We start from the raw sequence: 72,089 nt of genomic DNA, 5'->3' as shown, positions 1-72,089 counted from the left end.
AATTTAACATAAGCATTAGAAGCATAATTCTCATAACAATATTCAAGTATGGCAAAATTTTCAGATTTGTGAAGAGTACCATCATACTTTTCAATCAAAGAAGCAATTTCAGAAGCACCCTTAAAAGCAACAAATTCTTCAATTTGTTGAACATCATAGTAATTATAAACACCCTTAGCATACGAAGATACGATTCCATTATTACTAAACTCACATTGATAGGGAAGGTGTTTCTTAGGGTTTTCAGAACAACAAGTAAAATCATATATTTCACATAAATTCCAAGCATAGCATTGCAAACGTTGAATTTGACTCCATAATAGTTTCCCTTTTTCAAATATACGGTGTCGCACATAACAAGCATACTCATCTAAAGATTTTCCCTCAACTAAGCTAGTTGGGGTTTCGGCACGAGCACAAAGGGATCGAAGATGATCCAAGTAATAAGCTTCAGCAGTGTGATAGATTTTGATTGGTTCTTCATCCATTGGTTCAGTAGGTACAACTATTTTTTTGGTATTTTGTGTTTCCTACCCATAACTAAAGGTAGAAAACAACTAAGAACAGCAAATAAAAAATTACTTAGTGATAAAGCAAACAAGCACACACGAGAATATTCACCCCACGCTATTGCTCCCCAGCAACGGCTCCAGAAAAAGGTCTTGATAACCCACAAGTATAGGGGATCGCAACAGTTTTCGATAAGTAAGAGTGTCGAACCCAACGAGGAGCTAAAGGTAGAACAAATATTTCCTCAAGTTCTATTGACCACCGATACAACTCTACGCACGCTTGATGTTCGCTTTACCTAGAACAAGTATGAAACTAGAAGTACTTTGTAGGTGTTGTTGGATAGGTTTGCAAGATAATAAAGGGTACATAAATAAAAAGTAGGGGCCGTTTAGATAAAGAAACAATAAAGTAAATATAGAGAGTGTGGAAAAATGGTGGTAGGAGTTGCAGAATTGCCCCTAAGCAATTGACTACTTTACAAGACCGATAGCAAGTATTATGTGGGAGAGGCCACTGCTAGCATGTCATCCCTTACTTGGAATTCTATGCACTTATGATTGGAACTATTAGCAAGCATCCGCAACTACTAATGTTCATTAAGGTAAAACCCAACCATAGCATTAAGATATATTGGTCCCCCTTTAATCCCGTATGCATCAATTTCTATGCTAGGTTGAAGCTTCTGTCACTCTTGCCCTCCAATACATAGTCCTATCAACATACAACTAACCCTAGGGTGTGATCCACACGCGCAATCATATGATGGGCACAAAAGGACAGCAACATAACCACAAGCAAATTAAATCAATCATAGCAATTCATCAACCACCGATAGGACAACAAAAATCTATTCAGACATCATAGGATGGCAACACATCATTGGATAATAATACGAAGCATAAAGCACCATGTTCAAGTAGAGGGTACAGCGGGTTGCGGGAGAGTGGACCGCTGTAGATAGAGGGGGGAAGGTGATGGAGATGTTGGTGACGATGGCGGAGGTGTTGGTGTAGATCACGGTGATGATGATGGCCCCCGGTGGCACTCCGGTGCCACCGGAAGCGAGGGGGAGAGAGCCCCCCTCCTTCTTCTTCTTCCTTGACCTCCTCCCTGGATGGGAGAAGGGTTTCCCCTCTGGTCCATGGCCTCCATGGCACGGGAGGGGCGAGAGCCCCTCCGATATTGGATCTGTCTCTCTCTATTTCTGCGTTCTCAGATTCTTCCCTTTCACCGTTTCTTATATTCCCGAAGATACGTAACTCCGATTGGGCTGAAATTTTGACGCGATCTCTATCCAGAAATTAGCTTTCTTGTGGCGAAAGAAGGGCATCAACCGCCTTACGGGGTGGCCACGAGGGTCAGGGTCGCGCTTGACACCCTGGGGCACGCCCCCTACCTCATGGGCCCCTCGAGCATCGTCTCGCGTGGATTCTTCTTCCCAAAAATCATATATATTCCAAAAAAATCTCCGTCAGTTTTTATTCCGTTTGGACTCCGTTTGATATGGATATTCTGCAAAGCAAAAAACATGCAACAAACAGGAACTGGCACTGGGCACTGGATCAATATGTTAGTCCCAAAAATATTATAAAAAGTTGCCAAAAGTATATGAAAGTTGAATAATATTGGCATGGAACAATCAAAAATTATAGATACGACGGAGACGTATCAGTATGCTATCCCTTCTTACTCCGCCAAGCGATTGTTGTGAAATTCCTTAGGCTGGTATAAAGAGTTTCAATGATCCAAATATCAAAAGTAATTCTTTTTGCCATTTGGGGAATAACTCCACAAGTCACCTCCCCCAATGTGCCCCGTTATGGGATCATGGCAATTATTTCCTCGCCACCTTGACACCATCCACCATCTCTCTAGCGTGGAATTGTTGCCCACCAAATCAAACCTAGTCGTTTGTTCTTCCAGCCCTCTCGATGTGTTTTGTGTCTCAGCTCGAGATGTTTCAACATCTCATTCCGCGAGTTGATCTTGTATAGCTCGATCTTCGAGAAGATTAATCCTAGTAGAGTTTCTTTCCGTCGTCATCGCGTGGATGAAGATCTCAAAAGCGACGATGTCAAGATCAACGTATGCAATGAATCAACAATCTTATGAGGTGCAACCTGGATCGCGAAGATTGTGTTGGTCTCGTGCCCCCTCTGTCTTCTTACCTCACGTCTTGAATCTCGGGACGAGATTCTTGTCTAGTGGGGGTGAGTTGTCACAGCCCTTGAATATTGTTGTAAATAGTTGCATCTTCATCCAGGCATCATATTTAAATTTCTGAAACTTGAATTGAGGATTGTTGAAGCCTCAAAACTTTAATTAAAAGCAGGGCAAAGAACCCTGGAAATTGCATTCAGTGTTTCCAAAATGGCCTTAAATAATGTTGGTTATATTTGGCAAAGGTTTTTGCACCAAACCAAAAATAATGAGCATCTTTGAGGAATATTTTGGGCACTGAATTTAAATCATTATTTTATTTGCATTTGGAATTATATTCATAACTTGTATAGAATATATTTCCAAATACCCTGAAACATTTATGTGCTTCTGGAAAAGTCCATTAAGCAACATAAAAATATTCAGAGGAATTTTGTCATTGGTTTGGATTTGTTCTATTTGAAAACAGTGGCAAAAGAAATAAACAAAGAAAACAAAACAGAAAATATAAACAGAGAAATGAAAATAACCTGGGCTTACCTCACGTGGCCTGCTCCTGTAGCAGAGGCCCAACCACCTGGCAGCCCAGCCACCTGGCCGGAGCACCGAGGGCAGGGGCATCTTCTTCCTCCTGCCAGAAGGGAGAGGAGAAGACAGCCACGGCGCCGCGATGTGCCACGCCGGCAGCTGCCTGCCTGGCTGCCCCCTCGTCGCCCTGGACTCCCTCCGCGACGCCACACTACCCCCCTGGACCCCCTCGACCGCTCCCCACTCTCCCTGCCTCGCCTCTCTCGCTCTCTCTCCCGAAGCCGAGCGGAGCTCGTCGCCGTCGTATGCCGTAGACGCGGCCTCCGTGCTTCCCTCGCCTCCTCGACGTGTCCACGAGCATCGCCACGCCTCCCTCGTCCTCTCCGTCCAGCCACGCCTCCCCAGAGGCCTTGCATCGATGCCATCTTCATCGTCTTCGTCGCCGGCCACCGGAGATGCCTCTCGCCGCCCCGCTCGCTCCGGTGCTTCCCCGAGCACGCCGAGCCCACCTCTGCACTCGCCGTGAGCTCCTGTACCGATCCCCCTACTCCCATGTCCATTAGCTCATTGTAGCCCACATTTCTGTCGAGACCAAGACCTCACCGGCGCCGGACTTGTCGCCGTCGTCGTTTTGGTTTGCCTCCGTCCAAACCGAGCGCGTCACTGCACTTAGTGCACCCCCAGGAGTCTGTAGCACCCACCAGCTCGTCCTCCCATGCACCATAGCACCGAACCCGTCATTGCCGAACTCCGGCCGCCGCCTTGGAGCTCGCCGTCGTCGGCTTCGGCCACCATAGACCCAACCACCTACACCACTCGATGCGGACGAGTGCCCGCGTCACGTAGATGCCCTCCGCCGGCCATTTGGTCGCCGGAGGAGGAAACCTGCACCCCTCCACCGTCCCTGGCCTCGCCGGCGTCGAGTCGCCGGTGGGTTGACCCACTTTGACCCCAGCTGGGCCCCTCCCAGAGTCACTAACACGTGGGGCCGGCCCTAACTGGATTAGTTAGGTGTTAGTTAGTGTTAATCACCGCCGTCAGGTGTTAATCCCCTCACTAAACTAACCTTGAGCCATTGACATGTGGGCCCAGCCCTGCTGACATTCTTGTTAGAATTAGTCTAACTCTAATTAACCCAGTTAACTAACTGAGTCACTGACCAGTGGGCCCCACTGGTCAGGTTTGACCTGGACGGCGCCTGTTGACCTGCTGATGTCAGCATGACCTAATGCTGACATAGTATTACATTTTCTGGATTTATTAATAACCAGGAAATTCTAGAAAATAGTATAAACTTCTAAAAATCATAGAAATTCAACCGTAACTCCAAATGAAATAAATTATATATGAAAAATGATCAGAAAAATATGAAGAATCTGTTTATGGCACTTTCATGCATGATTGAACAAGTTAACCTCACTGAATAGGATAAATCATGATTAGGGCAATTTATGAACTAGCATTTGGAGTTGGAGTTTAACCCTGTTTGAATTCCACTTCAATTAACTTGGCTTACTGCTGCATTAGGTCAATTCAGTTCCTTAACATGACATGGCATTAATTTGATTGTGCATTGCAGTGAATGTTGGTTCTTTTGTGTTTGCCGGTGATTGTCCCCTCTTAGTAGACGTTGCTCCGATGATGTGATCATTGACACCGATGAAGAGATATACTATCTTCATAAGTGCCAGGCAAGCAAAACCCCCTTGTTCATCCCGATACAATCCCACTCTCTCGCTCCTGCTCTCTTTTACTGCATTAGGACAACAACATTTCAACTGTTACATGCTGCGGTAGTTGAACCCCTTTCCTCTGCATGACCTGTCGTTGCCACAGTAAATAAATGAAACCCACTAGCATGAGTAGGAGTTGTTTGAGCCCTGATGCGCCTACTCATTCATGTTTTCTTGTCATGCCTGCTATTGCTTAGAGTTGTGTCAGGTCTGATTCATCGGGGATGAATTGGAAAGTTGTGAACATGTCCTAATGTGTGTGAGCTAAGTGTGTTGAACACGATTTGGTAAAGGTATCGATGAAAGGCCATGTAGGAGTACATGGTGGGTTGTTTCTTTGGAACCGTCCTTAAGCACTGAGATCTGTATGTGTGATTTTAAGAACCAGTTACTACCATGCATTGGGATCCTTAATTGACCCTCTCGGCTTCTTAACCACCCTAGTCCTCTGTCCAGGGGTTGCAACTAGTTTCTGGTGTTTGTAGGATATGTGTTGGCGGCCGTGCGTAGCCTGACCCCAAGGGTGGGCTATGTTGCGGTAGATACACCGTGGCCGGGCATGCCGGGCACCCGTTTGGTGTCTCGAAACCCTGTACACATCGTTCGGGGCCGTATGTGGAAACCTCGGCCGGACTCCCCGCGGATGGAACCTGGATAGACGATAAACCTGGACTAGAGACTTGAGTGTTTAGGTAGGCCGTGGCCGACACCCTCGTTGGGCTTCCACTTGAAGGTTGTCGAGTACATGTCGTGTAAACGAAGGTAAGTGGTAAGAGCGTGTAAGAAGAAGTACACCCCTGCAGGGTTAACATCATCTATTCGAATAGCCGCGTCCGCGGTAAAGGACTGCTTGGTTGCCTATATAGTTCATAGATAACTTGAAGTGGATACTCTAAAACTCGCAAGATAAGCGTGAGTGCTATGGATGGCCTTCTCGTAGGGAGACGGGAGCGGATCCATAGTGGTGTATTGATATGGTGAATATGTGGACTCGTGTGCGCCGCCTCAAAGATTTGCTTGCAGTCATAGTTCAGGTTAGCCACTGAGTCAAAGCTGGCTTGCTGTAGTTAAACTCCACTACCCCTTTGTTGATACCGATGCATATGTAGTTAGTTTTGATGTAAGTCTTGCTGGGTACATTTGTACTCACGTTTGCTTAATTTATGTTTTGCAGAGAGACTTCAGTCTCGCTAGTAGTTCCACGTGGACTTCCACTTTTAGCTTGATACCTCAGCTACGATCTTGTGCCCTCGGCAGGATCTTGTAGATAGTCAGGCTTCTCAAGCCTTTTTCATTTGTAGATGTCTGTACTCAGACATGTTAAGCTTCCGCATGTGCTTGTTGCTTGTATGCTCTGAATGTTGGGTCATGAGACCCATGTTTGTAATATCTCGCTCCTCGAAGCCTAATAAATAAATACTTTGAGTCGTAGAGTCTTGTTGTGATGCCATGTTGTATTTACACATATCGAGCATATTGTGTGTATGATTGAAATGCTTGGTATGTGTGGGATCCGACAACCTAGTTGTTTATCCTTGGTAGCCTCTCTTATGGGGAAATGTAGTCTTGTGCTTCCATGAGCCATAGTAGTCTGCTACAGCCCGGTTCACCGGAGTCCTGCTAGCCCAGCACTACTGCTCCGGAACACTTGACTGGCCGGCATGTGATTCACTTCGTTCCTGTGTCTGTCCCTTCGGGGAAATGTCACGTGGTGACATCCAGAGTCCTGCCTAGCCTGCTACAGCCAGGTTCAAGTCCTGTTAGCCCAGTGCTACAGCCTGGATTCGCACGCTGCTGACCGACATGCTCGATGTTGATTCATGTATGCCCGTCCCTGTAAGTTAGTGCCACTCTGGGTTCACGACTAGTCATGTTGGCCCGGGTTCTTTGTCATATGGATGCTAGCGACATCATCATATACGTGAGCCAAAAGGCGCAAATGGTCCCGGGCCATGGTAAGGCGATACCCGTGGGAATACCGTGCGTGAGGCCGCAAAGTGATATGAGGTGTTACCGGCTAGATCGATGTGACTTGGAATCGGGGTCCTGACAGATCTTTATCGGTCAGACCGCATAACAACATACGTTGTTTCCTTCGTCATCAGTATGCTACTTGCCCGAGATTCGATCGTCGGTATCTCAATACCTAGTTCAATCTCGTTACCGACAAGTCTCTTTACTCGTTCCGTAATACATCATTCCGCAAATAACTCATTTGTTGCAATGCTTAAGTGATGTGCATTATCGAGAGGGCCCAGAGATACCTCTCCGACAATCAGAGTGACAAATCCTAATCTTGAAATACAGCAACCCAACAAGTACCTTCGGAGACACCTGTAGAGCACCTTTATAATCACCCAGTTACGTTGTGATGTTTGGTAGCACACAAAGTGTTCTTCCGGTAAACGGGAGTTGCATAATCTCATAGTCATAGGAACATGTATAAGTCATGAAGAAAGCAATAGCAACATACTAAATGATCGTGTGCTAAGCTAACGGAATGGGTCATGTCAATCATATCATTCTCCTAATGATGTGATCCCGTTAATCAAATGACAACGCATGTCAATGGTTAGGAAACATAACCATCTTTGATTAACGAGCTAGTCAAGTAGAGGCATACTAGTGACACTCTGTTTGTCTATGTATTCACACATGTATCATGTTTCCGGTTAATACAATTCTAGCCTGAATAATAAACATTTATCATGATATAAGGAAATAAATAATAACTTTATTATTGCCTCTAGGGCATATTTCCTTCAGTCTCCCACTTGCACTAGAGCCAATAATCTATGTCACATCACCATGTGATTTAACACCAATAGTTCACATCACCATGTGATTAACACTCAAAGGGTTTACTATAGAGTCAATAGTCTAGTTCACATCGCTATGTGATTAACACCCAAAGAGTACTAAGGTGTGAGCATGTTTGCTTGTGAGAGAAGTTTAGTCAATGGGTCTGTCACATTCAGATCCGTATGTATTTTGCAAATTTCTATGTCAACAATGCTCTGTATGGAGCTACTCTAGCTAATTGCTCCCACTTTCAATATGTATCTAGATCGAGACTTAGAGTCATCTAGACCAGTGTCAAAACTTGCATCGACGTAACCCTTTACGACGAACCTTTTGTCACCTCCATAATCGAGAAACATATCCTTATTCCACTAAGGATAATTTTGACCGCTGTCCAGTGATCTACTCTTAGATCACTATTGTACTCCTTTGCTTAACACAGTGTAGGGTATACAATAGATCTGGTACACAACATGGCATACTTTATAGAACCTATGGCTGAGGCATAGGGAATGACTTTCATTCTCTTTCTATCTTCTACCGTGGTCGGGCTTTGAGTCTTACTCAATTTCACACCTTGTTACATAGGCAAGAACTCTTTCTTTGACTGTTCCATTTTGAACTACTTCAAAATCTTGTCAAGGTATGTACTCATTGAAAAAACTTATCAAGCGTCTTGATCTATCTCTATATATCCTGATGCTCAATATGTAAGCAGCTTCACCGAGGACTTTCTTTGAAAAACTCCTTTCAAACACTCCTTTATGCTTTGCAAAATAATTCTACATTATTTCCGATCGACAATATGTCATTCACATATACTTATCAGAAATGTTGTAGTGCTCCCACTCACTTTCTTGTAAATACAGGCTTCACCGCAAGTCTGTATAAAACTATATGCTTTGATCAACTCATCAAAGTGTATATTCCAACTTCGAGATGTTTGCACCAGTCCATAGATGGATCGCTGGAGCTTGCACATTTTGTTAGCACCTTTAGGATCGACAAAACCTTCTGGTTGCATCATATACAACTCTTATTTAAGAAATCCATTAAGGAATGTGGTTTTGACATCCATTTGCCAGATTTCATAAAATGTGGCAATTTGCTAACATGATTCGGACAGACTTAAGCATCGCTACGAGTGAGAAAATCTCATCATAGTCAACACCTTGAACTTTGTCAAAACCTTTTTCGACAAGTCGAGCTTTGTAGATAGTAACACTACTATCAGTGTCCGTATTCCTCTTGAAAATCCATTTATTTTTCTATGGCTTGCTGATCATCAGGCAAGTCAATCAAAGTCCACACTTTGTTCTCATACATGGATCCCATCTCAGATTTCATGGCCTCAAGCCATTTCGCGGAATCTGGGCTCATCATCGCTTACTCATAGTTCGTAGTTCGTCATGGTCAAGTAACATGACCTCTAGAACAGGATTACCGTACCACTCTGGTGCGATCTCACTCTAGTTTACCTACGAGGTTCGGTAGTAACTTGATCTGAAGTTACATGATCATCATCATTAGCTTGCTCACTAATTGGTGTAGGAGTCACAGGAACAGATTTCTGTGATGAACTACTTTCCAATAAGGGAGTAGGTACAGTTACCTCATCAAGTTCTACTTTCCTCCCACTCACTTCTTTTGAGAGAAACTCCTTCTCTAGAAAGGATCCATTCTTAGCAATGAATGTCTTGCCTTCGGATCTGTGATAGAAGGTGTACCCAACTGTCTCCTTTGGGTATCCTATGAAGACGCACTTCTCCGACTTGGGTTTGAGCTTATCAAGATGAAACTTTTTCACATAAGCATCGCAAGTCCAAACTTTAAGAAACGACATCTTAGGTTTCTTGCTAAACCACAGTTCATACGGTGTCGTCTCAACGGATTTAGATGGTGCCCTTTTTAACGTGAATGCAGCTGTCTCTAATGCATAACCCCAAAATGATAGTGGTAAATTGGTAAGAGACATCATAGAGTGCACTATATCCAATAAAGTACGGTTTTGATGTTCGGACACACGATTACGATGTGGTGTTCCAGGTGGCATGAGTTTGTTAAACTATTCCACATTGTTTTAATTGAAGACCAAACTCGTAACTCAAATATTCTCCTCCACGATCAGATCGTAGAAACTTTATTTTCTTGTTACGATGATTTTCCACTTCACTCTGAAATTATATGAACTTTTCAAATATTTCAGACTTTATGTTTCATCAAGTAGATATACCCATATCTGCTTAAATCATCTGTGAATGTCAGAAAATAACGATACCCGCCGCGAGCCTCAACACTCATCGGACCACATACATCAGTATGTATGATTTCCAACAAATCTGTTGCTTGCTCCATTCTTCCAGAGAACGGCGTTTTAGTCATCTTGCCCAAGAGGCATGGTTCGCAAGCATCAAGTGATTCCAAAAGCCCATCAACATGGAGTTTCTTCATGCGTTTTACACCAATATGACCTAAACGGCAGTGCCACTAATAAGTTGCACTATCATTATTAACTTTGCATCTTTTTGGCTTCAATATTATGAATATGTGTATCACTACGATCGAGATCCAACAAACCATTTTTGTTGGTGTATACGACCATAGAAGGTTCTATTCATGTAAACAGAACAACAATTGTTCTCTAACTTAAATGAATAACCATATTACAATAAACATGATTAAATCATATTTATGCTCAACGCAAACACCAAATAATACCTATTTAGGTTCAACACTAATCCCGAAAGTATAGGAAGTGTGCGATGATGATCATATCAATCTTGGAACCAATTCCAACACACATCGTCACTTCACCCTTAACTAGTCTCTGTTCATTTTGTAACTCCTGTTTCGAGTTACTAATTTTTAGCAACCGAACAAGTATCAAATACCCAGGGGCTACTATAAACACTAGTAAGGTACACATCAATAACATGTATATCAAATATAGCTTGTTCACTTTGCCATCCTTCTTATCCGCCAAATACTTGGGGTGTTTCCGCTTCTAGTGACTAGTCCCTTTGCAGTAGAAGCACTTAGTCTCAGGCTTAGGTCCAGACTTGGGCTTCTTCACTTGAGTAGCAACTTGCTTGTTGTTCTTCTTGAAGTTCCCTTTCTATCCCTTTGCCCTTTTCTTGAAACTAGTGGTCTTGTTAACCATCAACACTTGATGCTCTTTCTTGATTTCTACCTCCGTCGATTTCAGCATCACGAAGAGCTTGGGAATCGTTTCCATTATCCCTTGCATATTATAGTTCATCACGAAGTTCCACTAACTTGGTGATGGTGACTAGAGAATTCTGTAAATCACTATTTTATCTAGAAGATTAACTCCCACTTGATTCAAGCGATTGTAGTACCCAGACAATCTGAGCACATGCTCACTGCTTGAGCTATTCTCCTCCATCTTTTAGCTATAGAACTTGTTGGAGATTTCATATCTCTCAACTCGGGTATTTGCTTAAAATATTAACTTCAACTCCTGGAACATCTCATATGGTCCATGACTTCAAAACGTCTCTGAAGTTCCGATTCTAAGCCGTTAAGCATGGTGCACTAAACTATCAAGTAGTCATCATATTGAGCTAGCCAAACGTTCATAACGTCTGCATCTGCTCCTGCAATAGGTCTGTCACCTAGCGGTGCATCAAGGACATAATTCTTTTGTGCGGCAATGAGGATAATCATCAGATCACAGATCCAATCCGTATCATTGCTACTAACATCTTTCAACTTAGTTTTCTCTAGGAACATACCAAAAATAAAACAGGGGAGCTAAACGCGAGCAATTGATCTACAACATAGATATGCTAATACTACCAGGACTAAGTTCATGATAAATTAAAGTTCAATTAATCATATTACTTAAGAACTCCCACTTAGATAGACATCCCTCTAGTCATCTAAGTGATCACGTGATCCAAATCAACTAAACCATAACCGATCATCACGTGAAATGGAGTAGTTTTCAATGGTGAACATCACTATGCTGATCATATCTACTATATGATTCACGCTCGACCTTTCGGTCTCAGTGTTCCGAGGCCATATCTGCATATGCTAGGCTCGTCAAGTTTAACCTGAGTATTCTTCTTGTGCAAAACTGGCTTGCTCCCGTTGTAGATGGACGTAGAGCTTATCATACCCGATCATCATGTGGTGTCTGGGCACGACGAACTTTGGCAACGGTGCATACTCAGGGAGAACACTTTTATCTTGAAATTTAGTGAGAGATCATCTTATAAAGTTGCCGCCGAACTAAGCAAAATAAGATGTATAAAAGATAAACATCACATGCAATCATAATATGTGACATGATATGGCCATCATCAACTTGTGCCTTTGATCTCCATCTCCAAAGCATCGTCATGATCTCCATTGTCACCGGCATGACACCATGATCTCCATCATCTTGATCTATATCAATGTGTCGTCACATGGTCGCCTCGCCAACTATTGCTCTTGCAACTATTGCTATCGCATATCGATAAAGTAAAGCAATTATTTGGCGCTTGCATCTTATGCAATAGAGAGACAACCATAAGGCTTTTGCCAGTTGCCGATAACTTCAACAAAACATGATCATCTCATACAACAACTTATATCTCATCACGTCTTGACCATATCACATCACAACATGCCCTGCAAAAACAAGTTAGACGTCCTCTACTTTGTTGTTGCAAGTTTTACGTGGCTGCTACGGGCTGAGTAAGAACCGTTCTTACCTACGCATCAAAACCACAATGATAGTTCGTCAAGTTAGTGTTGTTTTAACCTTCTCAAGGACCGGGCGTAGCCACACTCGGTTCAACTAAAGTTGGAGAAAATGACACCCGCCAGCCACCTGTGTGCAAAGCACGTCGATAGAACCAGTCCCGCGTAAGCATATGCGTAATGTCGGTCCGGGCCGCTTCATCCAACAATACCGCCGAACCAAAGTACGACATGCTGGTAAGCAGTATGACTTGTATCGCCCACAGCTCACTTGTGTTCTACTCATGCATATAAGATCTACGCATAAAAACAGACTCGGATGCCACTGTTGGGGAACGTAGTAATTTCAAAAACAATTCCTACGCACACACAGGATCATGGTGATGCATAGCAACGAGAGGGGACAATGTTATCCACGTACCCTCGTAGACCGAAAGCAGAAGCGGTAGCACAACGCGGTTTATGTAGTCGTACGTCTTCATGATCCGACCGATCAAGTACCGAACGTACAACACCTCCGAGTTCAGCACACGTTTAGCCCGATGACGACCCTCGAACTCCGATCCAGCCGAGTGTTGAGGGAGAGTTTTGTCAGCACGACGGCGTGGTGACGATGTTGATGTTCTACCGACGCAGGGCATTGCCTAAGCACCGCTACAGTATTATCGAGGTGGACTATGGTGGAGGGGGGCACCACACACGACTAAGAGATCAATGATCAATTGTTTTGTCTCTAGGGTGCCCCTGCCCCCGTATATAAAGGAGCAAGGGGGGTTGCAGCCGGCCAAGGGAGAGGGCGCGCCGGGAGGAGTCCTGGGAGTAGGACTCCCCCTTTCCTAGTTGGATTAGGACTTGGGAGGGGAAGGAGTGGAGGAGAAGAAGGAAAGGGGGGACGCCGCCCCCTCTCCTTGTCCTATTCGGACTTGGGGGAGGGGCGCGCGGCCCAGCCCTATCCGCCTCTCCTCTCTTCCACCTAGGCCCACTAAGGCCCATTAGGTTCCCGGGGGGTCCGGTAACCTCCTGGTACTCCGGTAAAATCCCGATTTCACCCGGAACACTTCTGATATCCAAACATAGGCTTCCAATGTATCAATCTTCATGTCTCGACCATTTCGAGACTCCTTCTCATGTCCATGATCACATCCGGGACTCCGAACAACCTTCGGTACATCAAAACATACAAACTCATAATATAACTATCATCAAAACGTTAAGCGTGCAGACCCTACGGGTTCGAGAACTATGTAGACATGACCGAGACACGTCTCCGATCAATAACCAATAGCGGAACCTGGATACTCATATTGGCTCCCACATATTCTACGAAGATCTTTATCGGTCAGACCGTATAACAACATACGTTGTTCCCTTTGTCATCGGTATGTTACTTGCCCGAGATTCGATCGTCATTATCTCAATACCTAGTTCAATCTCGTTACTGGCAAGTCTCTTTACTCGTTGCGTAATACATCATTCCGCAACTAACTCATTAGTTGCAATGCTTGCAAGGCTTAAGTGATGTGCATTACCGAGAGGGCCCAGAGATACCTCTCCGACAATCGGAGTGACAAATCCTAATCTTGAAATATGCCAACCCAACAAGTACCTTCGGAGACACCTGTAGAGCACCTTTATAATCACCCAGTTATGTTGTGACGTTTGGTAGCACACAAAGTGTTCCTCCAGTAAACGGGAGTTGCATAATCTCATAGTCATAGGAACATGTATAAGTCATGAAGAAAGCAATAGCAACATACTAAACGATCATGTGCTAAGCTAACGGAATGGGTCATGTCAATCATATCATTCTCCTAATGATGTGATCCCGTTAATCAAATGACAACTCATGTCAATGGTTAGGAAACATAACCATCTTTGATTAACGAGCTAGTCAAGTAGAGGCATACTAGTGACACTCTGTTTGTCTATATATTCACACATGTATCATGTTTCGAGTTAATACAATTCTAGCATGAATAATAAACATTTATCATGATATAAGGAAATAAATGATAACTTTATTATTGCCTCTAGGGCATATTTCCTTCAGTGGCGACGACACATGAACACGGAGTGGCTTGTCGAGTTGCATGGGGCTCACAACTACGACCGGCGGCGACGACGCATGAACACAGAACGCGGCGTCGACATGCGTGGTGTGCTGAATTGGCGCGGTAGTGGCGGTGGTCGAAGGACGTTCTTGCTTGAGGTCGGTCGGCCTTTGTGCTGTAGGGGGCAGCGCAGAGGTCGGTGTGCCGAGGTGGTGGGGAGGCGATCGGCAGACGACATGTGTGTTTGAGCCCTAAGGTTGCGAGGCTGCAATGCCTATGTTCGGTAGGATCTCACGCGACAATAACCTGGGGAGGTCATCCAACTTCAGCGTGCATCAAAAAGCGGCCATTGCTAGGTAGCATGTGTGGCTTGTATCAGTAGAGCTCGGAGCGAGGGAGAGGGACATATACGTCCACTCCCATGGGAAGATGAGTGCGAAGAGGAGGTTATGTTTGTGGTTTTCTCTACTATCAAAGTGGCTAGGTTGTCTGTAACGCCCTCGATGCGGCTATATCTCCCACGTGTCGAAGCACGACTTAGAGGCATAACCACATTGAAAGCAATGTCACAAGTGAGGTAATCTTCGCAAACAACCCATGTACATAAATAAAGGGGAAAAGGTACATAGTTGGCTTACACCTCGCCACGTCACACAAATACATAAATAAGTCATTACATTCATCCAATACACTCAAGGTCCGACCACGGAACCAAAATGAAGAACAACCCCCAAATGCGACAAAGTCCCCGATCGCCCCAACTGGGCACCACTACTGATCATCTAGGAAAGACACATAGTAACGACGAGAGTCTTCATCGAACTCCCACTTGAGCTCGGACATATCATATGGAATGGTATCATCGGTCCCTGCATCTGGTTTGGAAGTAATATGTGAGTCACGGGGACTCAGCAATCTCGCACCCTCGTGATCAAGACTATTTAAGCTTATAGGAAAGGCAAAGGTATGATGTGGAGCTGCAGCTAGCGACTAGCATATATGGTGGCTGACATACGCAAAAGAGAGCGAGAAGAGAAGGCAAAAGCACGGTCGAACAACTACGATCAAGAAGTGATCCTAGAACAACCTACGTCAAGCATTACTCCAACACCGTGTTCACTTCCCGGACTCCGCCGAGAAGAGACCATCACGGTTACACACGCGGTTGGTGCATTTTAATTAAGTTAAGTTTCATGTTATCTACAACCGGACATTAACAAATTCCCATCTGCCCATAACCGCGGGCACGGCTTTCGAAAGTTCAAATCCCTGCAGGGGAGTCCCAATTTAGCCCATCACAAGCTCTCACGGTCAATGAAGGATATTCCTTCTCTTAAGACAATCCGATCGGACTCGGCATCCCGGTTACAAGACATCCTCGACAATGGTAAAACAAGTCCAACAACACCGCCCGAATGTGCCGACAAATCCCGATAGGAGCTGCACATATCTCGTTCTCATGGCACACTCAGATGAGCACTCCATACAACTAAAACCAAACCTCGAGTTTCCTTGAGGGGGCGCTGCACATGACTCTAGTTTGGACCAACACTCAGAGGAGCACTGGCCCGGGGGGGGAGTTTAAATAAAGATGACCCTTGGGCTCCGGAAACCCAAGGGAAAAAGAGGCTAGGTGGCAAATGGTAAAACCAAGGTTGGGCATTGCTGGAGGAGTTTTATTCAAGGCGAACTATCAAGGGGTTCCCATTATAACCCAACCATGTAAGGAACGCAAAATCCAGGAACATAACACCGATATGACGAAAACTAGGGCGGCAAGAGTGGAACAAAACACTAGGCATAAGGCCGAGCCTTCCACCCTTTACCAAGTATATAGGTGCATTGAGATAACAAGATAATATTGTGATATCCCAACAATAAACATGTTCCAACAAGGAACGATCTCCAATCTTCACCTGCAACTAGCAACGCTATAAGAGGGGCTGAGTAAAGCGGTAACATAGCCGAACAATGGTTTGCTAGGACATGGTGGGTTAGAGGTTTGACATGGCAATATGGGAGGCATGATAAGCAAGTGGTAGGTTCGTAGCATAGGCATAGCAAAAGAGCGAGCATCCAGCAAGCAAAGATAGAAGTGATTTCGAGGGTATGGTCATCTTGCCTGCAAAGTTCTCAGAGTTGCCTTGATCCTCGTAAGCGAACTCAATGGGTTCCTCGTTCACAAACTCGTCTCCTGGCTCTACCCAAGCACAAAAAAACAACAAGCGAAAGGAACACAATCAACCACGTGCAATGCTCAACAACATGATGCAAACATGGTATGATATGCGGGATGCGATATGTGATGCATATGCAAGATTTGGAAAGGAATGATTGAATCTGGCCTCAACTTGGAAATCCAAGAGTGCCACTGGAAAGGTGAGGTGATTTTGGTCGAAATCGATATAAAGATCACCGGATTCGGATGCACGGTTTGGAAATGGCAAGCAAAACAAATATGGCACCGGTCTGCGATAATCAGCAAGTAGTCATCTAAATGCATCAAGATAAATACGCTACAACACTCAAACATGACAACAAAATACATGGCAGGGATCCACTCATGAAGCTTGACAAAAGATGAACACTGAGATACGGCTAATTCACTCATTAACAGGTTCAAACAAGCATGGCTAAAGTGCAAAAGATAACAGGTTTCAGACATAGTGAAAAACTGGAGCATGCAAAACAGTTAACAAGTAGGCATGTTTACGAGCTCGATGCACTCACTACAAAGCATGTAATGACAATCTAAGCATACACCCATCAAGAAGACATGACATATAAGCTAGACATGGCAAGAACAACATCATAGCATGCACGGATCAACAACAACAAGCTTGGCAAAATTGCAAAACATGTTAACAATCTGCCAGGAACATTTTATAGCAAAAGTAGAGCTCGATTGAATCAAGCTAGGGTGCTCCATAAATGCAAACAAAGACATGGATGGATAGAGCACCACAATATTAACAAAACATCCTTACTGATCATCCCCAAAAGAGGCACGGATCATTAGGAAACAACATGAACACATGGCATAAAAACAAATACCGGACAAGGACTGTGTGAAATTCTAAGTCCCTGAAATCAGCATCATTGAGTAAGCTACTTTGCATGCTTGTGCTAGTCACCACATAGATCACAAAAATACATGGCATAGACCCCTGTAAAGATGGCATGGCATTCTACAAAACACATGTAGAGCTCAGGATCATAGCATGCACACATTAATCATGGCAAAAATGGCAAAAGGCCATTTGCTGAAACAGATCTGACATAATCATCACATAGCCCTCTTTCAACAACATTTCGGGCATCAAGATGAGCTCAAATGAAAATGATGCAATAAGATGAAATGATATACTCGTCGAGGCGAACATTTTGATATGCTACACGCACGAATCGGAGCTACGGATACAGAGTTATGGCATGTCAAAGGTTGCAAAATATCTAGGGTTTGGAGGGGAAAAGTCAACCGTGAGATGCTCCAGATCCAGATCCAGATGCACTGTAGCTTCACGATTCCCGAGGTTTGCCGGAGAAGAAGAGGTCGCCGGAGTTCCTGTACGCCAGTGGATGAGGTGGCCGGAGCTCGTCTCCGCGGTGGCCGGCCGGAGGAGGAGGAGGAGGACGGAGAGGAGGCGGACGGCGTCGCCGGCGCGGGGCGGTTGCCGGCGATGGCGCATGGCAGCGCCGGGCGGCCGGACGCGAGGTGGTGCGGCGGCGCAGCGGCGTCCGGTGGCGGCGGGGACGAAAGACGGCGTCGAGGCGAGGAGGCGGATCGGGCGAGGTGGCGGGAGGCGATGGTCCGAGAAGGCCCGCGGCGGGCCTCGCGGGCCGGCGGGGATGGGGCGGTGATGCGGTCCCCCCGGGACAGGTGGCGGCTCCGGGTTGGTCGACGGAGGTGGCGGACGTGTCCGGTTGCGGTCGGACGTGTCTGATGGCGCGCGAGGTGGAAATCTAGGGTTAGGGTGGAAGGGGATGTGGGATTTCGGAGAAGGGGCTATAAATAGAGGTAGGAGGAGCTAGGAAGCTCCAAATGAGGTGCGGTTTGCGGCCACGCGATCGTGATCGAACGCTCTAGCTGATGGAGAGGGTTTAGGTGGGTTTTGGGCCAGTTTGGAAGGGTGTTGGACTACAACACACACGAGGCCTTTTCGGTCCCTCGGTGAACCGTTGGAGTATCAAACGAAGTCCAAATGGTACGAAACTTGACAGGCGGTCTACCGATAGTAAACCAAGGCCGCATGACAAGTATCGGTCCAATCTGAAAACGTTTAACCCCCACACACGAAAAGAGGCAGAAAGGACCACCGGAGGACATAGGAGCGCCGGAATGCAAAACGGACAATGGGGAAAATGCTCGGATGCATGAGACGAACACGTATGCAAATGCAATGCACATGATGACATGATATGAGATGCATGACAAAGACAAAACACACGGAGACAAAAACCCGACAACGAGGAAATGAATAACTTAGTGCCGGAAACAGCAAGAGTTGGAGTACAGATAAGGTAAATTACATCCGGGGTGTTACATTGTCATATCCTCTACGGCTCCACCTCGCCTACACAGGCACCACATTCTGATCAGTTGTTGAAGACTCAAAGGTGATTGAACCATTGCTTCGATATTCCTTGATTTCCGCTATACACGCTCCTTGCAAGTCATAGCAGATCATGTTTTATTTCTTTCTGAAACGAGCTGCAACACATGGGTAAGATGAAGATTAGAGAAGGCAATTAAGGTGGGAGAGGATACCATGAGGATTGAGAAGGCAGGCAAGAGGACGTCTACATTCAACATGTCATCATGTTGAAGCTGAGTTTGTATGGTTGTAGATTTTAATCCTTGTACGGGTGGTGTTCTTTAAGTTTCATTTGGCGTTTCCGTCAACAAGTTTATACTTTCACCATCTTCTACAACAAGTATAGTGGTTAATTGTTTTGGAAAACTCTGCATTTTTTCCTCAGAATTACGTCACCGCATTTTGTGGACATCAAAAGTAACAGTACAGTACTTGGTAAAAGTTGGTCCTATAATATTCAGTCGCATGCTTGCGATATTTAGTAGGTCTTTGTATTTATATGATATTATTTTTAAAGATGAAACTTCTATAACAAACAGTCTGTACAATTTGTTCATACATACATGGATGGAACATCATCTCTTTTCATATGTTGCTCCTGTGAAGAATAAATATACTACTCCCTCTGTAAACAAATATACAGGGATGGTACTTTTTGTGGGGTAAAAATAAATATACTGCTTGTAGTTTTCTAATTCTATTAATTCATTTCTACTACACACAAGGCCTTTCCATATGTTCACTCAGTATCTTCTTTTTGTCACACGAGCAGTTTCTAAATTTTACAAAGGTGCACCGACACATATAGGTCATTGGCTAATTGCTATCATTTGGTGGTAGCAAGTTCAAGTAATAGTTTGAACACATTCAAGAAATAGTATAAATAATGCATCTTATGTATAATTTAGATATATTGTTTGTCATGGAGATGTGCCTGGCCGATTTCCATGAAATTAAATCCCTCCATTGTAGTGGAAAATATAATACCCATCATCCGTATTGTTATACATTAGCGCGAATAAGGTGGATGTCATATATGAGAAAGTGTCAATCTAAAAAAGAGCAAATTCTGAGAATTAGTATTTGTATAATTGGGTCTCAAAATTAATTGATGTAGGGAACCGAAGGGTCTTGTGAATTCGGTTGCACTAGGTAGGAAATAATATAGATGGATTATGGTCCCACACCCAATAAAAAAGGATGTGTGTGTGTGAGAGAGAGAGAGGGACAGAGAGGGAGGGAGAGGGGGAGAGAGAGGGAGAGGGAGAGGGGGAGAGAGAGTGTGTGTGAGGATTTGACGCTAAAAAGGTCGGCAATGTCATTTGATATGTATACTAAATGTATTATTAACATGATTAATATTTAACTCTTAAAATTAGTGTGGCCCCGTTGCAACGCACAGGCAATTAGCTAGTATTTATAGGTAATAACATGTTCAGAGTGTAAAAGCATCGATATAGGTTTCAACAGAGCAATAGTAGTTACATTGCATCTCATTCATAAAGAAAAAAAATGCGTGTTGTTACATCTAGGAGCATGGTTAACATGGATGCATGACCACGCTACCACAACTTCGATAAACATAGAAATCTACGGAAGGATTAGCTAAAAAAATATTGTAGATTTTTTTAGCATCGGTGCACACCTCAATATAAAGTTCAAAAAATCAAAGCAATGAGCCTCTCCTCTAAAGCCTCGGATTTCCACTTCCTCCAAATGATTCAGGGGGATACTTTGGCTTCTCCAGTTCCCGGTCTCATCAGATGGGCAATTGTTTATACATGCACCAGCTGCCACCTAAAACAAATTAATAGAGAGTGCAAAATATTTTGTATGCTTGCACCACACATTTGGCTCAACAACCGAAACATCTCAATGCTACATAGAGTAAAAAATGTACTGGGCTAGTACTATACCTATATCAGACATATAAGCATAGAAGAAAAGAGTGTACCTCCGATTTCTCTAGCCTCAGTAGGGTGACCTTACGTAGTTTTGAAATAGTATGAGCCGGAAGCGCCTGAAGGAGATGCAGCAGGGCAGCTCCATACACATGCCCATTTGCTTCAAGACGTAGGTCCACGACAGAGAAGTCGGTCACCTGAAGCTTCCCGATCTCTTGTGCAAAGTCGATCCATGCACCCGAGTGATCTTGCTGAAAAATGAGCCACGGCTAATTAACTGAGTTAGCAAATTCAGTAAACTGAGTATAGAGCAAGGGCAGGGGACTCACGGAGGCACAGAGCATGTCCACAGATAGGACATGGGCACCAGAAGGCATCTCTGGCATGGTCTGTACGCTCAGGCTCCGGAGGAGCCAACAACCATACACAAGAGCCGGCCTTGTATACGAGCGCTGCCACGAGACCTTCTCCACAAATGGCGCAAAGACAGAGACGTCGAGATGCACGCCCGCGTGGACTTCCATTGCCAAGTGCTGAAGCATTGGGGTCGCAATGTCGATGCCGCGACATTCCTTGTAGGTTCCGAGGAAAAGCTCCTGTAGCGATGCTGAATGGACCATGATGTGGCAGTCGTTCGTAGTTCCGTCCCCCCTGAGGACACGAAGGCGCGGGCAGCAGGAGATGAACTCGCCAAGATCGACGATCGTGCAGCCCGTGAGACGCAGCCTCTCGAGTGCAAAGAACTCGCTGGAGTACGGCATCTGCGTGAAGCTCATGCCATGCCACACAATCTCGATCGAGGTGGCACGGTGGAAGCTTGGAAATTCAAGACTGGACCAGCTTTGTGCGCAAGATTTGTAGACGAACTCCTCCGGCGAGAGCTCAGTCGCACTGTGAAGAAGTGAGTAGTTTAGCTCGGAGATGCAGATGTCAAGGAGGAGGGACACTGCCACTTGGCGCGAGTGCAGCGCCGCCTTGAGCGACCCCAGCGCTAGAGCCACCGATTTGGGCACGAGGCCACGGAATTTGGCCCGGAGGACACGCAGACGCGGGCAGCGGGTGACCAGGGTACCAATCTCGACGATCGCACCAGAGACGGACAGCCTCTCAAGCACGGGGAACTCCCCGGCCGGCGGCACCCTGACAAGGTAGCGCGGCATGTCCAGCTCCATCGAAGTGGCCCGATGAAAGCAGGGCAGGTGGATGTCGGTGAAAGGGCCCTCCCTTTCTTTCCAAAGCAACGACTGCGGGAAGGTGAAGACTAGCTCGGCCGGCGAAAGCTGCGCGACGGCGGACAGCAGCGACTGGGCGTCGTCGGCGTTAGGGTTGCGTGGGAGGTAGGGCTGGACGGAACGAGCGGTCTTTTGGGCCCGCTCGTGGCCCGTTTAGGACCGGACCGTACGGTCCAGGACCGGTAGGAAAACTGGTCGGTCCGGACTGCAATATTCGGCCCTAAGAAATGTCGGTCCGGTCCAGTCTTTCACCGAGCCGCTCGGTCGGACCGAGAAAGCACAGTCACCGCGGCCGCAGTTCCTCGTCGTCGCGGCCACCTGCATGGCTGCATCTTCCGGGTGAACCAACATGTCTCCGAGCTTCCGCTCTCCATCCTTCCTCTCCTCCCCGTGCGCCGTATCCTCTTGCCGCCGGGTATCCACCCCAACCGTGGCACCAATTCCTGCGGGTATCGCGCCTACATGAGCTGAAATCGTGCCATGGCACGAGCTGCGGGTCAAGACGTTTTTCTTGCAACTAAATGGAACGAGAGAATGGCTAGATCTAACTAACCTCAAACCAATCGAAGAGGTGGACATGCACACGTTGCATGGCGAGTGATTTCTGCACTAAAGGAAAACTAAGCAGTAAACATGCACACCGGGCACAAGCTCTGAAGAACTGTGACACGATCCGAACGCTCTGCACCTCGCCGGCGCCACGAGGAAGTACTAGGGGACGATCCCGAACACTCTAAAGGTGAAGCCGCAGCTGTTGTTCGAGGCGTTTATGCACTTCTTCTAGACGAGCGCGAAGACTGTCAGTTAAATACGTGGTGTCAAACTTTCAGAAAATTCAGTTTCGTCAGTTTCAGAAAATTCAGTTCGTCAGTTTCACTCGCGCACGTCGTCCAGTTCGTCAGATCACTCGCGCACGTCGCCCAACTCGCCGCTGCACTCGCGCACGTCGTCCAGTTCGTCACATCACTCGCGCACATCGCCCAACTCGCTGCTGCACTCGCGCGCGTCGCCCAACTCGCCGTTGCACCCGCACACATCAACCCTACCCATTCGGTCCTTTCGGTCCATTCGGTCTGGCCCGGGCTTCGTCGCCGCCGGTCAGGTCCCTGAGATCAGGACCGTCATGTTGCTCGGTCCGGTCCGGCCTGGACCGCCGGCGGCCGGTCCAAACGACGGCTCGGACCGGGACCCGGTCCGTGTCCACCCTGAGTGGGAGGAGGATGTCGAGGAGAGACAACGCGCCCGCGGACGTAGCAGCTTCAAACCGGGAGAGCGCAGCTTTGATCACCGTGGGCATGACGCCGCGGAAGGTGAGGTCGGTGAGGCGGGACCAGACACCATGCCACCGGCGCGAGAGAAGGCCGGTGCGCACGGCGGTGCGGACGCAGCCCAGACGCGCTAGGATGAGGAGGATCATGTCATCGGAGAGCGAGCTGATGTGGTCGGCTCCGCCCGGCCCATGCCCCGGCGGCGGACGCGAGAAGAGGCGGCGGCCCGATCGCAAACCCATCGGCGTGGCAAAAAATCGATCGTGTCGTCCGGTGGCACATATAATTCGGCGGGCGCGTGCCCGTCTCCTAATGGTAATGGAATTCTTATCCTGCCGGCATTAGCGGAGTAGGATTCTTGATCGATTCCTAGTGGAATCCGTCCAGCTCGATCGACCTAGGAGTCATCTTTTGTTATGTGACACATGAATCATGGTGGTAGGGCAGAGAAGAGGTATCGTACAACTCCAAAATAGGAAAATCTTTGTTTCATGTTTCACTTTTTTTTTCTGGTCGCCCCTTTGTCCAACCTTTCTCGTATGATAATCGAACACTTGGACTTACATATTTTCTGAATCAATTTCACTTTTATTTACATATCAAACTTTTTATCAAAATGGAGTATAAGGTAAATCACGTGTAGAATTTAATAAACATTTATTTACACAATCATATTAATATGGGCAAGTAAATCACAAGGTATCGTACTAAATATTTATCGAAATATGTATGTGGCAACCGTGTGGCAGATTACAAAACTACAACACGATTCCCAAGCCCTTGGATCGGCATCCCAGGCACGATCCTCTTTTCCCGTTTTTTGATTTTGCATATCTCGGTCATGTTCCTCCCGTCTTCCTCCCCCCACGCCTAGCCGACGGCGCCTTCCTCCGCTTCCTCCTCCCGGGCTTCAAGCCAGAGCCCGCGGCCGCGTCTGGACCCAACGCCTCATCGTGCCCCAGCCAGATCCGCTCCCCGGCGCCCGTCCCGGCGAGCGCCTCTTCATCCTACCTCACGCGTGACTCCTACCGCCGCACGCCCGCACCTTTTCTCAATCCCTCCGACGCGGACCGCTCCACCGGCCGGCGCCCAGCCATGGCGGCGCCCAACGCGGGTGGCTTCACCGACCGGAGTCCCCCGGTGAGGTGAAGGGTCGGGGATTTTTGTCGGGAGCATGGCTCATGCATGTAGGCGAGAGACAAGTATGGACCTCGCCCTGAAACCGAACAGAGGCGAGGACAATGCCGGGGCCAGGTGAGCTACTGCGATGGTGCGGAGCGAGATGACGGTGTGGATTGTCATGGAGAGGAAGGGCGGGAGTGGTAGCAGCGACACCAATGACCAGGCGGCCATGACCAGGGGACGTTCCAATCTTTGGTGACTTGGTCTTTTTGACCTCTCCTACTTCGCCGTTCCACAATCTTCTGCAAATGCATATACTGCTCTTGCCCGAGGTTGCTCTGCTCTACTCAGGTCCTGTGATGGATTTCTCTGAAGTTCAGGTTTCTCCATCTTTCAAACAGGTGTTTGTTTTCAGAGCATTACTATCTGTTCAACCGAGTGTCTTGTCTCCCTAGTTGATGGTACCATCAAGGTTAATAAAAGAAGCTGGGCTATGGATTTGGACCTCTCATTCTGCATGATTTTCTTTCCTCCAAGGCGACTCAAGATCATGCGATCTCTGAATCTATTGAAGTCTGAACTATTTGTCTGTTGTGCCTAATGGTGAGATGGCATATGCTAATATGCAAATGATGAGTGTCCCTTACATTTACCTGATCTTGTCAATGCTAAAGAAGATCAGTAGGGAGCAGATCAACAATGTAAATGTCAGCACTTTGCAATGTGCTCCTCTGGTTATTATAGTAGTAGTAAAGACAAAATCATAACGCTCATTTGGATGTGTAACATGCATCTTTTTTGGATGCATGATGACGAATCACTGTTGTTTTTGGTTCATGCATGACATGGCTTGCAGCTCCAGTGCCGTACCTAGTTCATGAAAATATACCACTGTGTAACTTCTATGTAAATATGACGGTAATGTACAGGCCACAAAGCTCATAAATCAAGTACAAACATCATGGCCAGGAATATATTTTTAAAAAATTTACCCCGGTAACTTCTATGTAAATACCTTGATAATATGCACAGTATTGATATGATAATTTGCACATGAACACCTTGGTAACATTTTCGCCCTGAAGGAAAAAATATCAAAAATATACTCCCAGTAACTTCTGTGTAAATAGGATGATTATATACACATTGTATGCCTAGTAACTTACTTAGCCTACGTATAACTTTTGGCTCTGGAAAAAAACTGTTCAAGACCCCCCACCTTAGTAAATTTCATGTTAATACATTGATAATATACACACCACAGATATGATAACTTGCACACGAACACCTTGGTAACCTTTTGACCTGAGATTTTTTTTGATAATATAACCCCGCTAACTTCTGTTTAAATAACATGATAATATATGCATGGTAGGTGTGGTAACTTACTTGGCATAGGCCTATAAACTTTTGGCCAGGGAAAAAATTGTTTAAAAATGTATTAAGGTAACTTATGTGTAAATACATTGATAATATGCACACCACATATACGATAACTTGCACATGAACACCCTGATAACTTTTTAACCCTAGAGGGAAAAATGTTTGAAAACATACCTCGATAATAACTATGTAAATTGCATTCTAATATACGCATCGCAGACTCGATAACTCACGGACAAACACAATGGTAATGTTTTTGACCGAGAAAAAGTAGTTGAAAACATACCTCATAACTTATATGAAAATAGCACGATAATATACGAAACACATACTCGATAACTTACATACAAACACCACAGTAACTTTTTTGATAGGGAGAAAAACTTGTTGAATAATATAACCTCAGTAACTTATGTGGAAATAGCACGGTAATATACAAATCACGTACATGATAACTTAGTACTAACACTGCGGTAACTTTTTAGACCGGGAGGAAAAAAAAGTTGTTGAAAACGTTTACCCCAGATAACTTATGTGAAAATAACACGATAATATACGAACTGCATGCTCGATAACTTATGTATAGCAACGCGGTAATTTTGACCAATGGGAAAAAAGTTGTTGAAAAACATACCCCCTTCCTCATGGTAACTTATGTGAAAATAACATGGTAATATGCGAACCGTATACCCGACAACTTACCAGAAACACCGCGGTAAGTATTTTGACTGGGAGAAAGAACTTACCCTGATAACTAATGTGAAAATAATATGGTAAATACGAACCGCATACCCTGTAACTTATGTACAAATACCGCGGAAACTTTTAATCAAGGGGAAAAAGTTTTTGAGAAACATCCCTCGATAACTTATGTGAAAATAGCACGGTAATATATGAACCACGTACCTATTAAATTAAGTACAAACACCTGCGGTAACTTTTAACCGGGGAGGGGGGGGGGGGCTGCCGAAAAATATAACCCCGGTAACTTATGTGGAAATAGTACGGTAAGTTGCATACCATAGGCTTGGTAACTTATGTAGCCGAGGCGTGGTAACTTTTGACCCGGAAAAAATATTCATCAAAACACACCAACATGGGATCTAGTTTCGAAGATCTCATCGCAACGAATCTTTTATGTGAAAACGGTTTTTGCATCGGACCAACGATTTAAGCTACAAAACATTTTGAATTTTTGAAATAGGAGAGAATCTAGGATGACATCAGCTTTTTTGTCCTCTAGTGCATGTATGTAATTAGAGAGAGGGATGGACGTGGAAAGAGAGTTAGTCACACCCTAATCTATATCCTAATGCATGCATGCATGTATTTATATGGGAGGAAGGAGGAATATGGTAGTTTTGCTATCCATCACACATGTGCCAAATATCACGGTCTAATATTTATATCCCGTTGCATCAACATGCATTGTCCTAATGAAATATTAAATCTGAAATATACCATCAATTTGAATGATATATCATATCAAAGTTGAACATACACCGAGCACACATAAATCCAAGACTAAAAACGCCTGCCAACCAGGACTCTCATTCCCACACTTCTAGCAGCTAGGCTTTTCGGTGCCTCCAGCCGATGCCATCGTCGGTCTGCCTCATCTCTTGTGGCCTTAGGGCCATGGAGGCACAGTGGATCCTGGTCCTTCTGGCGGAACGGTTCCATTTTTGCATGTTTTTTGAGTTTTGTTAGGGATATGTCCTGCTTAGAGAGATGAAGCGGCGACAAGTCTCTAGAGATGGAATAAGGTTCTCCCCGTCTAACCCCCATCCCACCGGTGCTCTAACATCATCGGAGGGCATGTGGAGCTTTGTCTCCGGCAGATCTAGGGGGATCCGGTCGGGGTTTGTCTTTGTTGGGTGCATGTGGATCCGGTCTTCATTTAGTGTGTCTACAGGTCGGATCCTTCCGATCTACGCTTCTCTTCATCGGCGGCGGTTGTTGTTCTGGTGTGCTGGTACTATATGACCTTAGCACGATGACTTTCCGACCGTCTGTTACAACTAGGTTTGCCAGGCTCCGATAAGGGAGGGACAATGATGGCGGCACGCCTTCGGCTCACTCCAGTGCTTGTATTAATCGCTAGGTGGTCTAAGGACATGGATGTAATTTTTGCTTCTAGTGTTCTTTTTACTAACTTGACAGTTGAGTATAGATCAAAGTTCTTGCCGAAAACACAAGTTGAATAGAAAAAATATCATATGAATTTTATGCCAAGATAAAAGGGAAAATGATCTTCATGCTAGTTGGCTACCTACGGGCACCTCCAACCGCCCCGTTCCCCAATAAATTTATCGTACTAGATGACTTGTTGCGCCAATTGGTGTAGAGACTAACTCCAACCTGCAAGCTAAGAGGACTATATGAAACTTAAATGGAAGTCAAGTGAATAATATGAAGAGACCAAGAAAATAAGCAACTAATACAACTTAAATAATGTCCAAAACTAGACCATGTTCAACGGAGAGTGTCCAGGTAGCCCAGAAGGTTTCGTCTGAGAGCACGTTGTTTCTCAACATTCTCTTGATGGCCCCAGTTTTTTCATGGCCTTGTATGATCAATTCAAGGCATCATGTCAAGTTGTTTTATTTTATTTTTTGACAAATTTAGCATTCTTTTTGTAGTTTTCTCGGACAAAAAAGACCGATAAATGGTTGTACGTGTAACTGTAAAAAAACGATTTCCGACACCGTACATCCATTCTCCACCGTACAACGAAATGACCCTAACTTTTGCAAGTAGGTGTCGGAAATCGTTCAAACATGGCACGAATGTCTAACATGGGCATGCCCACCTACTTGCAAAATTTAGGGTCATTTCAAGAATCTCCAAAACTAGATCATGTTCAACAGAGGATGTTTGGGTAGACGAGAAGGGCCCTTTGAAAGCACATTGTTTCTCAACATCTGTCAAATGGCCCAAAAACATTCACCAGCTTTTATGACCAATTCAAGGCATCATAACAAGTTGTTCGAGTTTTTGACAATTCTTGCATTTTCTGAAGTTTTCTCGGTGGAAAATGGACGATACGGCGTCGGAATTCCTTCAAGCCACATATGGTTGCCTCATATGTCCGTGTCAGGCAGGTGTAAGAAGTTGAGGTCATTTATCCATAGTCCAAATGACCACCAGTTCAGAGGAGTGTGCTAGACTAGCTAGACGGGTGCATCCATGAGCATGTAGTTTTTTCCTAATTTGAATGCCTATGTTACTTACAATTTTCATCATTATTAATCAACAAAACATTTTCTTATATCCTAACAATTTTTTGAAATTTGTCAACAATTTTGGAATTTCAAATTGTGTATGAACTTTTTATAAACTTGAACACTTTTTTTCAAAATTGTGAACAAATTGCCAACAATTGATGTTGAACATAAATTGCAAAGCACGCACTTTTTTAAAAAATATCAACTTTTTTGAAACGTAAGCAATTCATAAATTTGTGAACAAATATATTAAAAAGTGGACATTTTTGAAATTTCTTAAACATTTTTTAAAAAATTATACAATATTTTATATCAAGATTTTTTTTTCATGTTGCAAATATTTAAACATGTTTCAAAAAGAATAATAAAGTTGAAAAAGAAGAAAAATGAATCAACAAAAATATAGAAAAGAAAAACAAAACATAGGAAAGAAAAAAATATATGCTTAGGCCTTGGCCCGACTAGGCAAACACATCGCTCCTGCCAGGTGCCTGTTGGCCAGCACATGATTTAGCGGATTTGAAAAAATTATCAATTTTGAAAACAAATGTTTACGAATTTAGCCTCAAAACAATTAACACATGGTCTAATTTTAGTATTAATTAACCTCTCCCTCTGGTTCTACAACTCCAAAATCAAACAGGTTGGAAAAATAGGAAGATATCAGCATGCTCAAATCTTCATTACCTTCACGCCATGTGGCATCATCAGCTTGAAGCTTTTTAATAAAGTACCTCTTCTTCGAAGCCAACCCAAAATCATGAAAGAAGTTTGTGTTTCGGCCACCGGTACGCAGCCAGTTGGCTCTACTCCGTGAAGATAATATAATTCTTCCTGATCATACATGGATTCAGCTTGGATTTGAAGCTCCTTCAACTCAGCTAGACGCCTCTTCGGGGCTGTGTTCTTGTTCATGGGTTTGTCCTTCAACTCAGCTAGACGCCTCTTCTCTTCGGCGCTTCCCAACGGTGGAGGGCTGCATGCACCGCACATCGCGTCCCCTCCCATGCGTCTTCTCCTCTAGGTGAACACATCCCCTCGGAAAACCATGTCCTCTAGTCCGCACATAGAAAGAGCATTGTGGAAAGCTTCCACCATACATGTGCTATGGACGAGCATTGCAACGACTTGTCTCATTTGAGTACAAGAATCGGGGATCGTTGATGTAGCTCGCGAAGATAGTTCCACAACAAATGTTTGCCTTATTGCATCACAAAAAAAAACATAGCCAAATATTTACCCTCCCAGCTAGATCTAGGCTCCCCATAGAAGCTCATGGATCACCAGTTCACCACTTGGTTCGTTCCTAGACAATTACATCCAAGAAATTCTTCTTTGCGCCATCTAATTTTATACTACATATGCTTTATTTATTTTAAGAACACGCTATCATATAGTACTATTTTAGTATTAGCACAACAGTTCCGCGTAGCTCAAAATTGTATCCTTTCCCTTCTGCTTGGACACGAAGAGATACATAATACTTGACTAAAACTGGATTCCATTCTACTTTCCTACTTCTGAACAACAACTTATGTTATCAACTATTTGGTTTTAGCAAAGTTATCAATTGTCTCATACCCACCCCGCAAAAAACTAATTTGTCTCATACCCTATTTTCTTGATTTAGTATTTTTTTAGAAACATTTTCTTGATTTAGTATAGGAAGTACAAGAAATCGGAATCCCAAGTCCCAACTACCCCTCAAAAAACAAAAATCGGAATCCCGTGAGCAGCCGAGCCCACTCTCGCTGCCAGTCCCGCTCCGGCCCACATAAGACAGGGAAGGAAGGCCACGTCTCCTTCGTCCCCGCCTACGCGTCAAACTTTTCTTTCCAAAACCCTCGCCTCCACAGACAATGACGCCGCCGCCGCCGCCCGCACCATCGCTGCCGGACGAGGTTCTCGAGGAGATCTTCCTCCGCCTCCCGCCGGACGAGCCTGCGTGCCTCGTGTGCTCCTCCCTCGCTAGCAAGCTTTGGCTCGGCCTCCTCTCCAGCCCTGCTTTCCTCGGTCGCTACCGCGAGTTCCATGGAGCTCCTCCCATGCTGGGCTTCCTTCATAACTGGCTGGAGGGTTGCGGCCCGGTGGAGAAATATCCCATCCCCCACTTCACCACCACCACGAAATTCGCTGCGCGCATTCCTCATGTCGACGACTGGGTGCACCTGAACTACGTTGCGTGGGACTGCCGCCATGGCCGTGTTCTCCTTGGGGATGACAATCCGGTACCCATGGCGCTCGTCGTTTGGGACCCCATGACGGGCTGCCGGAGGGAGATGAACTTGCCGGACGTGGTGTACAACAATTACGGGGCTGCGGTGCTCTGCGCTGCGACCAGCTGTGACCACCGTGCGTGTCACGCAGCCCCCTTCCAGTTGGTCTTTGTCGGCCTGAACTTGACTGAAGAAGGTGAATGTGTTGCCCACGCGTGGCTGTCCTTGCCGGAGACGGGTGACTGGAGCAAGCCGTGCCCTGGATTTGATCAGTGGGGCGAGTCGTGCCTTGGTCTTCATCTGGCAGCCGATGCATTCATCGAGCCAATGCCCCCTGTCCTTGTTAAAGAAGCACTTCACTTCATGCTTCAGTATGATGATGATGATAGTGTAGCAATTCTCAAGTATGACTTGAGCTCTAATTCCTTATCGCTCATTGATGCGCCAATTATGGGGTCTGATGTTGCTGGTGCCACCATACTCATGGCGATGTCAGATGGCAGTTTAGGGTATGCACTTGTGGATGGGTTAATGCTCTACCTATGGTCAAGACAGATGGATTCCGGCAGAGTTGCGCCATGGAGTCCATGTACAAATATCAATCTTGGGAAGCTTCTCCCCATCCAAAATCACAAGAAAAGACTTAGACTGGTTGGATCCGTGGAAGCCAGTGATATCGTTTTCGTGACCACAGACCTGGGCATCTACGAAATTAATGTCAAGTCGCGGCAGTGGAAGAGGCTATGGAAGAACGAGAAATTTTGTGCTTTGATTCCGTTCATGAGTTTTTACAATCCACATGGTATAGTATAGTTGTATCTATAATTCTTTATGTCCTTTTTTGTGATCTGGGGACAACTGTTAAGTAATACTACTCTGTATAAGTTAGTGGAGCATACAAAACAATTAATCTCTAATCGTATATAAAGTTACATTTCAAATGTTCCCGGTCAAACTTTGAGTGCTTGGTAACTACAACTAATTATGCTTACTTAATTGACAATTTATATTGTATCATGATACCTGTTTTGTAATAATCACACCGACAAATATATGTTTGCAGAAATGGTGATTCTCAGTCAAACGGCACACTCACAAGGTATGGTTAAATAAGCTTAATGGCAGGAGGCCACTCTCATCAACAAGAAAGATCACAAGCTTGGAGGCGGTGGACATGGGTCTTATGATGAATTATGTCACTATTCGGTAGCACTTTTGGTGCAGTGGTGCTTGCTGAATTCCTGATATTGTTCTTGGCTAAGCTTGATAGTTTCTCCATGTCGTTGGCGTGCGTTAGTGGATGAATGGATAATCTTGTAATGAACCTAGCTCCAATTCTTGCAGCTGCAATAGGGACCATGTGCTCCGTTTTCTATTTTGGTTGAAAATGCATCTGCAGATAGTAACATTGTTTTACCATTTTGAAAACTCTACAATTTGCTCCCCCAACTCTCTAAATTCATCTCTTAAAAGAGTTACCTTTGAACTTTCATGAGTTGAGATTGATGACATGCCTAGAGCTACTGGTTTGTCTTTCCCTAGAGAAGTATAGATGGTGATGGTTTCTTCATGTTGTCTCACTCACTGGTATGCCTTAATTACTTTAGTGAATTTAGTTAGTGTTTTTTTAGCAGAGCAATGTTACTGACAAGTATAAATGTAAACTGAATCTTCAGCTATAAGATATGGTGCTCTATTGCTGCCTGAAGATCTTGTAAGCTTTTATTTTTTGCTTTAGTAACTCCACAAAACTGCATAAAGATCTTGAGAAGTTAGGTTATTTGTTGCATATTTTTGGCCTACAATGCATATACAAGTAGACTGCAATGTCCGTGTAGTGAGATGAAGATGTTCATATGTTTGGTCAGAGTGCAATGCTACAGTGATCATTGCACGTGTTTTTGGTGTATTATAATTCCCGGTTTGATTTCACGGAATTTCCTTCTTAGATAAGAACTTCTACTCAAAATCATGGACACACATTTATCCCTGTTTATTTTTACCTAAAATACATGGAAGAGGTATGGTTCTGTTCCAAATGTCTGATAGCTAGTTAATCTAATTCATCCTTCATGGGAAAAATGAATTGCCTTTTGAGTTAGCTGTTTTCTGCATTGACCCGATATTTGCTTGCTCTTTTTTTTCTTTCGAAAATCGATATTGCTTGCTTTGTTGGGTATATCCGAGGCTTCTGTAAGATATCATGTCCATTATGACATAGTGCTGCTGGTGCATTTCTTCAAGTTCATAGTTCATATCACGCGCATCGACAATGCTTGATTATGCTGACAGGCAGGGTGCTCGATATGGATTTGCTTTACCCAAGCTTGTTTGGACAGTTTAGAAAATCGGAGAACCATGAAGTTTCAAATTGTTCTAAAAAGAACCGCTCGTGTATCTTTTGTGATAAAATATGCTAACTTGTTTTCTCAACAAAATGTATATACATGATTTTTGTCGAGAATGTTGCCTTTTGAGTTGTCGTTGGTAAGGGTGAGATTCTACATGTACTTGCATGCAGTACAATTTAAAGAATTGTATAGTTTGTTCTCCTGGCTTCAGTCCGATCTCTAAAATCCTCTTCCGGAGGAGGTTCGGATGATCAACAGAGTATGAGGGTTTGTACTGAGCTAGGATTTTCTGATGATCAGGAGATGATGATGGCTTGTGCATGGTTTGCTTATAAATCATAATTATCCTTGTGAGCTGAAGTATTGAACTAGTACTACATGTCAAGTGTGGTTATTAGGGCATCTCCAACGGCAACCCGTAAATTTCCTTCCGCATCCGTCCACAAACACGGATGCGGAAGGCCGCCATTCAATGCTGCCCGCGTACATTTCAAACACTTTTTCAACAAATCAAATGAAATTCATGCAAACACAGTGGATTTCATATAAACCGAACAAAAGTCATTACATTTTGGATATATTTTAACTAAAATAGCTAAAACTATATGCACGTTTAGCTACGCGGAGCTCCACTCCCACGACACGGATACACTATACTAGTCTACGGCCGGCCGCGGCGGATCCCTTTGTCTTCCTCATGTTCGACAGCTTGCTTGTCGAACTGCCGTGAGCCCCAGAGATACATTCTTCCCTTGTATCTTCCCTATGCCCTGCTACGCTGCTCATCGGAGTGGCAAAGGGGGTGCTTCAGACAGAGAGGATTGGGGGCTCCACATCTCCGAAGCCAAGGCAGGGGTCAATGTTGGTTTACGCTGAACCGGGCAGGACACCGGCCGTATACGCAGGCCTCGCCTCGGTGGTGGCCTTCATGGAATCCGTGTTCTACTTTCTCTCGATGACCTCAGCACGGTGGCCTATGTGTTCTACTTTCCCTTGATGACCTCAGTGGGGCGCGTAGGTGTTAGACGCAGCGTCGCCGACCTTCACCGGCTAGGTGAGGTCACAGACACATTGACGGTGTATGGCGTGAGCAACAGCAACATGGGAGGACCCGTGTGACACGGTGACGTCCACGGAGCCATGATGCTTTTGCCACCGTGGTCTACCGTGTGTCGGCCTATAACAACACGCCACTCCTCGGCGAGCTAGCTTGGAGTGGCGAGTTGCAGAAGGACGCACCGGCTTGGAGCTTCTGCATCCGCGAGCTGGTCTGCAGTCGCCTGGACTGTCGACGGGAATATCTCCTCCACTGAACGAACATCACCAGGAAGTCTAAATAAATCCAGAAAAATATGATTATCAGTGCCAACTCTAGTACAATTTAAACCTTGATGGGCTATTTTCACCAGAAAGAGCCTTGCCATCTGAGCTTGCCTCAGTTTGCTATTAAGATCATAGTTTGATGGACCTGATTATGTTACCACAACCCTGCATTTTCTAGGACTAGTTTTTTCGGAGAATGCATTTTCTACTTGCTTACTCCTTTTTCTTTCTTCTTTGAGAAAAAGTGGTATGCTACTCCTGACATGACAGAGCACTAATTGTTGTCAATTGATTGGCTTTAAGTTTAAGACACGCATCAACAGTTAATTGCCTCCTCGTGCGCGCACATGCTGAGCAGAAGAAAGAAAAAGCTTTGCAATATATACCACCCCAACCATGCACGCACAGGCCCGGCCCGGATGGGGGGGCAGGGGGGGCGGCCGCCCCGGGCCCCCGAAATTGAGGGGCCCCCACGTTCGTCTGCTCTCTGTATCCAGCCCGTGTGCTCTCTGTATCCAGCCCATGAGAAAAAACGATTCTCGCCTAATTTTGATGCAACAGCGAACATTAGCTGTGGGCAAGTAAATCAGCGATTAGCTAAATTGGTGGAGTTTCTCAAGAAAAAAAAAGCTAAATTAGTGGAACTTCCGTTTCCCTCGCGCAGGTCCGCGCATGACGACATGAGCGATCGACCTAGCGACATATCCCGCAAGCCCGAGGGCGACCCCGCCGCCGACACAACCTCCTCCCGCGGAGGCCTCCCCGATGATTTCTCGTGCAATGGCGGATGGAGAAATTTCATGTTCATCGCCCTGGAGAGGAGTAACAACACCACCGGCCCTGGCAGGCAGTTTTAAACTACACAGATCAGGTTAGCATCTTCCTGATGCATCATCCAACGGAGCTAGCTAGATTGATATGTGACTAGTTGGTGGCAGAATTATTAGATATAGTGAATTAGCGGGGAGGAGTAGGACGTAGTTGTCCTTCTGACTAATTTTTTTAATGCAATCCTTCTGATTAATTAATCTGGTCGTGTTGGAGATCGATGAAAGATGAGGGGAAAGGATGCCTAGAATCTATGGGATAATGATAATAGGCAAGCTGAAATTAATTGGAGGATTCATAGTGGATTCAATATGCTTAACCCATCAAAAAAAGATTCAATATGATTACATGGCAAAATTAATTTTAATTGTTAAAAAAATTAATTTCTAGTGTTGCAAATTATGAAGCTATTCTATCTGTGTGCCACCAAGGGCAGTTCAAATTACTTTTTTGTTTGCCAAACTGTGAAGTATACAATGCATGAAACTTCCCTATCAAAATCTTAGCAAAAGTGAGAAACAATTATTATAATAATATATAATTAGAACCTGGAACTAGGTCAACCAGCTGGTTTTGCACTCCATGATAAAAAAATTAACAGCAATTCATGCTTAAAATTTATCTAAACATGCACATAATAATTATAATTTTGGATATATAAAGGGCCCCCGATTATATTTTCGCCCCGGGCCCCTGAAATCTCAGGAACGGCCCTGTGCACGCACCACACCATGACCATAGTGGAGTTTCCTGCCTCTTTCCAAAGCACACCGCGTGCATCTCTTACTTTGCTTTAATTAACTATTATTCCCCTAACACCGCGTATATCTCTCGCTTTGCTTAATGGACACATCACACATGCATGCCCGTTCACCTAACTCCAATCTAAGTATCCACCGGAGCTCACACAGAGTCTCTGTGCAGCTAGCCTCCATGAGTCCATCTCCATCCACTTTGACCCTCGCCTCCTCCACCGATCAACCATGTCTCAGACACTGCCGGACGACCTCCTTGAGGAGGTCTTCCTCCGCCTCCCGCCGGGCGAGCCCGAGCACCTCGTGCGCGCTTCCCTCGCCAGCAAGCTCTGGCTCAGCCTCCTCGCCGGCGCTCGCTTCCGTGGCCGCTACGCCGACCGCCACGGAGCTCCTCCCATGCTCGGCTTCCTCTACTCCTGGCCTGAGTACGCCGGCCCGGAGGACGAAGAACACAAGCCGCACTTCGTCTCGACCATGAAGTTCGCCCCACGTGTCCCCGACGATGACTGGAGCGATCTGGCCTACTCTGCGTGGGACTGCCGCCATGGCCTCGTCCTCCTCGGGGATAGGAGCAGGTCGCCCATGGGGTTCGTCGTCTGGGACCCCATGACGGGCTGCCGGTGGGAGCTCGACGTGCCGACGGGATACATGTCCACTAAACAACGTGGGGCCGCTGCCGTGCTCTGTGCTGTGGCCGGCTGCGACCACCGCGCGTGCCATGAGGGACGCTTCCGGGTCGTCTTCGTCAGCCTGGACAAGACAAATGGTGTTGGTGTTGCACGCGCGGGCATCTTCTCCATGGAGAAGGGTGGGGTGAGCAAGCCGTGCTCTCCTCTTCATCTTGCCGGTGGAGCAACAGTCGACGAAATGCCATCAGTCCTCGTCCAAGACGCACTCCACATCATGGTTCGGCGACCTCAAGCCTATGTAGCACTAGCAATTCTCAAGTACGACTTGAGCTCTGATTGCTTATCACTGATTGATATACCGTCGGAGGTGTCTGCGACTATCGGCAGCACCATCATCATGGCGATGGAGGACGGAAGTTTAGGGATTGCGGGGATGGCAAACACGGATAAGTTTATCCTCCACCTGTGGTCCAAACAGATGGGTTCTGATGGAGTTGATGCATGGACTCACCGTAGAGCCATCGATCTCAAGGCATTCCTCCCCATTCAAAATACCAAGAAAAGAGTTATTAGACTGATTGGATCTATGGAGGGGAGTGATATCATTTTCGTGACCACGGATCTTGGCATCTACGAAATTAATCTCAAGTCACTGCGGTGGACGAAGCTATGGAAGAGAGAAAGGTTCCGTGCCTTGATTCCGTATATGAGTTTCTGCAACCCACAAGGTATATCTATATGTCCTTTCATTTGTGATTCGGAAACAATTCTTGTATCAATAGTAATATATTAAATATGGAAAAAAATCATGTTTAATTAGGTCAAAAGTTATATTTGATTTTTCAATTAGTGATATACATAGATATGTGCGGTCAGCAATGTTGCATCCAAAGCATATTTAAAAGATTGCTTGTTTCATCCGATGCAGGGTTATTTTTAATGTCTCAATTTCGAATACATATAGGGGTGTTCGCACAAACTTTGAGTGATATGTGACACAAAAATGTTACACCTTCCTAATTGGCAGTATTATAAAGTATAACTTCATGCATCTCCTTCTAGAATCATGTTGACAAATCTATATTTGCAGAAAGAGCGAGCACAAGCGATGAGGCGCATTGACGACCGTGAGTAATGGAATATGCTTAATACCATGAAGCCAGTACCATAATTTAGAGGCGTCGGGGTTGTGTGAGTTATGTACTATTTAGTTCCTCGTTTTGTGTAATGGTGTTTGTTTTCTCACCCTTTGGTAGTTTTTGTGAGTGACCTTGATAATTTCCTCTTGTTAGTGGAATGTGTAAGCAGATGAATGAATTATCTTTGTAATGAACCTCTAACTCGTGTAGCATTAACTCTGATGTTTAATTTATTTGAAAATGCATTTGTAGACAATTTTATTTGAAAATTACTTTCGAAAGCATTTTGAAGCACTGATTTTGTTTCAAAAATGTAATTTCATGATGAAAATTTTCAAGCTCTTGGAACATTTGTCAATGTTTGTTACAAAAAGAAAATCAGATATTACTTATTTATTGATTGATTTTACTATTCATTTAAGCTCATTTGAACTCAGGCTGAGAAGGTGACTTTCCCTTGTGTGCCTGATTCTTACGTATGTATATCAGGGAAGAATCAACCAAGGCGCTTGTGGTATAGGTGTGTGTTGCCATATACGCTCCATCGGCCAGAAGGAATTGGCCACCGCTAGCTTGTACGAGCGCACGTTGGAAAGTACTCGACGGTTGCGTCGTCAAGGTCGGGCATGTGCCAATAAGGTGTCTGGTTTCTTGTGTCGTTGTTGGCTGATAGTGGAATCACAGGCAAATCTATGTTTGATGAAATGGTGAGTCCCTGTGATGCGGCTCGTTGATGACTGAGACTTGAATCTATACTACTATTAAACAAGAAAACATACACTCAGGCGAACGAAAACTCCGCCAACCAGCAGACGAGAGATTCAATCGGCAATAGACAGTGCCCAATTATTTATCAGTTTAATAAAATTCATTGTCCAACAATACATACAGAGATCGAAGTCATGTTTCACCTTTTATGCTGACAGGAAAGGTATAAATAGGCATAGGGGCCTCGTTTAATGCACCCTATTAATTGAAAATTGGTAGTGGGAATTAAAACATAGCCACCAGGAAAAAAAATAAACATACCCATTCATGTGAGAGGGCGTGATGGTCAACCAACTAAAGGGGTGTTTGTTTTCAGGGACTTTTTTGTGTAGGGACTAGAAAAGGTCCCTCTTAGAGACTTTTTTACCAAACGGGAGGGACTTTTTAGGGACTAAACTAGGCATTTGGGACTAAATGAAGAAGACTCTTAAGAGAGTTTTTTTGGGACTTTTTCAACAATGCCCCTCCATGCACCCATTGGCCCGCCACCCCATGATGTTGTTTGATTGTTATTTTTCTATATAGTAGGGGCAACATGGTCATTTAATAACCTCTAGCAAAGGACTAGGGACTTTTTAGTCTCTGGAAACAAACAGGGAGAGACTTTTTTAGGGACTAGGGACTTTTTAGTTGGGACTAGAGAACCAAACACCACCTAATTCACTAATTGTCATATGTAACATAAGTCTAGCCCAGTAAACAAATCTTAGGTCAGTCATATATATGGGTATGTTTGGAAGTATTTTTATCTGATTGTCCATGTTCAATTTGATTTACCTGCAAAGTTCCTGTTTCCGGTGACCATTTGCTCTTCTTTTGACTTATATAAATTGATTTCTGCATTTTATTTAATTGGAAAAGCAATTCCAGCTAGGCTGGGCTGAATTCACAGGCCTAACATCTCTTTCTCAGGCCCAGCGCCCAACTCCTTTCTCTGTTCCCCTGGCAGAACGTTGGTTCTTCTTCCTTGCTCACGCATGCACGCACAGAAACGGCAGCCTCGCGTGATTGCCGCCCTCCCCTCCTCCCGTGATTCCCTCGCTAGTCTTATCTCCTCCCACATTCCCCTCCCCAAAGTCGAAACCCTCGCCTCCACAGATCGACCATGCCGCCGCCGCCATCGCTGCCGGACGAGCTCATCGAGGAGGTCTTCCTCCGCCTCCCGCCGGACGAGCCCGCGTGCCTCGTGCGCGCCTCCCTCGCAAGCAAGCCATGGCTGGACCTCCTCTCTAGCCCCGCCTTCCGCGGCCGCTACCGCGATTTCCATGGAGCACCCCCCATGCTGGGCTTCCTTTACGCCGACACGTCGGACGAGCACCAAGGACCCGCCTCGCTCCTCGTCGCCAACACGTCGTTCCTTGCGCGCTCTCCCAGCCGCGACTGGGAGGACTCCGGCTACTTTCCCCTGGACTGCCGCCATGGACGCGTTGTCCTTGAGGATATGGCTAACCTACCCCTGAGGCTCGTCGTCTGGGACCCCATGACGGCCGGCTGGACGGAGCTAGAGCCCCGGCGATACGACAGCGACGTGGTCACTGCAGCAGTGCTCTGCGCCGAGAGCGGCTGCGATCACTGCACGTGCCATGAGGGCCCCTTCCGCGTGGTCACCCTCGGCCTGCTCTTGGACGACGAAGGCAAGTGTTTTGTAGACGTGTGCGAGTATTTGTCGGAGACAGGGGAGTGGGCCGAGCAGGGCTCTTCTGATTTTATGGAGAATCTGTCCATCAATCTGTCCGACGATCTATCCATCGAGCCAATGCCCCCTGTCCTCATTGCAGACACACTCTACTTCATGATTAGGGATGATCATGATAATCGTATAGGAATTCTCAGTTACGACTCAGAATCTCATTCGTTATCAGCCATTGCCGCGCCACCAAAGGGGCCTGTGCGTAAAGGTAAAGCTATCCTCATGGTGATGGAGGATAATTGTTTGGGGTTCGCACACTTGAAGAGGTTTACCCTCTACCTGTGGTCAAGCCAGATGAGTTCTGACGGACTTGCGAAATGGACTCGGTGTAGAATCATTGACCTCAAGGAAATTACCCCCATTCAAAATACTGAGAAAATAAATCTTATTAAGCTGCTTGGGTCCGTGGAGCGCAGTGATATCATTTTCGTGACCACTGACCTTGGCGTCTATGAGATCAATCTCGAGTCACTGCAGTGGAAGAAGGTATGGAATGATAAAAAGATCCACGCTCTGATTCCGTACATGAGTTTCTACAATCCACAAGGTATGGTTATATTTATATGTCCTTTCTCTTGTCATTTGGGAACAACCCTTAAGTTATAGTGTATACAGTTAGTGGACCATACAAAACAATGAATATCTAATCGTATCAATTGTTATGTTTGAAATATGTGGGAGCAAAAAAAATTGTGATGTAATTAATTAACACTCACATGTTACAATTTAAATTATTCTTACATAATTGATGATTTATGTAGTATTATTTCATTTATTTTTTTGAATCGGACTGAGTATACATCTTTGTTTGCAGAAAGGGTGAATATGCTGCATGGCACAAGGCCACACTCATCATCAAGAAAGATAACAAGCATGGATGTGCTAGGGATCTCATGATGAATTATGTCACTATTGAGTGGCCGTTTTGGTGCAGTGGTGGTTGCTTGTTTTCTCATATTGCTATTGGATTTTGTTAATAAGCTCGATGGTTTCCCCATGTCATTGGCATGAGTGAATGGATTATCTTGTAATGAACCTCCAATTCATCCATGTGCACGGTTGTTAAATTTGCCTCGAAATGCATCTGCAAAAAGTAGCTTTGTTCGACCATTTAAAAAAACTGGTCTCACAGCTTTGATATAGTCTATCAGTCCATCTACCAAAAAAGGTACCTTTGATGAGCAGATGATGGTCATGCCATGTGTAGAGCTAGTGGTTTCTGTCACCTAAGAGATGATGATGGTTTATGAATGTCAGCTCGCTGATATTTCCTAATTAATTTAGTAAATTTAGGTGGTGCAACATGGCAATTGTTGATGTGATGTTAATGTTGTTCTTTTTTTTTAGCAAGCAATGTTTCCGGAGAGTATAAAAGGCTAATTGGTTTCATGCCAACATTTGACACTGCCAATACTTGACAAGCCAACAATTGGCAATATCAAAAGTTGCCAAAAAGTGACAACTTCTTGTGAGGTTGGCAAGTGAAATTGATAACTAACCAAGCACTAGCCAATTTTTCGCATTTGCCAAACGTTGTCGTGTCAATTTTTGGCATCAAACCAATCATGCTCTAAGATGTAAACTGAACTGGAGCTATGAATTAAGGGAAGTGGTGACAGGATAACAGGACATAAGTCGCATGACTACATGAACATCTTATAGAGTTCTCATCTAATTGAGTAGCTCCACAAAACTGTTAGGTATTTGTTGATTACATATTTTTGGTACGTAGTGTGGACATATCAGTAGACTGTGATGTCCATATAGTGAAATGAGGATATTCATATGTTTGATTCAAGGAGAGGGAAAATACACCCATCTCTTACAGAGTTAGAGCAGGTGAAACAAGGACGCGGTTTTTTATGTTCGCGTTCCGTATGCAGCGCGAATCCGAGCCGGCCATCATGCATGTTGTTCAATCAGTTAGGCCCATCGTTGTGTCAGCCATGCACCAGCCACAGGCTAGTAGATTGGTTTCTCTAGCTAGGTCATGTGCATGCTCTGTGCACTTTTCCCTCCCATGCTCCTGTTTAGTGACAGACCAGCCTCATAATTATATCTGGCATGGATAATTAACGCCGCTAGTTACTTTTTATTGCAGGATAATGTCACTAGTTACTGTGGGATTATTACATGTTAACCCACAGCCTCACTAAAAAATCACGCGCGTGCAATTTTTATGAAGGCTTTGTCGGACTTTATGAAGGATGTGCCTGAACTTTGCCATGAAAATCAGAAGGACTTTGAAGAAACCAATAAAAATGAAAAGTTATTTGAGTTTTGGCGACAAAGTTCCAAAAACATGGTTAAAACGTTCTCTACCTATTTTTCATAAATTGCGAGCTATGCCAAAGTTTTCCAAAAGTACTTCTATTTGTCATGGCAAAGTTCAGATACCAGTTTAACAAAGTTTGGTTCTATATTTTTTCGCGGGATACAATTTGGTTCTATTTAAAACTATTTAAAGAACATTCTTTGAGAACAATTTCAATAATAGAATATTTTAATTTTGTGATGTTTAAATTACTTCCAACAAGATAGGCCAGAGAGATAATCGCAGGAATTAATTTCATCACAGGAGGGGTAAAGTAAATCTAGCAACAGCGTCATCTACTACTGGACAAGACTAGCCTGGGTCCTAGCGGGGCCCTTCTCAGCTTTCTCACACGCATCATGAGTAGATTGGGGCGGTGGAGATACACGCTGTGAACGGAACGCGAACGTAAATGCCTTTTTCCGGTGAAACTATATTTCTCACGAGGTGAAACTGTATATAACAGCAAGTAGGACCGAGTGGAAATCAAACAGTACACCGTATGATAGATGAGGCGTGCGTGGCAGTTCTAGATCCTAAAGAGTAGGAGAACGTTACACGTAGAGAGCTGGAACACGCAGAGGTACATACATCACGGTAACAGACCAAAGAGTCCACCCCAGTCCAAACTTTTCACCTCCCCAATCGAAACCCTCGCTTCCTCCACGGACCATGCCGGCGCCGCCGCCGGTGGCGGTACCATCGCCGCCAAACAAGCTGCTTGAGGAGGTCTTCCTCCGTCTCCCGCCAGACGAGGCGCGCCTCCCTCGGCAGCAAGCTCTGGCTTGGCCTCGTCACCGGCCCTCACTTCGGCGGTCGTTATTGTGAGTTCCATGGAGATCCTCCCATGCTGGGCTTCCTTTATTCCTGGCACCTTGGCCTCAGCCCGAAGAAAAATGACCCAGAATTCGTCTCCAACACAAAATTTTACACAAGCACTCCCCACCACAACAACCACACAAAGAACTCAGACTATGTTGTGTGGGACGGCGATCATGGTCGCATTTTTTCTTGGCGAAACGGCTCCTCGTCCCATGAGACTCGTTGTTTGGAACCCCATGACGGGCAGCCGGAAGCTGGTAGTCATCCCCCGCGATTACCACAACCAATGGCGCCGTGACCGGATGTGACAACCTTGCGTGTCACCGACATAGCAAACTCCACACAGATTCCCAAGTATCTTTTTGTTTACAGGACCCCTCTGAATTCTGAATTATGTTGCTGTACTGAGACTGCCATACGACATGGTAGGCTGACTGCACTGTGAATACTCCTGTTCTAGTCATGTTCCAAGCAACAAAATCGGTCATATATCATGCAACAGTAGCAGTATTGCAAGTATGTGATGCGCATCCACCTGCCAAAACGTTTGCCTAACAAGCTGTTTATCACAATCACCCGTCACAGGGTCAATGAGATCACACATGCGTGATAGAAGATGATTACCACGAGTAGTTATTACTTTCTAGTTGGGGATTGTGGAATCCATTCATCCTCCCAAATTTTAATTTTTGTCCCATCACCAACTCTCCATATGTGTGTCCAATCTTTTGGACTTCAACACTGGCCATAATACTTTGTCAAGTATACTAAGATTTGTTCTTCAAGGTGTCATTCAAGAGATCTCCATCACTGAAATATTGCGCTTTGAGGATCGTCGCACAAAGAGAATCCGGATTATCAATAAGTCTGCAAGCCTGTTTTGCTGGTAACGCATGTTAAAATAGTGGATATCTCTATAGCTCATTCACTAGTGCAGAAAAGCCTATCTATGGAGTGGCAAAAGTGGCCTTGCTGGCGTGGACGCACGACGCCACCAATATTGCGCCATTGTTAAAAAATAGTGGTGGCGTTGGCGGCCACGTCAATAGTATTATACGTGTTGTTGGTGTACCACGCCAGCAACGCCACCACTATATTCCCTCACCTAGCGACGCACAGTGTACTTTGCACGCCACGAACGTTGCGTGCAATAAGAAGGATATTTTTTGACACCATGTAACATTTAGCATTTCACATTAAAACTAAGCGCATATATAATATTACTAGATTTGTTCTCAAGTCACACTGGCCATAATACTTTGCCAAGTATACTAAGATTTGTTCTCAAGTCATGGCGCTGGGTGTTCCTGGTGATGACTAAGATGGTTTATCCAACTTGGACATTCTTGCCAGTAAGGAAGTTGTTCCACCCCGCGGCGCTGAAGACAATGTCACTGCTCATGTCAACTGCATAAGCACAGTTGGTAATGAAGCCCCTTGCCGTAAGGCGTAGTCCATCAATGCATGCTCATCCGACTTGATGCCACGGCTCTCACTTAGCCTCGTAGGTAATTTCTGAAGAAAAAATATATGATAAATGAGCATGTCACATTACTACACTACGCACATATCATATTACTAAGCATATCACATTACTACACTATGTATATCATCAAATTCTACACTAAGCATATCACACATTACTACACTAAGCATATCATCAAATTCTACACTAAACATATGATGCATCACACATTACTACACTTAGCACATGATGCATCACACATTACTACGCTAGTTAAGTAGGCATATATCATCACATTATTACTACACTAAGCATATCACATTACTAAGCATGCATATCAAAACTACTACACTAAGTAACATACCATGACATGGCGGTTAACATTCGTCCTTGTTAGGCGAGTCATGAATGGCATACCGACATAGTCATCACGTGGAGGAAGTATGTACCAGAGGTTGCCTAATTCATCCTCGTCCTTGCTCGGCCTCATTCTTTGGGCATAGAGGCTTCATCAAGTGGGTCCTCATCATCTTTGTCCTCCGAGTTGACGTAGATAACAACGCGCCTTGGAGTTTGTCTTCTGAAGGAGAAGCTAATCAATTCACCCCTAGCGAGATACATGTGGGCGATGAAATGATCCCATTCATCTCCTTCAATCTGGGATATCTTTCGTCCCTTCTAGACCTCCATAGTGTAGGGCACCCAGGAGCGTCGAAGATCACAGTGACTCCGGTAATGAGCTCATTGAACTCCAATATCATATTGCAAGGGACGATCTATGTAAAAATAAATAAAAATAAACACATTGCATTACTGAAAATAGCAACAAAATTGTTAGAAGGTTCATATAATGTGTTATCGCTGCAGGAACAAAACACGGCTGGAAGTAGATGTGAAACAGTGTACCAGTTGCAAGGTTGGTTGCGCACCTTGACTTGCACACTGGACATGGTGATGGCTACGCCATTCTACACAAAATATATTGAAAACTAAGTATATAATCAGTTTGTACACTAGTAAATCAATTTTTACTAAACATAATTGGAGTTCATTTTACACAAAACATATTGAAAACTAAGTATATAATTCTACACTAGTAATTGTATACACAACTAAACAAAATCCACGGAGGGAGACACAAATAAACAAATTCTACACTAGTAACTTATTGGAGTTCATTTTATTTATTCCTAATATTCTAGACACTCAATATTTCTAATCAAAATGTATTATAAATATTGGATTCTACACAATACCAATTGGATTATCACTAAAATTTATACACAAAGCAATCCATGCAACAAATTTGGATTCCACATCACACAAAGCAATCGATGATATATACTAAAATTTCTACACAAATTAAAGCAACCCCCTAAATCAACTACATGAATCCCAATGAATTCCGTGTGGCGTGTCCGCGGACGGAGGTGGTGGGAGTGGAGAGGAAGGAGATGCGATGGGAGGAGAAGGAGTGGATCAAACCTTGCTGCGGACGAGGGGCGGCGGTGGCGGCTCTGGTCGAGAGGGGGAAGTGTATACGGGGTGTGGGTGTGACATGAGAGGGCGGTGACTTAGGTCTTTTACTAAGTTGAGTCAGGTGGGCCATTGCTGGCGTGAGACTAAAGCGCAACGCCATAGCTAATAGCAATCCAAATAAAAAACTAAATTAATAAAAGACGTAACAAAATAAAAGGCTCAAAATTACAATTGATAGTAAAGAAATAAAAGTCCTAAAATGATAAGAACACTAAGAATAATGATAAATAATATAATATAACATAATATGTTCATTATTTTGTGACTAGTATAATCATTAAATACTTAAAACACTTAATAAAAATGGAAATCTTATTTCTGGCGTGCATAGAAAACGAACGCTAGCACTAAAAAATTAACTATGGCGTGCATATATAGAAAACCAACGCCACCAGTATATTCCAAACGGTGGGTACATATGGGCCAACAGATTTGTGACATCTCTAGAAAAAGCAACGCCAGCACTAAACATGTAAAGTTGAGGTGCTAATTATGCGTACGCCAACGCTATTTAAAACAAATAATGTCGATGTTGATGGAAAATGGCATGGCACCAACGAAAGTTGTGGCTAGCCGTTTTTCCACTAGTGATTCCATCTTGCTTTTTTGGAATTCACATATTTCACGACGTGAACCAGTGCATCCTCTTATGAGTTGCATCATCACCCTACCAAAACTGAGATATAGCATCCGTGATTCTTCGAAAAAAAATTAAGACTTTTAAAGACAAACATCTTGTAAGTTAGTATTTCTTGCGCAACTGACTTTATAAGGACCTCTTTCCCGTCGGTGGATAAACACTTTTCCTTCCAACCAACCCGGGCCGCAGCCCCCCCCCCCCCCCCCCCCCCCCCCAAGCAAGGAGAGTGTATTTTTAGGTCCCGGGTGCCTAGACACCCTGTTATCATGACCATCCAAGCAGTACCCAGCTCCTTGAGATATGTGTGGGTCTCTGCACCACGGTTTGGATTTGCAGGCTAGGTGAATAGTAAGCGCGGTAGACTGAACTTATTTGAAACGCATCTGGGCCTAGATCGCTACTATTTATGATAGGCAGAATCCATAGCCTCTGTCATCGGCCAGTCCCATCAAAAGAGATGATAGACATGTCAGCCCGTTTTCCAAACCAACGACAAGACCACACCCCCAAACCTGTGTTCGTCTTCAACCCCTCGCATAGAAACACACCGCCTGTCGTAGGTGCCAATGGAATCCACTCAGATCGGCGGAGATGGCATCATGGCTGGGACGCGTTGATTCCAAGTTCCAACTATGGCCATGCCTCTTCGATCAAAGTAATAGAGGGACCTGCGGCTGTTCATGGTCTAGAAATTCTGGGATCAATCATCCCTGATCTAGAAACTGAACCAAGGCCCTGGTTAATTAGTATAATATGATGAGTCGGAGAGAGTAAAAAATAATTTGGTGAAGGAATCGTCTGAAAGCGAGAACAAAACTGTTGTGAGACGTGCACTCCCTGCATGTCCTGACACCACCGCCCCCATCAGCCATAAAAACGGCACCTCTGAGTTGTCATTTCATAAGACGCTGATGGATCAACACAGCACATATGCTTGCATGCCTACTCCTGCAACCATAGCCCTCCTATCAGGCCTACTCCCGCAAAGCCTATTTCCCTCCCTACTGCATCCCTTCCGTCGCTGTTTGCCTCAATAAACAATTCTGACTAATCACGCTGAGCCGGCAAAACGTCTGGAGCTGTACAGTGCCTGGCACGAATCTTTGTACATCTGGACGGCCAAGATTATAGGGTGCCGGGACACCCGGGTGCTGTCGCACCTTTTCGCCAAGCAAAAGTGATGAAATTGTTTTAGTACCCCCGTCGTAATAATGTGGCAGCATTGCAGACTCAGCGACCAAGTCCGATCATCCTCGTCTTCTACTCTTCCCGCTTGCCCTCTCTTGTGTGGACTGAGCCTTGCTGCATAGTGGTGGGCCATTGACCAGTGACTGTGCCTGCGCCGGGTGTGGGCGAGCAGTTGGCTGTGCACGCATGGGCGGCCAGCTAGAGGTGGAGAGGCCAGAGCAAGAGTAGTCGGCCCTCCTTCTCCCCGCAGGAAATTTCTTGCTGGTCTAGATTCTTGCATCTTAATTTGTTGGCGGAACTTCTGATTAGGTCATAGCTAGATTGTGTACTCTTTTTTGTTAATAACGGAATGGGCAGTGATGGTTAAAAGAAAACCATTGATGCATTTTACATAAGAAAGAGAGTCGAATGTGAAGCCTTTTTGAGGGAACATTAACTGAATCAGAGTGTGAAGCTAATGTACCAACATTTTGAGAGTCGAATGTGAAGCCTTTTTGAGGGAAAATTAACTGAATAAGATTGCGAAGCTAATGTACCAACATTTTGAGAGTCGAATGTGAAGCTAATGAACCAACAGTAACTGAATCAGAACCACCTGTCCAGCCTCCCCTCTTGTTGCAAATGTTCTTATGCAAATTTAGAGCATTGAGAAATGAAGAGCTGATCTAGATAATGTGATTAACTCAATACTTCATCATTAAATAATATTTTAGTACAATTTCATTTATGTTATGGCCTAGCTTCTATAAATAATCAAAGTTAGAAATGTATCTCATAAGTTAACATGGAAAAGATTAATAATAGTATAATTAGTTAAGTTTCTCCATTGCAATAACTAACTTTTACAATTTCTTATTCTGGAGAAGAAACCATCTTCACCCCTCCTAAGATTTCTTTCAAGTTCCGCCACTGCTTGCAACCACTCCATCTCAGGAGTAGCCGGTCAATCAAATATTGAAAAATGTCACTTTTATCAAGTCCAAGGGTAGCCGGCAGTCCCGGCTATTTGTAATTCAAGGCTCATAATATCTAGAGAAGAGCATACCTCGGCCTTGATATCAACTCCTGTACTACTAGGGGCTGAAAAATATTCATTCGATTCTAATCTAAAAGAAAAAGGTGAGGTAAAGAAGAAAGAGAAATGATTTAGAACTAGGGTAAAAAAAGGGATCGCCTGGAACTCAGCTGACTGAGACATAGTTATGTCTCAGTCACCTGATGTCACCTGACGTCACACTGCATGCCAAGGTCCAGTTCGTTTCCCTGTCCGGCCTGCTTGTCTTTTTTTTTTGGGCTGGCCTTGTCTTCCCTTTCACTTGTCCTTCCTGTCAATTTACTCGGGCTGCACAACGTCAAGGCAAATGTGTTGGCCACAAGCCGACGAGTTTCATGCACGATCAACAAACACATGAACATTTGCATGTGTGTGTCACTAACAAAAAATAGGAAACATTGAATAATTAAAGCTCCAAGATCACAAAGTAAAATAGTTTTGCTTAATATTTTTGTTCACTAAGCCAAGGCCTTTATAGTTGATTTTTCATTCAAGGCTAAAAAAAATATCGTAAATAAATTTTAAAATGGAAACAAAGAGTAAACCAAAATAAAATGATATAAGATGAAAAGCTAAGACATTGGAGTGATATTTTTTTGGAAACATTATGTATGACCGATGAAGATACAACTATAAGCGTTCAACAGTGCGAAACTGGGATCAAGTGTGTGTGTGTGTGTGTCTATATATATATATATGTATATGTATATATATATATATATATATATATATATACATACATATATATATATATATGTATGTATATGTGTGTGTACACACATATATATAGGAAAAAAACAATGCAGTGTGCACCTTGGAGTGTTATTCAAGAACATTATGTATTTTCATGTGGGAAATGCCGGAGTTGGGTCGTGCGTTCCAAAAAAACACAAAAAAATAGCCAAAATGAAAAAATTGCTTGTATGTACCCACCGTGAGGGGAAATGATAGAAAACCCATCTATGTGATGCTAAAAAAACATCCAACCGCCAACCCTGGTTGCGGTCACATTATATGGCTTGCAGTTGCACTTGTGTGTGTTGAGTTGCGATTGCACTCGGGATGGGGCGGTTGCAACTACAACAATAAACCCTATCAAAAAATGGAACCGATTTCATCGGCACCGACAACCCCCTCCCCGACGCCCGGTTGCGCTTGGGTGTGTTGAGTTGCGAATGCGCTCGGGTTGGAGTGGTTGCAACTACAACAACAAAAAACCTAACATAATAAAAAAATAAAAAAGGAACCGATTTCATCGGCGCCGACAGCCCTCCGCCGACCCCGGTTGCGAGTCCAAGGTCGACTTGCAAGTGGCATCGAGTAAACACCGCCCCGAGTTGCGAGTCGATGGTCGAGTTGCAACTGGGGCATTCAGGCCCCTCGCAGTTGAGAGTCGATGGTGGACTTGCAATTGGGGCAATCATGGCAAAAAAGAAGAAAAAACAAACTAGTTGCGAGTCGATGGTCTAGTTGCAAGTGGCACCAAGTAAACACCCCCCCCCCCGAGTTGCGGGTCTGGGGTCGAGTTGCAACTAGGGCATTCGGTCCGTCATAGTTGCGAGTCGATGGTGGACTTGCAACTGGGGCAATTATGATAACAAACAGACCAGTTGCGAGTCCAAGGTCGAGTTGCAAGTGGCATCGAGTAAACACCGCCCCGAGTTGCGAGTCGATGGTCGAGTTGCAACTGGGGCATTCGGGCCCTCGCAGTTGCGAGTCGATGCTAGAGTTGCAATTAGGGCAACCATGGCAAACAAGAAGACAAAAAATTGACCAGTTGTGAGTCGATGGTCTAGTTGCAAGTGGCATCAAGTAAACACCCCCCTGAAGTTGCGGGTCGGGGGTCGAGTTCCAACGGGGGCATTCGGTCCCTCACAGTTGCGAGTCGATGGTAGACTTGCAACTGGGGCAATTATGGCAAAAAAGAAAGACAACAAAACAGACCACTTGCGAGTTCATGGTCGAGTTGCAAAGTGGCACCGAGTAAACACCCCCCAGTTGGAAGTCGATGGTCGAGTCGCAACTGGGGCATGCGGGGCCCACAGTTCCTTGTATTTCGTCGGTGAAACCAAAAAGTTGCTTGTATTTACAAGGAAAGTAATTGTGAACAAACAAAAACAACAAACAACAACAGTAACAACAACAACACACAACAAAAACAGACCAGTTGCAAGTCCAAGGTCGAGTTGCGAAGTGGCATTTAGTAAACACCCCCCCCCTGAGTTGCGAGTCGATGGTCGAGTTGCAACTGGGGCATTTGGGGCCTTGCAGCCGCGAGTTGATGGTGGACATGCAATTGGGGCAATTATGGCAAAAAAGAAAGACAAAAAAAGACTAGTTGTGAGTCCAAGGTCGACTTGCAAGTGGCATCGAGTACACCCCCCCCCCTGAGTTGCGAGTCGATGGTCGAGTTGCAAGTGTTGTGTGGGCCCTACAGTTGCGAATCGATGATGGACTTGCAACTGAGGCAATATGGCAGTAAAAGAAAAGACAAAAAATCATACCAGTTGCGAGTCCAAGGTCGAGTTGTAAGTGGGACCGAGTAGACACCCCAATTGCAAGTCGATGGTCGAGTTGCAACTAGGGCATGCGGGGCCCACTGGTCCTTGTATTTCGTCGGTGAAACCAAAAAAATTGCTTGTATTTACGAGCAAAGTAATTGTGAACAACAAAGAACAAACAACAACAACAACTCGATGGTCGAGTTGCGAAGTGGAGCATTTGGGGCCTTGCGGCTGTGAGTTGATGGTGAACTTGCAATTGGGGCAATTATGGCAAAAAAGAAAGACAAAAAACAGACCAGTTGCAAGTCCAAGGTCGAGTTGCAAGTGGCATCGAGTAAACACCCCCCCGAGTTGCGAGTCAATGGTCGAGTTGCAAGTGTCGTGTGGGCCCTACAGTTGCGAATCGATGATGGACTTGCAACTGGGGCAATTATGGCAATAAAAGAAAAGACAAAAAATCATACCAGTTGCGAGTCCAAGGTCACGTTGTAAGTGGCACCGAGTAGACACCCAATTGCAAGTCGATGGGCGAGTTGCAACTAGGGCATGCGGGGCCCACTGGTCCTTGTATTTTGTTGGTGAAACCAAAAAATTGCTTGTATTTACAAGGAAAGTAATTGTGAACACACAACGGTCGAGTTGTAAGTGGCACCGAGTAGACACCCCAATTGCAAGTCGATGGGCGAGTTGCAACTAGGGCATGCGGGGCCCACTGGTCCTTGTATTTTGTTGGTGAAACCAAAAAATTGCTTGTATTTACAAGGAAAGTAATTGTGAACACACAACAAAAACAGACCAGTTGCAAGTCCAAGGTCGAGTTGCGAAGTGGCATTGAGTAAACACCCCATGAGTTGCGAGTCGATGGTCGAGTTGCAACTGGGGCATTCGGGGCCTCGCAGTTGCGAGTTGACGGTGGACTTGCAATTGGGGCAATTATGGCAAAAAAGAAGACAAAAAAACAGACCAGTTGCGAGTCCAAGGTCGAGTTGCAAGTGGCATCGAGTAAACATCCCCTCGAGTTGCGAGTCGATGGTCGAGTTGCAATTGGGGCATTCGGGCCCTCACAGTTACGAGTCGATGGGTGGACTTGCAACTGGGGCAATTATGGCAAAAAAGAAAAGCCAAAAAAATAGACCAGCTGCGAGTCGATGGTCGAGTTGGAAGTGGCATCAAGTAAAACACCCCCTCCCCCCCCCCCCGAGTTGCGAGTCGATGGTTGAGTTGCAACTGGGGCATTCGGGCCCTCGCAGTTGCGAGTTGACGGTGGACTTGCAACTGGGGCAATTACGAGACAAAAACAACATACAAGTTTCGAATCCACGTTCAAGTTGCAAGTGGCATCGAGCAAACACCAGCCAATTGCGAGTAGATGGTCATGTTGCAAGTGGCATGCGGGACCCACAGTTGCTTGTATTTCATTGGGGAAACCAAAGTTGCTTGTATTTACAAGGAAGTAATTGTGAACAAAAAATGGAACCGATTTCATCGGCGCCGACATCCCCCCGCCCCGACCGCGGGTTGCGCTTGGGTGTGTTGAGTTGCGATTGCACTTAGGTTGGGCTGGTTGCAACTACAATAAAAAAACTAACAAAAAATGGAAATCTATTGTATTGGCGCCGACAGCCCTCCCCCGACCCACCAGTTGCGGTCGCCTTATATATGTCTTGCGGTTGGGCTTGGTAGATGCGATTGTGCTCGGGATGGGCGCTTGCAACTACAACAAAAAAAAAACTAACAAAAAAATGGAACTAATTTCATTGGCGCCGACAAACCCTCCACCCCTGCAACTAAAAGAAAAAAACTAAAAAAATGGAACCGATTTCATCGGCGATGACAAAAGCCCTCCGCCCCAACCCCGGTTGCATTCGCCTTATATGTCCTGTGGTTGCTGAGTTACAGTTACGCTCGTGTAGGGCGGTTGCAACTACAACAAAAAAAATTTAATAAAAAATGGAACCGATTTCATCGACGCCCACAAACCTGGCCAAACGCCCCGATGCCTGGTTGCGGTCACATTATATGGCTTATAGTTGCGCTTGGGTGTGTTGAGTTGCAATTGCGCTCGGGGTGAGATGGTTGCAGCTGCAAAAAAATACGTAACAAAAAAAGGAATCCGATTTCATCGGCGCCGACAACTCCTCCCGTCTCGGCCCCCAGTTGCGGTCACATTATATGTCCTGCAGTTGCGCTTGGGTGTGTTGTGTTGCGATTACGCTCGGACTGGGTCGGTTGCAAGAACAACAAAAACCCCTAAACAAAAAACAAAAAAGATTTCATCGACGCCAACAAAAAGATTGGAGGACCAACAGAACGGCCGGATTCTTACCTCGAAAAATGCCGCCACCACCGATCTCCCGCACCAGGCTCTTCCCGAGTCTCAGCCGCCACCAAGAAGACACAAAGTACAGAAGGAAAACACGAATCGTGGCGCAGCTCAATCAGACGGCCAGAAAAGTGAATGAGACCAATTTGATTCTCACCTGAATGAGTTTTAGCAAATCCATAAAAAAAGGCATTTGGAAAAACTATTTGACACATGCAGAAAATCAGGATCAGTCAAAATAATCACGCAAATAATTGCAGTAATTTCGGAAACAGTTTTGCCTCGTCGTTGTTTCTCCTTGCGCAATCAGATCCAAGTCGCACTCCATGCAACTGATTACCTCCAGCCGCCGCCATGGCCAACCACGAGGGAAGGCGCACTTGGTGCACGCCGACGCCGAACCGTGCCGCTCCCGGGAGCAGCGAGCGACGGGGAAGAGCTGACGACGATGGCAGCGTGGACCTGGAGTTGGGGAGGAAGGACCCCACGGAGGTTGCGCTCAAGACCTCGCCGTGGGGGCGGACTGCCGCCGCCGAGGCCGGTCACCGCCTCGAGTTGTTGGGATTGGGAGGCAATGTGCTCCTGGACGAAAATAAAGAGGGCAGGACGACCAAGATCCTCGCGTTCCTGCCCCTGGCGGTGGAGGCCACCGCGGCGGTCGCCATGGCCGTTGGCCTCGCAAGGGGAGGCTGGTACGGGGACAACGCCTTCGTAGTCAGCATCGTCGCTCTGATCGCCGCTGACCTCGCCGTTGACCTTGTCGAAGGCTACATTGCCGGCAACGCCACGGCGGCCGCACTCGTAGCCCGCCTCGCGCCGTCCCCGCGGATCTGCAGGCTGCTCAGGGGCGGCGTGTGGTCGGAGCAGGACGCTGCGGTGCTCGTGCCAGGGGACGTCATCCGCATCAGGCCCAGCGACGCCGTCCCGGCGGACGCGCGGCTGCTGACGCCGCAGGTGGTGATGATCGACCAGTCCGCACTCACCGGACACCGCCTCCCGGCCACCAAGAATCCTGGCGACGCCGTGTACGCTGGCTCTGCCTGCGCCCACGGCGAGGCCGAGGCCGTCGTCCTAGACACCGGTGCCCACACCTACCTCTGCGACGCCGTCCGCCTCGCCGACACAACTGAAGGCGACCCCGAGGCCCAACTCATCTACTGGATGTTCAAGTGGGCATGGAACGCGGGCGTCGTCGCCACGTGTTTCCGTGTGGTGGTCGACATCGTCGCCGGTCACGTCGTGTTCTACAGTTTCATGCTGGGCATCGCCTTAATATTGGGCCTGGCGGGCTGGATGTTGTGCCACGAGACCTTGTCGCCGTCGCATCACTGGCGCCAGTTGCGCCGCCGGCGGGAGCGCGACCCGGAGGAGCTCATGCGCGGGCTGGAGGACCTTCGGCGGCATGGAGGAATCTCGGAGGAGACGCTCCGCAAGGGCCGCGATCTGTTCGGGGCAGAACCTGTCTCCCGCGAGCTGGTGGCGAAGCTGGCCAACCACTTCGGGTGGGTGATACCGGATGCCGGCCATCACCTTGAGGATCGAGGAGACGGCCGGGCTGCGGCTTGAATCGAGGAGGAGAAATCTCCTACTAGCTAGACTTTCCGATTTGTCCACGTAGCAACATAAACTCTTTCTGTAGCTCGCAAATCGCTCCAGCTGCCTGCACTTCAAATAATTCGCCAAAGGCCACAGCATGAGAGGGCAACGATAATTTCAGCATCAGTCTTTTTTTATCAGGTGTATCTTGTTCCAATATAAATCCAACAAGGTTTCATCTCTGTTCTACAATTAGGACCCAGTATCATCCGAACGACAGATTTAAGGGACCCCTACATCCAACGAATCATGACGAACGCTAAGCGCCGGTCGACCGGCTCAAATTTCGGCCGCTCGCCGCGCAGCCCTTCGATCCGCCTCTAACCCTTGGATGGGTTCCTTCCCATCATCTCACACCCCCCCCCCTCCCTTGAGAAAAAACCAAGCGCCCGCCCTCTCTCCCCCGCGTCCCATAGCGCGCATTCCCGCCCCTCGTCGTTTGCCTCATCCCCGACGCTCGCCATCGAATCTCACTGTAGATGCTCGCCGTCGTCAACCACAACAAAAGAAAACATGACCCCGTAGCAACATTTCCATGGCCTCTCCCCTGTGCATCCATGGTAGTAGCGAAATATACGAATGGTAGCATCCCTGCAGCACTTGCTAAGAATTGACCATTAATATAATGGAATCCTAACAGTAATGACCACGCCGCCGTAGCCATGGATAGAAGTGCTTAGGTGCTGTCATCTCCCCCGCGGCTGCTCCTCCCTCGCGCCCTCCTCTCCCCCGCGGCTGCTGTGCCCTGGCGACGATGGCCTCGGCGACTCCGGCAGGCGGCGATGCGAGCGGGGGCGACCTCCGCCGCTTAGGCCTCGATGGCAGTGGCGGCTACTCCAGCTCGGAGTACAGTAGCGAGGACGAAGATTTTGCGGAGCCGGCATTGTCGATGGAGCAGAGGCTGGGATTGGTGCGAATTTGGGTGGCCAACCCTAGCACCGCCCATCACTGGACTCATGGCTTCGGTGGTGTTCTGTAAGTGCTCCATTGTTCCATTCTTGCTCACTGAAATTGGGGATTAGTGTTAGGGTTTACTGCTTGCATGTTTAGCGCTCTAATTGCTAGTCCTAACTAGAGCAGAGAAGTATAGTGGATTACATGAGTCCTAACTAGAGCAGAGCAGCATTATGTGTTACCTAACTGGAGTAGAGCAGAGCAGCATTAGTGGATTACATTGTTATTTCTTAGTCCAAATTGCCAGAGCAGCATTAGGTGTTACCTAGCTAGAGCAGAGCAGAGCAGAGAAGCATAGTGTATTAAATGAGTCCTAACTAGAGCAGAGCACCATTAGTTGACAATTCTGTTAACTACTTATCTGAAAATACAAAACATCAGTTTGCTGTGAGTTAAGTACCCTCTCTGTAATTAGGGTTGCATTGAGATAGTTGTTTAAATTGTTTGATTTTGTAGCAATTGTTTAGCTTATTCATATTGTAAGGGTAAATAAAAGCTTTGTTTATATGTTAACTTAAACAAAGCTTTGTTTATATGTACTTAAACAAAGGTTTGTTTATATGTTAGCCTATTTGTTAAGTAAAATTGTTTATTAACCAATTTTGTCTGTTATTTCATTTTGTAGTTTGTATGATGACATTTTGGCTGTTAGGTTCCATTTTGATGCTTCAGAAATGTTTGAGCTGAAGCTCTACAGTTCAGATGTAACATACCTGAATATGATTGCAGTGATGGAAACCCAAGGATTTAGTGAATATGATCTGTTATTTCACATTGAGGATCCAGATTTAGGGGAGAAAGGATTGGAGATGGTAGAGAGTAATGCTGAGTTACAACTAGTAAAGAGGCAGGTTGAGGAGTGTAAGGTTCTAAATTTGCTAGTGAGGGCATGTCCACCTCCTTGCGGCCAGTTTGAGAGGCAAGAATTATCCACTGTTGTGTATGAAGAGCCTGTGTTATATGATCTCAGTGAGCCACCCATCTATACTGTTGATGAAGAAGGGGTTGCCTTTGAAAGTCAGAGTAGCAGCTACAGTGTAGCTCATGGTATTGGTGTTTACACATAAGAGAGCAAGAATGTAAAAGGAAAACTGAAAGCTGTTTTGGAAATAGAAGAAGAAGAGGGATATGATGGCATTGGTGGTTCTGATTGTGAAGGTGAAGATGACAGTGATGTAAACCCTTTTTATATGGGTGATGTTGATGACATAGAGATGGATGAGGGAAAGAAACAGAGAGAGTATGATGAAATAGAAGAGGAAGAAACAGATGATGAAGAATCTGAGGAGGAAAAGTGGTGCATTATGAGGGTGACACAGGGGTTGAGGAACCTTTTCAAATGGATGAAGATGACAAAGTTGTTTCACAGGATGAAGAAACTGTAATTGTACATGGAGAGAAGAAGAAGAAGAAATAGAAGCTTCTAGTTAGGAAAGGGCCTACAACAAGGACACATTCAAGTGTAGTTCAAGAGGAGGAACCTGATTTCAAACCTTCATCTGATAAAGAAGAGAAAGGATTGTTGAAGGAGGCTGATGATGATGGTTATGAGCCATTGTCATTTGTGCTGCCAAGGAAAAGGAAGAGCAAGGCAAAGCAGAGGCCTCTTAGAAAATGGTACAATGAGAAAATGGAGGCACCACATAAGCAATTATGTCTAAAGATGTGTTTCAAGGATCAACATCAATTCAGAGAGGCTTTGTTGAACTTACACATCACTCAAGGCAGAAACTTCAAATATCATAGGAACTCAGATCAAAGAATAATTGTACAATGCAACCAAAAACATTGCAACTTCTTTATGGTGGCAGCAGTTATAAAAGGTGAAACTACTTTTGTAATTAAGAAGATGAGAATTAAGCACACTTGCCCTATTAGTACAGAGACAACAAGGATAAGTGCCAAGTGGCTCGCACGGAAGTATGAGTCACTGTTCAGATCTGATCTAACAACTGGCATTCAGACTTTGATTGATGCCTGCATGGAGAAGTATGGTGTGGATGTGCCCAAGTCAATGGCATATAGAGTAAAGAACCTAGCTATTGATGCTATGCTAGAAGACCACAAGAAGCAATACCCTAGGTTGAAAGACTATGCTCAGGCAGTGATGGATACAAACCCTGAGAGTAGAGTAGTAGTCACTACTGTAACTCCAACACCCACTGAAAAAATCCCCCATCCAGGTCCAAGATTCCATGCTATGTTCTATTGCATCAATGGAGCAGGGAGGGGTTTCTCAAGGGGTGCAGACCATTCATTGCTTAGTTTGTTCACCTTGTGCATTAGTTACATATTGTTTCATCTTGAAATGCATTTGAATGTTTTAAATATTGAATTTTCTTGCTCATTCAGGTGTTGATGGGTGCTTCATTAAGTTAACTACTAGTGCTCAACTACTTGCTGCCACTGGTAGAGATGGCAACAACAACATATACCCACTAGCATTTGATATTGTTGGGCAAGAGGACACACCTAACTGGTGTTGGTTTCTACACCAACTTAAAATCTGCCTAGGAGGAGAAGAGGGACAGTTTGGTCCATATACAATAATGTCAGATAGATAAAAGGTATGTGCTTGTATCTTATGTCCTTGTTCCTATATGGTTGTTTTGTGCTAGATAGTAGCTTAGCTAGTTTAATTATGTGTCTCAGGGCCTACTAAATGCAGTGAATGTTGTCTTTCCTAAGTGCAACCAAAGGTTCTGCCTTAGGCATATCTATGCAAACTTCCAAAATGCTGGGTTTAGGGGGGAAGATCTGAAAAAGTATATGGATAATGCTGCCTATGCATATAGTGAACACAAATTTAACATTGCAATGAATGACCTTAGAGCTGAATGTGAGCAAGCTTGGGAGTGGCTTTGTCAAATACCCAAGAAACCATGGGCAAGGCATGCATTTGACACAAACAGCAAGACTGACCTTGTAGTTAACAATTTGTTTGAGGTGTTCAACAAGTATGTCCTAGATGTTAGGAAGAAACCAATTAGGACAATGTGTGATGGAATAAAGGATAAGCAGATGATGAGGTGGCATAGGAATAGGGAGAGTGGAAAGAATGCTAGATGGGACATAACACCCCATTATAGTGAGAAGCTAGAGGTTGAGAAGGAGAGGGCCAAATATTGCAAACCAATTCAAGCTGGTGTGGACTTGTGGCAAGTTACAAGTGGGCAGCAAACCCATGCTGTTAACTTGCAATTGCACACATGTGGGTGCAGAAAATGGGACCTTAGTGGCATCCCATGTAACCATGCCATCTCAACAATAAACAAGGGCAAAAGAAAACCAAAGGATTATGTCAGCAAGTTCTTCAAGAAAGCATTTTATGTGGCAGCTTATGAACCAATGATCTATCCAGTTCCTAGTGAGCATGACTGGACAAGGACCCCTGGTCCAGACATTGAGCCACCTGCATTTAAAGTGAAGAGAGGAAGAAAGAAAGAGAAGAGGATCAAGGGGAAATTTGAAGTTCCAAAGCCTAAGGACACATCAAGAATGGAGACTATAACATGTGGCAATTGTGGACTGCAAGGACACAGGTAAACAAGCTGCATGAAGCAGTTGAAGCCTGAGCTGGCTTTGAGGAAGAACAAACATGTGGTAATCCTCTTATAAGTAGTAACATGTTTTCCTTCTTGTACATTCCATTTTTAAGTTTCCTTCTTGTTTATGCAAGCCTCTTGCAAGGAATTCCAATGTTGGTGTTGTTGCTACTACACCAGCAGCAAGAACTTCTCATCTAGCCCCTACAACAACACCAACAGCTGGAACAAGAGGTGTTGGGAGAGGTGCTGGGAGAGCTGGGAGAGGTGCTGCTGGGAGAGGTGCTGGGAGAGGAGCTGGGAGAGGTGCTGCTGGGAGAGGTGCTGGGAGAGGTGCTGGTAGAGGTGTTGCATCAGGTGCTGGGAGAGGTGCTGGGAGAGGGAGAGGTACATTCTCTGCCCCAAGGCAATCTGGCCCCTCCACATCTACTGCTCCCTCCACATCTACTGCTGGGAGAGGTGCTGGTGGTAGACATAGTGGATGGAGGAGCTACTTCTATGCAAGTGGTAACTAGATACTTCATGTGTGTGTTCTTGCATCCTATGATACAATGTGATCTTGCTTTGGTGGTGTACTTTAAGAATCAATGTCATATTATGCTATAGTTATTAATATGCTGGAGTTATTGATGAGTACTCATTATATTATGCAAGCCTGGATGGTTCTTTTTATGATTGATATGTTGATGAGTACTCAAAATGGAGTTATTGATATGCTGGATATATTAATGAAGTTATTGATATGTTTTCTATGCTCAGAATGGTTCTTTTTATGATTGATATGTTGATGAGTACTCAAAATAGAGTTATTGATATGCTGGATATATTAATGGAGTTATTGATATGTTGTCTATGCTCAAAATGGTTCTTTTTATGATTGATATGTTGATGAGTACTCAAAATGGAACCTAAAGCCATCAACTAGGGTCTAGGGTGGCTCGGGGTCGACGAAACCACCTAAAGCCATCATTTTGGGTTTTGGTGGCTCGGGATCGACGGAACCACCTAAAGCCATCAACTTTGGTCTAGGGTGGCTCGGGGTCGACGGAACCACCTAAAGCCATCATTTTGGGTTTTGGTGACTCGGGATCAACGGAACCACCTAAATCCATCAACTTTGGTCTAGGGTGGCTCGGGGTTGACAGAACCACCTAAAGCCATCATTTTGGGTTTTGGTGGCTCCGGGTCGATGAAACCACCTAAAGCCATCAACTTTGGTCTAGGGTGGCTCGGGGTCGACAGAACCACCTAAAGCCATCATCTTGGGTCTAGGGTGGCTCGGGGTCGATGAAACCACCTAAAGCCATCATTTTGGGTTTTGGTGGCTCGGGATCGACGGAACCACCTAAAGCCATCAACTTTGGTCTAGGGTGGCTCGGGGTCGACGGACCCACCTAAAACCATCAACTAGGGTCTAGGGTGGCTCGGGGTCGACAGAACTACCTAAAGCCATCAACTTTGGTCTAGGGTGGTTCGGGGTCAACGGAACCACCTAAAGCCATCATCTTGGGTCTAGGGTGGCTCGGGGTCGACGAAACCACCTAAAACCATCATTTTGGGTTTTGGTGGCTCGGGATCGACGGAACCACCTAAAGCCATCAACTTTGGTCTAGGGTGGCTCGGGATCGACAGAACCACCTAAAGCCATCAACTTTGGTCTAGGGTGGCTCGGGGTCGACAGAACCACCTAAAGCCATCATTTTGGGTTTTGGTGGCTCAGGGTCGACGAAACCACCTAAAGCCATCAACTTTGGTCTAGGGTGGCTCGGGGTCGACGGAACCACCTAAAGCCATCATCTAGGGTCTAGGGTGGCTCGGGGTCGACGAAACCACCTAAAGCCATCATTTTGGGTTTTGGTGGCTCGGGATCGACGGAACCACCTAAAGCCATCAACTTTGGTCTAGGGTGGCCCGGGGTCGACGAAACCACCTAAAGCCATCATTTTGGGTTTTGGTGGCTCCGGGTCGACGAAACCACCTAAAGCCATCAACTTTGGTCTAGGGTGGCTCGGGGTCAACGGAACCACCTAAAGCCTTCATCTAGGGTCTAGGGTGGCTCGGGATCGACGGAACCACCTAAAGCCATCAACTTTGGTCTAGGGTGGCTCGGAGTCGACGGAACCACCTAAAGCCATCATTGTGGGTTTTGGTGGCTCGGGGTCGACGGAAGAAAGGGATCAGTTGAACAAAGAGATTAAAAAGCTAGAATGGTAGATCCAGGATTTATTTCATTAAGTTACTGCATACATTGCATACACTACATCACATAGCATAGAAGAAGGAGGAACTAGGATTTATTACATTGCATGCATCAACTAATCCAAGGGGGAATGCATGTAGATAGAAAGGAGGATCTAGATACTGCATCACATAACAGCTCATTCATCTAGATATAGAATTCTACTCCACCTCATCTTAGTGACCTGAAAGGGATGAAAATTTGCCCTCATCCTTGCCTAGTGGATGACATCATCATCACTAGGGTTTGAGCCAAGGGGGAATGCCTACACGAACTGCTCCATGTCCTTGCGGTTGTGTGCTGCAAGGATCCTCTGAGCCAGGTGCCTTCTCTCCCTCCTTCTTGCCTCTCTGCGCCTGGCTACCCTTGGCACCTAGTCTTCTTCATCGACGACCTCTCCAAGATCCATCTCTATCTCTCCTAGGGTTTTCTCTGGTGGCTAGGGGGAGGAGAAGGGATTGTGGCTATTGTTTGTGGCAATTGGTGGTGCTTTATATAGTAGAAATGGTGGCTGGTGGTAGGCATTAGATTTATGGTGGCTGGTAGGTAGGCATTAGATTTATGGTGGTAGGTAGGCCCAATATTAGAGTCAAATGTTAGTTTCAAAACTAATAAATAAGTCCATTATTAGGCCCACATTTTGTTCATTGAAATTTAACTGATAATATTAAAATTCAGTTAACAATATGTCATCATTTTCAGTCTAACATTGAAAGCAAACGATACTAACTGGAGTTCAACACATTATAGGAATACACGACCATTGTTCACATTACATAGTGGAGTTCAAATGCACAATCCATCCTTTTCTCACAAAAGGATGAATAGCATAACTACTAGGTACATAAACAGCCAGAGTTCACAATTAGTACTACAACCATACATTACACAACCATAATTCTAAGTTACTAGGTCATTGCACAGCCATCCTTCCCAAAAAGTCCGCAATGCCCACTAATCTCAATTCATCTTGTTCAGTTCTGCAAGGTGGCCTGGATCCCCTTGATCTTCTCCTTCAGCTTCTCCTCTGCCTTCATGAGCTCAGTAATCTTAAACTCTTGCATTTGCTTCTCTTCATTATGGTTTTCCTTGAGCTTCAGCAGATCAGCAACCTGGAACTTCAACTCTAGCTTCTCTTGGGTGAGCTTTGAAGGAAATATGCCCTAGAGGCAATAATAAAGTTATTATTTATTTCCTTATAATCATGATAAATGTTTATTATTCATGCTAGAATTGTATTTACCGGAAACATAATACATGTGTGAATACATAGACAAACAAAGTGTCACTAGTATGCCTCTAATTGACTAGCTCGTTAATCAAAGATGGTTATGTTTCCTAACCATGAACAATGAGTTGTTATTTGATTAACGAGGTCACATCATTAGTAGAATGATCTGATTGACATGACCCATTCCATTAGCTTAGCACCCGATCGTTTAGTATGTTGCTATTGCTTTCTTCATGACTTATACATGTTCCTATGACTATGAGATTATGCAACTCCCGTTTACCGGAGGAACACTTTGGGTACTACCAAACGTCACAACGTAAATGGGTGATTATAAAGGAGTACTACAGGTGTCTCCAATGGTCGATGTTGGGTTGGCGTATTTCGAGATTAGGATTTGTCACTCCGATTGTCGGAGAGGTATCTCTGGGCCCTCTCGGTAATACACATCACATAAGCCTTGCAAGCATTACAACTAATATGTTAGTTGTGAGATGATGTATTACGGAACGAGTAAAGAGACTTGCCGGTAACGAGATTGAACTAGGTATTGGATACCGACGATCGAATCTCGGGCAAGTAACATACCGATGACAAAGGGAACAACGTATGTTGTTATGCGGTCTGACCGATAAAGATCTTCGTAGAATATGTAGGAGCCAATATGGGCATCCAGGTCCCGCTATTGGTTATTGACCGGAGACGTGTCTCGGTCATGTCTACATTGTTCTCGAACCCGTAGGGTCCGCACGCTTAAGGTTACGATGACAGTTATATTATGAGTTTATGCATTTTGATGTACCGAAGGTTGTTTGGAGTCCCGGATGTGATCACGGACATGACGAGGAGTCTCGAAATGGTCGAGACGTAAAGATTGATATATTGGAAGCCTATATTTGGATATCGGAAGTGTTCCGGGTGAAATCGGGATTTTACCGGAATACCGAGAGGGTTACCGGAACCCCCCGGGAGCTATTTGGGCCATAGTGGGCCTTAGTGGAAAAGAGAAGGGGCTGCCCTAGATGGGCTGCGCCCCCCCCCTTCCCCTAGTCCTATTAGGACTAGGAGAGGTGGCCGGCCCCCTCCTCCTCTTTTCCCCTCCGAGGAATCCTAGTTGGACTAGGATTGGAGGGGGAATCCTACTCCCAGTGGGAGTAGGACTCTCCTGCGCCTCCCCCCCTTGGCCGGCCAGCCTCCCCTCCTCTCCTCCTTTATATACGGAGGCAGGGGCACCTCTAAACACACAAGTTGACACAAGTTGATCTACGTGATCGATTCCTTAGCCGTGTGCGGTGCCCCCTGCCACCATATTCCTCGATAATACTGTAGCGGAGTTTAGGCAAAGCCCTGCTGCTGTAGTTCATCAAGATCGTCACCACGCCGTCGTGCTGATGGAACTCTTCCCCGACACTTTGCTGGATCGGAGTCCGGGGATCGTCATCGAGCTGAACGTGTGCTCGAACTCGGAGGTGCCGTAGTTTCGGTGCTTGATCGGTTGGATCGTGAAGACGTACGACTACTTCCTCTACGTCGTGTCATCGCTTCCGCAGTCGGTCTGCGTTGGGTACGTAGACAATACTCTCCCCCTCGTTGCTATGCATCACATGATCTTGCGTGTGCGTAGGAAATTTTTTGAAATTACTACGAAACCCAACAGTGGTATCAGAGCCTAGGTTATTTATGTTGATGTTATATGCACGAGTAGAACACAAGTGAGTTGTGGACGATACAAGTCATACTGCCTACCAGCATGTCATACATTGGTTCGGCGGTATTGTTGGACGAGACGACCCGGACCAACCTTACGCGTACGCTTACGCGAGACCGGTTCCCTCGACGTGCTTTGCACAGAGATGGCTTGCGGGCGACTGCCTCTCCAACTTTAGTTGAACCAAGTATGACTACGCCCGGTCCTTGCGAAGGTTAAAACGGAGTCTATTTGACAAACTATCGTTGTGGTTTTGATGCGTAGGTGAGATTGGTTCTTACTTAAGCCCGTAGCAGCCACGTAAAACATGCAACAACAAAGTAGAGGACGTCTAACTTGTTTTTGCAGGGCATGTTGTGATGTGATATGGTCAAGGCATGATGCTGAATTTTATTGTATGAGATGATCATGTTTTGTAACCGAGTTATCGGCAACTGGCAGGAGCCATATGGTTGTCGCTTTATTGTATGCAATGCAATCGCGATGTAATGCTTTACTTTATTACTAAACGGTAGTGATAGTCGTGGAAGCATAAGATTGGCGAGACGACAACGATGCTACGATGGAGATCAAGGTGTCGCGCCGGTGACGATGGTGATCATGACGGTGCTTCGGAGATGGAGATCACAAGCACAAGATGATGATGGCCATATCATATCACTTATATTGATTGCATGTGATGTTTATCTTTTTATGCATCTTATCTTGCTTTGATTGACGGTAGCATTATAAGATGATCTCTCACTAAATTATCAAGAAGTGTTCTCCCTGAGTATGCACCGTTGCGAAAGTTCTTCGTGCTGAGACACCACGTGATGATCGGGTGTGATAGGCTCTACGTTCAAATACAACGGGTGCAAAACAGTTGCACACGCAGAATACTCAGGTTAAACTTGACGAGCCTAGCATATGCAGATATGGCCTCGGAACACGGAGACCGAAAGGTCGAGCGTGAATCATATAGTAGATATGATCAACATAATGATGTTCACCGATTGAAACTACTCCATCTCACGTGATGATCGGACATGGTTTAGTTGATTTGGATCACGTGATCACTTAGAAGATTAGAGGGATGTCTATCTAAGTGGGAGTTCTTAGTAATATGATTAATTGAACTTAAAATTTATCATGAACTTAGTCCCTGAAAGTATCTTGCTTGTTTATGTTGATTGTAGATAGATGGCTCGTGCTGTTGTTCCGTTGAATTTTAATGCGTTCCTTGAGAAAGCAAAGTTGAAAGATGATGGTAGCAATTACACGGACTGGGTCCGTAACTTGAGGATTATCCTCATTGCTGCACAGAAGAATTACGTCCTGGAAGCACCGCTGGGTGCCAGGCCTGCTGCTGGAGCAACACCAGATGTTATGAACGTCTGGCAGAGCAAAGCTGATGACTACTCGATAGTTCAGTGTGCCATGCTTTACGGCTTAGAATCGGGACTTCAACGACGTTTTGAACGTCATGGAGCATATGAGATGTTCCAGGAGTTGAAGTTAATATTTCAAGCAAATGCCCGAATTGAGAGATATGAAGTCTCCAATAAGTTCTATAGCTGCAAGATGGAGGAGAACAGTTCTGTCAGTGAGCATATACTCAAAATGTCTGGGTATAATAATCACTTGATTCAATTGGGAGTTAATCTTCCGGATGATTGCGTCATTGACAGAATTCTCCAATCACTGCCACCAAGCTACAAGAGCTTCGTGATGAACTACAATATGCAAGGGATGAACAAGACTATTCCCGAGCTCTTCGCAATGCTGAAAGCTGCGGAGGTAGAAATCAAAAAGGAGCATCAAGTGTTGATGGTTAACAAAACCACTAGTTTCAAGAAAAAGGGCAAAGGAAAGAAGAAAGGGAACTTCAAGAAGAACAGCAAACCAGTTGCTGCTCAAGAGAAGAAACCCAAGTCTGGATCTAAGCCTGAAACTGAGTGCTTCTGCTGCAAGCAGACTGGTCACTGGAAGCGGAACTGCCCCAAGTATTTGGCGGATAAGAAGGATGGCAAGGGAAACAAAGGTATATGTGATATACATGTTATTGATGTGTACCTTACCAATGCTCGCAGTAGCACCTGGGTATTTGATACTGGTTCTGTTGCTAATATTTGCAACTCGAAACAGGGGCTACGGATTAAGCGAAGATTGGCTAAGGACGAGGTGACGATGCGCGTGGGAAACGGTTCCAAAGTCGATGTGATCGCAGTCGGCACGCTACCTCTACATCTACCTTCGGGATTAATATTAGACCTAAGTAATTGTTATTTGGTGCCAGCGTTGAGCATGAACATTATATCTGGATCTTGTTTAATGCGAGACGGTTATTCATTTAAATCAGAGAATAATGGTTGTTCTATTTATATGAGTAATATCTTTTATGGTCATGCACCCTTGAAGAGTGGTCTATTCTTATTGAATCTCGATAGTAGTAATACACATATTCATAATATTGAAGCCAAAAGATGCAGAGTTGATAATGAAAGTGCAACTTATTTGTGGCACTGTCGTTTAGGTCATATCGGTATAAAGCGCATGAAGAAACTCCATGCTGATGGACTTTTGGAACCACTTGATTATGAATCACTTGGTACTTGCGAACCGTGCCTCATGGGCAAGATGACTAAAACACCGTTCTCCGGTACTATGGAGAGAGCAACAGATTTGTTGGAAATCATACATACCGATGTATGTGGCCCGATGAATATTGAGGCTCATGGCGGATATCGTTATTTTCTCACCTTCACAGATGATTTAAGCATATATGGGTATATCTACTTAATGAAACATAAGTCTGAAACATTTGAAAAGTTCAAAGAATTTCAGAGTGAAGTTGAAAATCATCGTAACAAGAAAATAAAGTTCCTACGATCTGATCGTGGAGGAGAATATTTGAGTTACGAGTTTGGTGTATATTTGAAAAACTGTGGAATAGTTTCGCAACTCACGCCACCCGGAACACCATAGCGTAATGGTGTGTCCGAACGTCGTAATCGTACTTTACTAGATATGGTGCGATCTATGATGTCTCTTACTGATTTACCGCTATCATTTTGGGGATATGCTTTAGAGACGGACGCATTCACGTTAAATAGGGCACCGTCAAAATCCGTTGAGACGACGCCTTATGAACTGTGGTTTGGCAAGAAACCAAAGTTGTCGTTTCTTAAAGTTTGGGGCTGCGATGCTTATGTGAAAAAGCTTCAACCTGATAAGCTCGAACCCAAATCGGAGAAATGTGTCTTCATAGGATACCCAAAGGAAACTGTTGGGTACACCTTCTATCACAGATCCAAAGGCAAGACATTCCTTGCTAAGAATGGATCATTTCTAGAGAAGGAGTTTCCCTCGAAAGAAGTGAGTGGGAGGAAAGTAGAACTTGACGAGGTAACTGTACCTGCTCCCTTACTGGAGAGTAGTTCATCACAGAAAACTGTTTCAGTGACACCTACACCAGTTAGTGAGGAAGCCAATGATAATGATCATGAAACTTCAGATCAATATACTACTGAACCACGTAGATCAACCAGAGTAAGATCCGCGCCAGAGTGGTACGGTAATCCTGTTCTGGAAGTCATGCTATTAGATCATGATGAACCTACGAACTATGAAGAAGCGATGGTGAGCCTAGATTCCGCAAAGTGGCTTGAAGCCATGAAATCTGAGATGGGATCCATGTATGAGAACAAAGTATGGACTTTGGTTGACTTGCCCGATGTGCGGCAAGCAATTGAGAATAAATGGATCTTTAAGAAGAAGACTGACGCTGATGGTAATGTTACTGTCTACAAAGCTCGACTTGTCGCAAAAGGTTTTCGGCAAGTTCAAGGGATTGACTACGATGAGACCTTCTCACCCGTAGCGATGCTTAAGTCCGTCCGAATCATGTTAGCAATTGCCGCATTTTATGATTATGAAATTTGGCAGATGGATGTCAAAACTGCATTCCTGAATGGATTTCTGGAAGAAGAGTTGTATATGATGCAACCGGAAGGTTTTGTCGATCCAAAGGGAGCTAACAAAGTGTGCAAGCTCCAGCGATCCATTTATGGACTGGTGCAAGCCTCTCGGAGTTGGAATAAACGTTTTGATAGTGTGATCAAAGCATTTGGTTTTATACAGACTTTCGGAGAAGCCTGTATTTACAAGAAAGTGAGTGGGAGCTCTGTAGCATTTCTGATATTATATGTGGATGACATATTACTGATTGGAAATGATATAGAATTTCTGGATAGCATAAAGGGATACTTGAATAAAAGTTTTTCAATGAAAGACCTCGGTGAAGCTGCTTACATATTAGGCATTAAGATCTATAGAGATAGATCAAAATGCTTAATTGGACTTTCACAAAGCACATACCTTGACAAATTTTTTGAAGAAGTTCAAAATGGATCAAGAAAAGAAAGGGTTCTTGCCTGTGTTACAAGGTGTGAAATTAAGTAAGACTCAATGCCCGACCACTGCAGAAGATAGAGAGAATATGAAAGATGTTCCCTATGCATCAGCCATAGGATCTATCATGTATGCAATGCTGTGTACCAGACCTGATGTATGCCTTGCTATAAGTTTAGCAGGGAGGTACCAAAGTAATCCAGGAGTGCATCACTGGACAGCGGTCAAGAACATCCTGAAATACCTGAAAAGGACTAAGGATATGTTTCTCGTATATGGAGGTGACAAAGAGCTCATCGTAAAAGGTTACGTTGATGCAAGCTTTGACACTGATCCGGACGATTCTAAATCGCAAACCGGATACGTATTTACATTAAACGGTGGAGCTGTCAGTTGGTGCAGTTCTAAACAAAGCGTCGTAGCGGGATCTACATGTGAAGCGGAATACATAGCTGCTTCGGAAGCAGCAAACGAAGGAGTCTGGATGAAGGAGTTCATATCCGATCTAGGTGTCATACCTAGTGCATCGGGTCCGATGAAAATCTTTTGTGACAATACTGGTGCAATTGCCTTGGCAAAGGAATCCAGATTTCACAAAAGGACCAAACACATCAAGAGACGCTTCAACTCCATCCGGGATCTAGTCCAGGTGGGAGACATAGAGATTTGCAAGATACATACGGATCTGAATGTTGCAGACCTGTTGACTAAGCCTCTTCCACGAGCAAAACATGATCAGCACCAAGGCTCCATGGGTGTTAGAATCATTACAGTGAAATCTAGATTATTGACTCTAGTGCAAGTGGGAGACTGAAGGAAATATGCCCTAGAGGCAATAATAAAGTTATTATTTATTTCCTTATAATCATGATAAATGTTTATTATTCATGCTAGAATTGTATTTACCGGAAACATAATACATGTGTGAATACATAGACAAACAAAGTGTCACTAGTATGCCTCTAATTGACTAGCTCGTTAATCAAAGATGGTTATGTTTCCTAACCATGAACAATGAGTTGTTATTTGATTAACGAGGTCACATCATTAGTAGAATGATCTGATTGACATGACCCATTCCATTAGCTTAGCACCCGATCGTTTAGTATGTTGCTATTGCTTTCTTCATGACTTATACATGTTCCTATGACTATGAGATTATGCAACTCCCGTTTACCGGAGGAACACTTTGGGTACTACCAAACGTCACAACGTAAATGGGTGATTATAAAGGAGTACTACAGGTGTCTCCGATGGTCGATGTTGGGTTGGCGTATTTCGAGATTAGGATTTGTCACTCCGATTGTCGGAGAGGTATCTCTGGGCCCTCTCGGTAATACACATCACATAAGCCTTGCAAGCATTACAACTAATATGTTAGTTGTGAGATGATGTATTACGGAACGAGTAAAGAGACTTGCCGGTAACGAGATTGAACTAGGTATTGGATACCGACGATCGAATCTCGGGCAAGTAACATACCGATGACAAAGGGAACAACATATGTTGTTATGCGGTCTGACCGATAAAGATCTTCGTAGAATATGTAGGAGCCAATATGGGCATCCAGGTCCCGCTATTGGTTATTGACCGGAGACGTGTCTCGGTCATGTCTACATTGTTCTCGAACCCGTAGGGTCCGCAC

General features: G+C 45.1%; 3 protein-coding genes across 3 annotated transcripts; all 3 read left to right on the top strand.

Annotated features, from left to right (window-relative positions):
• Positions 1-31,057: 31,057 nt before the first annotated feature.
• LOC123082620 (uncharacterized) lies at positions 31,058-32,805 on the top strand. Its single transcript, XM_044504919.1, has 2 exons — positions 31,058-32,249; positions 32,511-32,805. Exons 1-2 carry the CDS (start codon positions 31,091-31,093, stop codon positions 32,558-32,560), a joined length of 1,209 nt encoding a protein of 402 aa, XP_044360854.1. The 5' UTR covers positions 31,058-31,090; the 3' UTR covers positions 32,561-32,805.
• A 4,041-nt stretch (positions 32,806-36,846) lies between these two features.
• LOC123082619 (uncharacterized) lies at positions 36,847-38,701 on the top strand. The gene is made up of 2 exons (XM_044504918.1): positions 36,847-38,061; positions 38,424-38,701. Exons 1-2 carry the CDS (start codon positions 36,933-36,935, stop codon positions 38,453-38,455), a joined length of 1,161 nt encoding a protein of 386 aa, XP_044360853.1. The 5' UTR covers positions 36,847-36,932; the 3' UTR covers positions 38,456-38,701.
• A 16,368-nt stretch (positions 38,702-55,069) lies between these two features.
• LOC123082618 (ATPase 11, plasma membrane-type-like) lies at positions 55,070-56,510 on the top strand. The gene has a single exon (XM_044504917.1). The coding sequence runs from the start codon at positions 55,134-55,136 to the stop codon at positions 56,343-56,345; it is 1,212 nt and encodes a 403-aa protein (XP_044360852.1). The 5' UTR covers positions 55,070-55,133; the 3' UTR covers positions 56,346-56,510.
• The last annotated feature ends 15,579 nt before the right edge of the window (positions 56,511-72,089 follow it).

Source organism: Triticum aestivum, chromosome 4A (genome assembly GCF_018294505.1).
Source record: "Triticum aestivum cultivar Chinese Spring chromosome 4A, IWGSC CS RefSeq v2.1, whole genome shotgun sequence".
NCBI lineage: Eukaryota > Viridiplantae > Streptophyta > Magnoliopsida > Poales > Poaceae > Triticum > Triticum aestivum.
This window is presented reverse-complemented; position numbering and strand designations above follow the sequence as displayed.

Coding starts and splice junctions, on each gene's coding strand:
- LOC123082620 (XM_044504919.1), top strand. CDS start 31,091: ATGACGCCGCCGCCGCCGCCCGCACCATCGCTGCCGGACGAGGTTCTC. Junction 32,250..32,510: donor GAGTTTTTACAATCCACATG/GTATAGTATAGT, acceptor ATATGTTTGCAG/AAATGGTGATTCTCAGTCAA.
- LOC123082619 (XM_044504918.1), top strand. CDS start 36,933: ATGTCTCAGACACTGCCGGACGACCTCCTTGAGGAGGTCTTCCTCCGC. Junction 38,062..38,423: donor GAGTTTCTGCAACCCACAAG/GTATATCTATAT, acceptor CTATATTTGCAG/AAAGAGCGAGCACAAGCGAT.
- LOC123082618 (XM_044504917.1), top strand. CDS start 55,134: ATGGCCAACCACGAGGGAAGGCGCACTTGGTGCACGCCGACGCCGAAC.